This window comes from Medicago sativa, chromosome 4 (assembly GCF_051527215.1).
Source record: "Medicago sativa cultivar Bolivia chromosome 4, Bolivia_mono, whole genome shotgun sequence".
In the NCBI taxonomy this organism is placed as follows: domain Eukaryota; kingdom Viridiplantae; phylum Streptophyta; class Magnoliopsida; order Fabales; family Fabaceae; genus Medicago; species Medicago sativa.
In genome coordinates, this window is record NC_140752.1 from 100,116,227 (window position 1) to 100,188,152 (window position 71,926).

A 71,926-nucleotide genomic window follows, 5' to 3' on the forward strand; every position below is an offset into this window, starting at 1 on the left:
ATTGATCAAAACCTAATTGCTTTTGGGGGATGTTTTAGACTTTGAGATGAATGTAATTGATTTATATATATGCTATGTTGTTGATTTCCGTTGTTGATGTCGTTGTATCATCTGTTGTCAAAGTTGGGGAGTGTGTCATAATTGTTTTAGGCACATATGTTGTTGTTGTAGTCGCTGTTGAAGTTGTATGTTGATATACACAAGTTGAGTCCATTTACATACTCACATCTGTTGGGGGCTTATGCCCTGGAATGTTCATCATTCAACCCGTTGGGGGCTTATGCCCCGGAATGTTTATCATTCACCTGTTGGGGGCTTATGCCCCGGGATGCTTTAACCATCCAAATTGTTGGGGGCTTATGCCCTGGAATGCTTAGCATTCAACGCGCGTAGATTGGTACCACCTGCATGATGCATTAGTTGTTGTCGTTGTCGCATTGTCGAGTTGTTGTTGTTGTTGTCGCATTGTCGAGTTGTTGTTGTTGTTGTTGTCGCATTGTCGAGTTGTTGTTGCCGTTGTCGCATTGTCGAGTTGTCGGTGTCGTTGTTGATAATGAAGTTGTTGTTGTTGCTGCTCTTTGTTGCTGAAAATGATTATGTTGTTGTATATGTATTCTTTATATACATTATTAATGATGCACGTTGTGATATGTTGTTGTTTTCATTAATTTGATGAATTATATATTATTATTATTGGATAAGTTTCTCACCCCTTCTGCTTGAAAATGTTGCCCTTCGTATGGGTAACTTGCAGGTAATGATGGCTTGTAGGTTTGGTCGGCTCAAGTGTCTAGGGCTCTGATACATATTAGGATGGGGATTCGTCGCGACTGTTTTCGTTTTCTTCATTTCTTTTATGTATCATATTTTTGGTAAAAGACTTAATAATGGAGTTTATCGTTGTCGAAAATAGTGTTGAATATGTTGAGGCCTTTGTGCCAAGATTTTCATTGACGTTGGATTTGGTTGAAATTGTATTTTCTAAAGAATTATTCCGCTGCATGTTTTGGAGATATTTTAAATATTGGTTTAAATAAATAGCTATTTTCTATTTATGAAATTTTGATTAGCAGTGTGACACTCCGTTGTTGGTCTACTATGATTAAATTAATTATTATTACGTTGTTGGGAGAACGGGGTGTTACACGGTGGACAACTACATGAACTATCTAGATGCGCTGGATTTGACGAGGGTTGTCATGGTCCCATATGCTGCACACCGTCAGGCACGTCCGTTTGAGCGGGTCAGCCTTTACTCTGGATGGCTGAGATGCGAAGAGCGCATGGTGAGATATCTGCCGGAGAGGGTGCTTCGCCAGTTTGGGTTTGTTCAGACCATACCGAGACATCCCGTTCAGAGTGCACCTGTTGATGTTAACTTGGCGGAGATCACAAACCCCTTTCAGCGTGCACTTGATTATGCGCTGACACCTCAGGAGTTGGGAGAGACTGCAGCCCATGGTGTGGAGGTAGTAGATGGATACATCGAGTGGTTTTACCAGATGTCTCATCCACGAATGATTCTTCCAGACATGCCGGTACCGGTGCCGAGGCCACCAGAGCGTGAGGTCCTTGATGCCCAAGCTACTCAAGATGATGGAGACTTTGCGTACTTACAGCTTAGCGGAAGGATGAGCCGCATCAGAGACCACATCTATGCTGTGATGAGAAGCGGTCTGGTGCCGAAAGGGAGTAAGGAATGACAGCATTTGGAGGATGCCTTGAGAGAGGTGCATGATGCAAAAGTTTACCGTCGTCGGGCAGCTACTGATGGTGGCAGGGGTGGTGGCAGAGGTGGCGGTGGTACGGGTGCAGTTATTAGGGGCTGATAGTATTGTTTTGTATGTTTATGTTTGTTACATTTTGAATTATGTAACACTTGGATAATTTTTAATATTATGTAATCTTGGATAATTTTTAATGTTATTTGATTAATGTTTTGTTCGAAAATTATGTTGTGTTGATGATTTTTATGTTATGAGTTCGATTTACTGTTAGAACATGTCACCGGCATGATATGTCTGTTTGGAAGCAAGCAAAATGCGCCAAAACAGAGGCTCAACCAAAACAGATGGCTTCTGCCTCTGTACTGATGCATTCCGGATTATATATTCCGGACATGTTTAGCGCATTCCAGATTATATAATCCGGAACTGTCGTTCACGCCCCCTTTTGTTGACTTTCAACGGGTCGGATTATATATTCTGGAATATCTCTAACGTTTTCGGATTATATAATCCGAACCAATATTTTTATAACTGGTATCATCATCCATCAGGGTGAATGGAGTGCCAAAATACACGAAAGAATCCGGATTAAATTTTCTGGAATCAGTTCGAATTACATAATCCGAATTAGGGGTATTTTGGAAAGAAAAAAAAAATAGGGCGCGCGAGGAAAGGCATAGGGTGGGAAAAGTAATACTCTAAAGATTAATGAACGATGGGTTAATGATTGAAGTGTTGATTGAACGTTGTGTGATTCTGGAACTCAGGGTTTGTTGCATGTTTTCTTCATATACCCCAATAGTCGAACCATTTGGAGAAGGACTGGAATTGATGTGGATTGAATCAAAAATTGACATCAGAATTAGGAACAGATTAACATAGAATTTGATGTCGATTAGCATAAAATTAGAAGAAATTTTTTTTGAAAGTTAGAGTGGAGTTGAGTGGTTGCGGTGGGAGTTGAAGCCGGTTCCTTTGTTAATAAAACAATACGCGTGTGATGTTTTTACTATCAGGTTGTTAACCCACCAAAAATAAAGTATTAGAAAAACAAAGGGTGAATAGGATAGGATTAGAAATAGGTTTAATTTATCCTTTCCTGCTGGTGCACCAAACAACGGATTGGAACAGGATATGATTGTTTTATCATATCCTATCTCCTTATCATGTGCACCAAACTGGCCCTAAGAGCTCAGTTGTATTTACCTGTTGTTGTAAGAAAATATGATGACGTTACAACATTGAAGTAAAAATAAAGCATAACAGGACGTATACATATTTAACTGGAGTATTTGAATTGATGCAATGCTTTGGACAGAAATCAATTCTCACGCCAGTAGAAAACTTCGGAGAACTAGGCTCGAATGACGGCCGGCATAGATGACACGTCCATGGAGACTAATTTTGGAAAAAGGGGTAAAAAGGAAAGCAAAAGAAGATCACCTCCAATATGGAACATTAGAAACTTATTTCAAAATAATAATTATTTGACAAGAGCAATTGATAGTATACAACATAATATATTGCAACAAAGATCAAAATCGATCAAATGAATGAGGACTTATGAGAGATTCTTCAAGTTCTTTAAAGCCGCGGTAAACCCCTTCTGTTTGGCTCTGTGGAAGGGCTAACCTCCGTACTTCAGTCATATACCTGTAAGTAAATGTTATTCAGATCAATAATGACAATGATTTTGATTATAATGACAATGATTCACACACTTGAGGACGAAATAATCAGCAAATTTAATATAATGGTGTATTGGGATCGAGGAATATCCACAACTAAAATTTTTTGTTGGTATAAATGATGCGCATAAAAAATCTCAAACACTTGTGCCAAAAAAAACAATGTCAACCATTAATAATTAACAATATGAATATATAAAAGTATAAAGAAGTTAACCTGTTTGCTACACTTGTGATTTTGTCCCTAATAATTAACAATATGAATATATAAAAGTATAAAGAAGTTAACCTGTTTGCTACACTTGTGATTTTGTCCCTAATTCCTTGGCTAGCAACTGTACGTTCCAATGAGAATCCACCGCCTATTATTATGGAAGAACCAGTGGCTGTACCCATCCTGTGTGAATATATAGACATAGCCCACTCACGAAGTACCACTAGAACAGATCTCAGCATCCGTAATCTAAGATTTGGGGATGGCAAAATTGCCCCATTTGATAACAATTGATCATATGCGTTCAATACAGGTTCTGCTGCACCCTTACAAGCAGAAACAAGGGCTCTCGCAACATCTTCATCTCCAACGGATTCAATCCCTGTATTTAATCTCTCCTACAAAAAGACATGAATTCATATACAAGTTAAGAGTATTATAAATTCACCAAACCCCGCCTGCCCAAACTGAAAGATACTCTAGAGAGTACAAGGGAAATATAAAAACTATAAAGAAGCGTTTACAGATAATGTAAATTGTCAACAAAATTGAGAAAATATACCAGTGCAGCTTTCTCAAGGTGAAGACAAATAATGTCAAGCTGAAAAACAGTTCCATCACCAGGATAAAGGCGGGGCCCAAGTCTCTTTAGCACAGAGCAAGCTTCAGCAATGCCACCTCCTGAAATAGCTTGATCTATAAGTCGAGCCCATGTCTCTCTGACAATGCTACTGTCACTATCACCAGAATAGTTAGCAAAGTACAGCATCTCCAGGCATGTCTGAAAGAAAATTATGAAATGAAGAACCGTTATTAGTTCGATAAGTTTGAGAATTTTACATTGTAATGACAATGTTATCAACAAGAATAATACACAACCAAGACCGGCCAAGCAGAACAGTGGCAGATACAACACAAATCACGAGACCGTGATGCTTCATTTGGTTTGACAAGACAGAAAAGGTAAATCATGTCACAAAAAAGAAAGAAATGGCAAATAGTTGGACAGAAGAGTAAAGAGAGTTGCAAAGTTATTATAAGTATAGAGACCTCAAATTCCTATTTTTCTATCTTAAAAAACTAATCAAACCATGTACCCTATCCTTTCCCTCAACCAAACAATACATGTCTTAGAAATCGTGGAAGTAAATAGCTCGGAACAATTCTAGATGCTAAAGCTCAAAAGACTGAAGGACCTCTAAAAGTTGTTCATTATCAAACAATGTGAGTAGCCAGATGAGAAATATCTTGAGTTACACAAATCTACACGCGTGCGCACCCACACATACAGCCAGAAAGAGAAAGAAGTACCTCCCAGAGTTTAAAGGGAACAGCATATTCATTATATAACTGTGTTATGCTCTTCAAATCTGATGATAGCTCTTTGGCTTTCTCGCGTGTTGCATTTGCAAAATTGGCATCAACAGTTGGACTGGCATCAGAGACTAAACCATTTTGAACAGAATTGGATGTGCTGTGTAAAACCTCAGAACTGGAAGCCATATGCTCTAGTTCCTCTTTGATTTTTATCTGAAACCGAAGAACAGCAAGCTTCCCTTCAAGCATATCTAGTAATCCAGTGTCGCTGGAACTCCGAGTAGAACTAACCAACCCATCGCTATTTGTTGCATTCTTTGCCTGTAAAACTGCATTGCTTAGGTATTGACACCTAATTTTACAAAACAAAAAACTATAAGAAGATGTCCATGCAAGCAAGCCGAAACTATTCAGGTGATCTGACGTTCTACAGATTACAGAATCATGTAGAGGTCTGATGTGGAAAAGGGGAATCAATGATATATGTGTAAAATGCAGAATCTTGAACTAAAACAAGTACAGATGTATACACGTTGACAGACTTATGTCATCAAAAACACATAACAAACAATGCTTATTTGAAAACTAAACGTACATAAGGATTCGCGATTCGGGGATTAATTTTCATGTTTTATATGGTTAGATCAAGTGTCAGCTTTAGCATCTTTCATGAGTGTTGATGAATAACAGCACATAAACCCATCTAAAATATAAGTGGCGAAAAAGCTCCAACTTCAACTCTGATTGACATAAGAATTCTTGAAATAACAGACTTCAAGGTTCTCTTTTTCGTTATGAAATGTATAATTGTATATTAACACACTGGGTCTAACTATCCACTAAAGCTAATTCAACGGGGTAGGATTGTCCTAACCATTACAAGGAGTACTTTGGCCAAATACCCGCCAATGTGGGATCTTAACAGTTTTATGCATGATGTCGTTCGTTATTTGGCAAAAAGTTCAGCTTGACATCATAAACTGTGAATACATTAAAAAGATGAGATCCAACTATGATGACAATATTCACTAATGTGATCTATCCTGATGAGATTTGAAGCAATTAAGCGACAAACTATTTAGAAATCCAGAAGCTTCCAAAGAGATACAAAAGAAATGACAAGGAAATTGAAAAAATGATTGACCTCTGCTCAAGAGTAGGAACTCCGTCAGTAGAAGGCCTTCCGGCCAGTCTTAGCAATGCATGAGCAGCAAGCATGTGTTGCCGCTTCAACACGTAATACCTTGCCAAAAGTTCAAAGTACTTGACTTGATTGGACGACATAGGTGCTCCCGATTGGCCCATCGGAGAAGTTGTTGCAGTCACAGCACGAACCTAGCAGATAGGGAAAACAAAAGATTGCGAAGATAATTAGCAAGATACAAATTTTTCAAAGAAATGTAATGAAAAGCATGAATAGTCTGTAGTTTCTGCATGCAAAATGTATACAACTATTTCAAAAACACAATATTTGTGCTTTTGACCAAGTGAACATTAGGCCATTAACAAATTATTAGAGAGAAAGGAATAATAAGCGACCTCATGTATGGGTGTACGACCAGCACTTTTTAAGAAGGGCAATAGGTCAGGGCCTCCATACTCCAACAATTCATTCTCAAGACCTAAGTCTATCATAGCCTGATAAAGATACTCATGGAAAATTCTGTCGGGTGATTGGACACCCAGCTGAACAATTTGGCTTATATACTTTTTCCGAGAGGCTGGATCAAGTGCAGATTGTGAAGCAGATCCAATGGGAGAGCCAAATTCCTTCCGTGAGGGGTCACCTTTAAGAGACCGCAAAGCACTGATGATTATTTCATAACACTGCTCACGCTGAGCAAGTGCTTGTTCTCTGACTGTGGCATCAATTTCATCATTATAAGCATCACCTGCAGGGTCGATAGCCTGTGCCTTCTGAAGAGGTAAGCAAACTACAGCTTCATAAAACCTGCAATAGGAGAGTGTGTTTGACATTCAGATTGATGGCATGCTAATCATAGGCCATAAAAACTAATGATGATACATGACATGGAAATTGTTATAAATAGTGAAGTTTTACTATTATTATTAGTAATTTGTAATTGGCCCATTAGTCATTGGTCAGGACCATAAGGTTAGAATAGCCTATATAAACACATTAGTGGTTGTATATCATTTATCTCTGAAATATAATATTCAGTTTTCACAGAAATGGAGAAGGGCCAGGTAACAAAAATATATACCTTAAATCCTCAAAACGTTTGCAAACAGTACGTAAGTCTGCAGACTCTGGAACTTTGCTTAAGGCATTCAATGCCTCCCGCGCGAGAGTCTCCTTTTCCTCATCATCTATAGTCACAGCAGCTCTCTCCAGGGCTTCCACGGCTAAGAAGAATTTGTAATCAGACTCCTTATAGTAGCTCGGGCAACCCTCTCTTAATCTCTTACTAATGTCATCTACAGTTCCCCTACCATCTGTACCAGTGTAATACTGGAGCAATGTAATGTGTTAAGAAAACTTATTATCATATAAGTTCATAAAGCTAATTCAAGAGAAGAACTTCCATTGACGTGTAAACTTTTGAAGATAAAAATTATTTCATGGATTGCCTAAACAATGTTCTACCTCCATTAGAGCAGATATAAGCCTTGTAGCAAGACGGTCACCCTCTTCAGAACAAACTAGTTGATGAAATGTTAACTGAACTAGGGCTTGTTGAAGGTTAGCATCAAATCCTTGAATCAGACGAGTGACATGATGCTGTGAGAGAAGTTGAAGCAAAAAGAGAGCTTCACCAGATCTAAGGAGCAACTGCCTAATGCACTCCATTGCCCTCACCTGTGACACAACAAACAGAAGTGAGAAACTAAACCAATAATTTTAAAAATAACATCAGTGCAACCATTTAGCAATATAGGCCCACCTCCATGGCAGCTAATTCTGCAGGACTGTACGGCAACCTTTGCCTTTTATTTGCGGCTCCACCGCCATTAGACTCCATATTTTTGGAATATGCACCGAACAAGGTTCTTACCATACTTCGGTCACCAGCACCCAATGCAGAACCACCACCATATAGAATGGAACCACTTACATCTCCTAATCCTGCTACACAACCATAGAGTCCTCTCCTCTGGTTCCTTCTAGATCTTAAGAATTTTTCTAAAGATCGAAGTTTGTGTTCAAGGACTTGCATAGCCCCGATGGATAGTCTGCATACAACTACCCCATTTTCAAATGAAGTGCCTGAAGCACTTAAACTTCCTTTTATAACCATTACAGGTAGTTCCCATAGAGGAAAGAGTAATCTTGATGAACACAAACAGAGCCCTTCATGTGCACCTGAAAAAACAGGCTCAGCCTCCTGAACAACCTGGCCCATGCTAAATCCACCAGCAGCAGTTCTTGTGCTTGATAATGCATTACTGCCTTCAAGTTGTGGCATGCCAACAAGTCTTGGATCCTCAAAAGCTTCAGCTGCCTTCTCTGCAATAACATTGCTGATAAAGTTTTCAGAATGTACTATCCTCGAAGCTAGCATTAAACACATCGCAGCCGCCTCGCCGGCTCCAAAACGATTGTAGAAATCTTCTAAAACTGATCTCGGAGAATTGGACTCTAATAGCCGCCTTAAAATGTCTAATGGCCTGTTAAAAACAATTTCCATCATGCCCATGGTGCTGAAGATGACAATCCTCCTCCTTGGCAGTATATGTTGGGTTGAGAGGTCTCCTCTTGCCCACAGTTTGCCAGACGCCCTTTCACATGATTCCATTGAGCTCTCATAACCACCAAACTCAATTTCTGAGTATAGAGACTGAACAGTAGCTGAAGTATCTGGTAGAGGTAAAACATCGGCAACAGAAAGCATTCGTCCTTCAACTGGTAAAGAAGATACAGTTTCCCGTAATGCCCGGGAACTCCTCGTACCTGTTCCTAGATTACCTGATGGTGAGGACTGAGTGCTCGAATCCCTGTTTAAAACAAGGAGTGAAGGCATAGTTGGAGGTGATGCATCCGAAAGGATAAGAGTTCCAGCAGAATAATAGGCTGCCTCGACTTTCAATGAGAGATCCTCATTTTGAGGTCTACCAGCAAGAGCCATGGTTCCAAAGGTGAGACCGCCACTAACACCCCAAGGAGGAGAAGGCCGTGTTGTGACAACCTTTAAACAGCTAGGCTTGTGATGGCTGGTGTTGAATCCATTCAGGCTTCCGCTAGAAGGAGAGGTGGATAGGTACATCCTTCTGCCATCTGATAAAACAGCAACAAGATGTAGCGATTTCGATTCAAGGGTAGATAAGGGTGAGATGCAAACAATAGATGGCTTTGGTGATCGACTTGATACTCTTGATCCACTTGATTGTCTACCTCCATGATGTGCATCTTTGTGATTGACAAGATTCCTTTCTTCAGCAATTTTCTTTAATGGCCCATCACCAATTGGTCCAAGAACATAAACCTGAAGCTTCATCTCTTCAGTCCGTGCATACAGTATCTGTCTCTCATTGTCAAAAACCATTTCAACAACAGGGTCAACAGCTCCAAAATTGAATACATTTGGTATGACCCATCTGCAAATAACAGCTAAGACAAATTACTAAGGAATTGGCAAATAAACATTTACCTGCAAAAATGAGGTGACTGCATGTGTATGTGTGAGTGAGCGCGCTTATATATCATTTGCAAAATAAACATACTATTCTAAGATAAAAATGAAAATGAGCAGTGCAGTTAGTAATAATATAGCACAAGATTAAAAAAGCAGGAAGTACCTTGAAATTACACTTCCTAGACCAGCAGTGACGCATACTTTTCTGCAGCGCTTTTGCCATCCTGAGCCAGTTGAATAAATAAGCTCATATATGTGGCCATCACGACCAGCAAGGAAAATGCGGCCCTTATCGGTACATGCCACACTTGTCATCGTAACCCCATCGGATGGTATTGTATAATCTGGCAACGGCTGTAACGAAACTTCTGCAAATGGATCTGAGCCATCTGCTCCTCCAGAGCAGCACACTCCAACTAAAATTAACTGATAAAAAGAATGGGGTAAGTAACGGTACTTCCCTTGCATGGAGGTCTGAAAAGAACATACTGCACTGGTTTAAAGAAAACTTGCTACCTAAAACCCTTTAATTGGTGGATAAAAGGATCTTGTAAGATGTTCTCATGGAAAACTTAGCAGCATGTAGTGAATAACTAACAAAATCACCACACAAGTATTAAAAATCTTGGGAAAGAACTATTTTAAAACTACAGAAGAATACCAATATGCTGCTGGATTTTCTATTTCAGGTGATTCTCTCTTGAGGACATAAACAAGAGTCAAAGACCTTGTTAATTTGACAATATTAGTTTCTCTACTCTATTTATCTTCTGGAGGATTTATCAAAATCCTAATTATTTCCTTCTATTTACCCTGATTTTTTCATAAATTTATTCATTTATAAAGGAAATCATAGTTAACCATTTAAATGCTGCCGCCAAGCTTGAATAAGCCCAAAGAGAAAATAGTAGCCTTAACATTAGCTAAATCACCCTCCCTTTCTAAAGTGTACTTGGTACCTATACTATTAATTCTATTAACTTGTAAAAGGAACCAAATATCAGTCTCCTGTACTCGAAGTCTAACCCTTTAACGCAACACCGTGGACTGGTACAAAAATGAGGGCAAGAATAAGTCAGAAAGAAGAATAACCAATTACTTATGATCTTTATCAATGCTATTGGAGAACTTTAGGTAAAGTAACTATCTTTTGCTCAATTCCAACCAAGGTAATATTCAACCACAGAAAGAAAACCACATAAAACAGGTTGATATATTCTCTATCAAGAGTTCAGACAATAACAACCAGGTCCTTTATCACTAGAGGGAGTCAGCTACATGAATCAATTGACCTCATAAAATCCTACGATGCATTTTGTCCAAAAAAGACTAATTACCTTTATAACTCTCTTACTAGATTGGTCTATAAATTTCGTTGTGCTCTCTCTACCTCTAATTATTGGACTATTCTACATCTGTATACTTTTCTTACAAGTGTTTCTACATGTCTTCGTCATACATGACCAAGCCACCTAAGACGAACTTCTACATTTCTACTATCTTCGTGATAAGAGAGTACACCAAATTATTCACTGATGGTTGTATTTCTAATTCTATTTTGTCTTGTGTAACCACTGTCCACTTATCCATTGTAACATTTTCTGTGACAGTAAGTTTAATTTCTCGTTGATTTTTATACCACTCACAATTCAATTTCATACAACACTCCAGATAGCATTCAATTATAAGACTTGAGAATCAAGAAGATATAGCACTTCAACCAATGAAAGGAACAGCGATCAATTCAAAAGAACTATCATTGTTTAGTAGAAATGGCAACCTATTAGGTTTCTATATTGAGTTTAACTCGTCCTTACAAAATCAGCTTGTAATGTGAGGGATAAAGCTGTTTATAAATTATTTTCAGACTTTAACTATTTTCAATGTGAGACTTAGGTTTTTCCCAATGCATGTCTCATGCCCAACACTATTGAACTTGATATTAGGATAATATGGTGGACAGCCCTGATCATTATGATGATCTAATACCATGTTAGATTTCTATATTGAGAATAAATTGTCCTTACAAAACCGGCTTGTGAGGTAAGGGGTGCCACTTTTTATAAACTCTTCAGATCTTATCTTTTTTCAATGTGAGACTTTAGGGGGCGTTTGTTTTGGGGAAACACAAATTATTCCCAGGAAAAACATACCCGGAATTGAAAAGATGAAAATTTGATTCCTGGGTATTTGTTAAAAAAAGTGTTTGGCAAATAACTTGACATTCCTGGGAAAATTGGAAGTTACAATTTTTTTTTTTTTAAAAATCTATGCAGAATATCATGGGAATGCACATTCCCATCTCTTTCCATGGGAATAATGGAAGTTATGGGAAGTTACTTCATTCCCAGGAACCTTTATACCCAGGAATATTTTTTTCTCAACCTCATAACAAACATGGGTATAATCATTCCCTAACCATGTTAGTTCCTAATTCAAACTAACACAAATGATGTTGCTCGGGTAAAAAATAAGCAATTTATTTTGTCGAAACACAATGAACAACTTCAGAAGCACAACATTTTAGAACACAATTCGTTGGAAGTGAATTAAAAAATAGATGGCCAATACCTCAACAGGGGTTGCTAAGATTAAAAGATACTGGATAGCTTCAACAAAAACACCGTGCTTTGATTTTGCAAGACCAACAGCACAAATAGCTTGTTCCTCGCCACTATATTCAGGACACTGACCATCCCTAAGGAAACAGCAATGTTAGATTAGAAGTACATTAGCACGTTTAAAATATTGGTTCAACTAAATAAGAATAAAAGTAGTATACAACAGTCGAAACAAATTTTAGTCACCTAAAACATTATTCCTTCACCTAATTATTTAAATTAATGATCAAATAGCCAGAGCAATTATATAACAGAAATATAAGTTATACAATCAAAAAACAGAACTCAAAGAAATAGTATTTTTAATTTTATCTAGAAATTTTTATGGGGGGTTAAATCTTTTTTCTAAACCAAATGCTTAAATGCTTAGTCAGAAATTCCCTTGCAACAATGATACAACAATTACTCAGACTAATAGCTTAAACTGTTACAGAGGACCGGCTAGAAACACCCAAGTAAGAATTTATGAAACAGTCTATGGGGTTCTCTATTGTCACAAATGCAGAACATTGAAAACGTAAAAGGAAACATACAGAATCTTAACCAATGGGGTATTAATAAAGAGGGGGAAAGAGTTCATTAATAAACATAAGCTTCTTGAACTGCCTAACAAGAAAATATAGGAGGCAACTTAAACAAAACATAGGACGTGTCCAGTCTCAGCCTTTAAACTTAATGAAGTTAGACTCATCATCATCACGATACTTACCACTTATCAAAACGCCAGAGGAACAAAGAATTGTCAACTGACGCCCATGCCCTACGTATTTCAGGAAATATTCCACAAAAAGCAGTTCCTTCCCCACCAGCCGCATTGTATCTTTCAATAAGAACAGGAGGCAACTCCCATGTATTCGCTACCTCAACCAAAGGGGGCCACTGAAACAACAACAAAAGGCAATCAATCAGAAAAAACGTGGAAAACTGAAGCACAAGCTCACTAAGGAGCTGTTTGAATTGGTTTATTTGAATTTATCTATGCATTTTTAGACAATTTGAAAGAACTAATAAAAACAGCTTACGACGTGTTCATAAGTTCCTTTTAGCTTATTTTCATAAGCTGTCCACGATAGCTTATGAAAACAGCTTATACAAAAACGGATTAACTTTATTTTGTCTATTGTAATAGAAACAGCTTATTTTCATAAGCACTTATGCTATAAGCTGCAAATTAAGTTGTTTACACAAACATGACCTAATTATGCTCAACACACACCCTATAACCTAATAATATTATTGTATCACTCTCTTAAACCCTATAACCTGTAATGTACCCAGATTACATATAGCAATTTCATGAAATTTAAAATTGAATTAGATATTTGAACTTTGCGTTATGAACATTGAATAAATCAAAAGTAAAATCACATGGAAAATATAATTGAATCTAAAAAACGGAATTAGAGAGAGTGAAGAATGAAAGGTACCTCTCTAGGGTGAGTAGAATAAGGATGACTAGCATATCGAGAAGCTTCTAGAGATTCTTCGAGGTCGAGCTGAGAAGAAACTTCACGGCCAATTCGATCACTGACAACGAGACCAGCGTTGGTGACGTCACGAATCACAATCTCGTCTTCCCACGACATTCCACCACCGATGAGAGAGAGAGAGAGAGAGAGAGAGAGAGCGGTGGAATCAAATTCAAACACTCTTTCGTGAAACTAGAGAGAGAAACAGTTAGAGAGAGAGAGAGAACTTTAAGAGTGAGAGAATTAACGGCGATGTAGGGTTTTGGGGTGGGTTTCGTAAATTTCAGAGTGGCGGGCAAAATTTCCGGTCATGAAAATAAAAACTAATATTTATATTTATTGCAAATAATAGCGTGACATTTCAGTCAAACACGTTAATACTGTTAATATATTATATTTATTTTTTAAAATAAGTTTTTTTTATCCTTTTTTGACAAATTTTTTTGACAGGAGTATCGTCAATGGTGTTTGAACGATCAAGATTTACAATGGACCATTCTACCATCCGAGAGGATCTAGATCCACTTTATTAACACGATGAAAATATGTTGGTCGAAGAAAAAAATGGTATAAAACGAGCATTGATACTTTTTTATAAGAAATTGATTGAGCAAAATTGTTATGTTCTATTAAAAAAATGTTTAATTAATGTATGTTTGAAATGGCGACAATTTGGACAAAATCACATTGAGAATCACGGCAAGCAAAAGCCTGGTATACTGGCTTCAAAATTTTCACGGCGAAGATGCATTGGGAGTTTGGGACGCGGTATTGGGTTTCCAAACGCGTTTCCAAACACACACAATTAATAGAACAGTAAAGGTGTACAATTTAACAAACAACATATAGTTGTGACATCATTACACTTTAAACATAAAATATAAAATTGATCTTAGTAAACCGAGGAATGTCAGCGATATATATTTTAACACTCGTTTTCCGACATACTCTTTTTTATTGGTTAAAATTCATATTGGTTCCACCAAATTATGTGGGTTCCATATAAATTTGATGGTATGTGAGTTTTAACCAATCTATTGTTGGATCTAGTGTTGGGGATTGCTGCAATAACTTGACCAAGAAGATGGTGAAGATGAATATGATGAAGTGTGCACATAAATTCCAAAGATTGTTGTATATCTTGATTGTTGGGAAGAGGCTGCTGCACTTGAAACCTGAAATGTTTAATGGTTATGCATGTAAAACTCAAAGCGCATGGGGTTGCCACACTAACCTTTAGGATCGATTCGCCCCTTCCAATAACTATATATTGGATGCAATTAGGAATGACCGGCGAATCTCCTTCAGGATACTGTGAGTTCCTTGACGTGTATTGCACAACCACACTAAGCGTATCTCCTAACTGTATTTTACAGATTTATGGTTTCAACAATTCACTCATGCATTAGAGAATTGATGGATGATTTAGAGTAAGAGAATGAGAGAGAATAATGTTGTTAATGCAACAAAATTCTGTCCAAAATTGTATGTTGTTGTTCTTTATGTGTCAAACTAATGCCTAAATGCCAAGCATTTATAGTGCATTATATGACCTTTCACACGAGAGAAAACACTCATTTGACTTGAATCAATGCTATGGTTCATTAAACACCCCTTTGTCAAAGGTTATGATCATATACACTTGAATCAATGTCATGGTTCATTATATATCAATAAATAACAATGTTCTAATGTATATGAATGGTTCCCATGATGAGTTACAACTCTTGTTGAAGAGTTACAACTTTTGGTTATAAAGTGATTCCATTATTTTGAAAATCACCAACATCTATATGTTGATCGCAATATCATTCAATGAAGTTTTTTTAGGGGCGACACTCAAATACAAGTTTATTAATCCTTATATGGAGGTTTGACTGAAGTTATTTAATTGGAATAGTTCATAAACGTGTTTCTGCCCAGTACTCCGGGAATTGATTTCATGCCTCAGAATTTGTTCGCATGGGAAGAAAATAATGGAAACTGTAGCATTCCCACTTTATTCTTGTTTCGTATTACTACATTTTATGGGTTTTTTATTGATTTTCTGCCAGAAACAAATAGAAATGCTTGATACTAGTTGGTGGTCACCCACTTGCCTGGTAATAAGTGGATGATTCATTACCTTTTATTTATTCTCCATGTTTTTTTTTACTGTTTTTATATAAAATTTTAGAGAGTGAGTCATTCGATTTTCTCTAATTAAATCTTGTCCAGATACAAACTTGTTATATAATGAGTTACACCCTCCGGTCACAAATATAAGCAAAAATTCATGTTTTAGATTCATTCAATAAATGATGTATGTGGTCTTTATTATAGACAACATACATCATTTATTGAATGTATCTATAATATGAATTTTTGCTTATATTTGTGACCGAAAGGTGTACACAGCTGGGTCATCAAGTTTAACTTGATTTTGGTTTAGCCACGTAGTTCAACCAATGATCTAATGGTTAGATCATTGATCTAGTGACCTATTTATCTTTTTTTAAAAGGTAGGGGCCTATTAACCTTGTCGAGTCGGTTTTTAAAATATTGTGGTAGAGATGATTATTTCGACTATTTTTTTCTCAAATTTTTCTTCGAAGCTTTATTGATTTATCTTTGCTTTTCTATTTTTCTTTTCCAATTCACTCTTGAAGTTTCCCATCAATTCTAACTGAATCCAATTTATGTATTTCATCTTTCTTCACCATTGTTCTCATACCTTTCTTATATACCCTCTAATCTAACCTTCAGTTCTTAGCCATGGTATACTCAGGGGCGGATGCATGTTGGAGCTATGTGGGACTATAACTCCACATGCTTTTCCCTATTTTTTTTATTTTTAGTAGATAAAACACATATAGCATACACGCACGGTAATAACTGCAAGTGTTGAACATGTTTTTTCAGCTATGAAAGTTGTGAAGATTAATCTATGTAATAAAATGAGTAATCAGTGGTTAAGAGATGCTCTATTAACAATTAACAATGATGTCATTTTATCTCATTTTCAACAAATGGACATGAGATGATTTTCATTGTAATGTATTGTATCAAACAATGAGGTAATAATATTTGTCGATTAAAAAAAATTGTTTGTATTATTATTTATTTGAAATTTTAGCTCCACATGTACCTAAAGTCTGGATCCGCCCCTGGGTATACTTCCCATTGCCATTCCATGGAAAAACCTCTGGCACAAATAATGCATGAGTTTTGCTAGACTTGGCAATTCATGAGATTATGAGATATTAAAGAACAACATTAGCGATCTCATTTTCAACGAGTTTTGCCAAAGTGCTCACACTACAATTCTTGAAAATTTTCCCAAACCATGAAATCAATCCAAGAATGGTTCATTTCATGACATGCTTCTTTGCGTGGTTACCATCAAAGGAAGTGTTTTTTTTTTTTGACAAACCATCAAAGGAAGTTTTGTTTTTCATTAGAATTTAAATATCTTCATGTAAAAAAAAAGAATATCCGAGAGAAATATGGGAGAGCAAGAAGCAACAAAGATCCAAAAGCAAGGGGATGATGATTTATGCTTGTCTGAATGATTCATTGGAATAAAAAAAAAACAGAGAAAAATTCAATATCATATAGATCCATAAATTTAATATTTTAAACAATTTCTTAATTTTATTTATTTTTTTACAAAATTTAAAACCGTTTAATGTGTTATTCAAGCCACCAAAATTTATGTAACACAAACCAAAATTTACCACGTTTAATAGAAGTGCATAATACCTTAATATAAACAATGTCTTAAGTTATAATTTTGTTTTTAAAAGAAAAAGAATGAATGAGTAATTAATAAAATAATAATTAAATTAATTTTAAATTAATGAGATTTTTTTATCGAGAAAAAATTATAATTATTTTTTCATAAAAGTAGCATTAAAGAAAAAAAATGCAAGAAGTCATACAAGAATTGTAATAAAAGAAACGAAAAACTGATTCTGGGCCAAACACAAAAGCTATTGGGTTGAATGATATATGGGCTTTCTGAATAACCCAAACCCAAAATGAAAACCTTACTATAAATTCTATAAATTTCACAAACCCTAATTGCAGAGCAGAGCACACACACTCCTTGTAGCCAAACTCATTCGGTTGCCGTTTTTCCTTCACATTTAATCAACAACATGGCTGAACGTGGTGGAGATCGTGGTGGTTTTGGCAGTGGTTTTGGTGGTCGTGGTGGTGAAAGAGGTGGTCGTGGTGGACGTGGTGACAGAGGTCGTGGTGGTCGTCGTAGAGCTGGAGGAAGACGCGAAGAAGAAGAGAAATGGGTTCCAGTGACCAAGCTAGGTCGTCTCGTGAAGGAAGGTAAGATCCGAAGCCTTGAACAGATCTATCTTCATTCTCTCCCAATCAAGGAGCATCAAATCATCGATACCCTCGTGGGTCCCACTCTCAAGGATGAGGTGATGAAGATCATGCCGGTTCAGAAACAAACCCGGGCTGGTCAGAGAACCCGGTTCAAGGCTTTTGTTGTGGTTGGTGATAACAATGGTCACGTTGGTCTTGGTGTCAAGTGTAGCAAAGAAGTAGCTACTGCGATTCGTGGTGCTATTATCCTGGCTAAGCTGAGTGTGATTCCAGTGAGGAGAGGTTATTGGGGTAACAAGATCGGAAAGCCACACACTGTTCCTTGTAAGGTTACTGGAAAGTGTGGTTCTGTTACTGTTCGTATGGTTCCTGCTCCTCGGGGTTCTGGTATTGTTGCTGCTAGGGTTCCTAAGAAGGTTTTGCAGTTTGCTGGTATTGATGATGTTTTCACTTCCTCCCGGGGATCCACCAAAACCCTTGGAAATTTCGTCAAGGTTTTCATCTATCTCTCTAATCTATTTATACTTACTAGTTGTTTGAATTTTAATTTGGTTATGACTTCTGATTGTTTGCTAAATTGACAGAAGGAATGAACTTTTGTGTATTGTTATGGCAATACTATGATACATGGTTTCTTTATTTTAGACGGAATTATGCTGTTAGAAGTTTATTGTTGTTGGTTAATTGAAGTGTCTATTGAATTATATGCCAATTTATGTTCAACTGAAAGTGAATATGATTTTGTTACATTGTGATCATGTTCAAATTGATTGTGAGTTTGTTAAACTGTACTATTTATCTGGTTGAACAATAATTCCGTGGTCTATGAATCATCGACACAACATTGACATGAATTCATATATTGAATTGTGCCATTTTCTCATTTTAATATCATGTCTTGTTGTTTCATAGTGCGGTGGCCTATTGTTATTTTGAATTAACATAAGTCAATATCAATCCAAACTTGCATTTTGATTCATATTATCCCTGTTGGTATTGTGAATGTGAATTGATTTTAAAGAAGGACCAAACTTATGTATGTGCATTTTGTATGGTTCTTCACATAAAATTAAATTTTTGTGTAGAACCATGCAATGGACATATTCTTTGTCTCCTAAGAATTTGTCTGTTATGAATTGCAGTTTTTTTTAGTTGGCAACATTTGACTGGGTATATTACTATGACATTTCATTTACTTTTCTCACATGTAACCTTCTCTAATTTATGATTTATCTGTGCTGTGACATTTCATTTTACAGGCCACTTTTGACTGTTTGATGAAAACCTACGGTTTTCTAACACCTGAATTCTGGAAGGAGACAAGGTTCTCCAAATCTCCATTCCAAGAGTATACTGATCTGTTGGCCAAGCCAACTGCTAAGGCTTTGATCCTTGAAGAAGAAAGGGCGGAGGCTTGAAGTTGAAGTTTTGGTTTTGTTGGATGATCATGGTGTGTTTTAAACATCCTAGGAACTAGTAATTATAACTTTTGCTGCGTATGTTGTTTCCTTCTGTACTGAAGGCCAATTTATAGTTTCCTGCATTTTGTATTTTTCAACTTTGATGTTTGGATATTTATCTGAGTTTTGAATACTAAATTTTTCTTCCTTATCCTCACCTTGCCAAAGAAACTAGTTTCAGTTTCGTGATAGTCTGAAGAAAAGCAAGTGTGTTTCTGCTTTTAGTAAGATGCCAATCTGCATGTATGGATTCAGAGTTGTGCAAATATGCTGGCTTACATTGGTTTTGGTACCATGATTCCAAACATGCAATTATAATAATCCTTAAGAATTTATTTTGAAATAATCATTTATCTAGTTTTTTCCTCTTTTCATTTCATCCTTGCGACCATCTTTACTTGGCATTTGGCAATTTCAGACGGCACAATAATTCAGAGAAAAGAATGTGCTTCTTCCCTTTGATAAAATGTTGGTGTTTAGAATCATAATAGCCTTTGCAAAATATGGTTGATCACGTTTATTCTAGTACGCTATGGATCCAAACATGCCAATCAGATTGGTTTTGATAATTATCTGAGTTTTGAATAGCAGATTTGTCTTGTCCTGGGCTTGCCAAAGCAACTAGTTTCAGTTTCGTGATAATCCAGAGAAAAGCAAGGGTGTTATTGCTTTTTATGATATGTCAATCTGCATGTTTGGAATCTTAGTGGATTTTGCAAATATTGCTGGCACCATGAATCCAAACATTCCATTCAAATACAATACTCATTTGACAAGTTATGTTGAAAAATTCATCATTTTATTTAGTTATTCTCTTTCCATTTCACCCTTGTTACCATCTTTACTTGGCCTTGGTAGCCAATTTGACTAATTCAGATGGTGGCATAATAATTCATGATAGCCTTTGCAAAATTGGGTGGATTGCTTTATTCTAGTACACCATGAATCTGAAGCCTTTGCAAAATATGGTTTTCTTAATTCTAGTACACCATGAATCGGAAAATGCAAATTTTATTTTTTATCATGTAAATTCAAAAAAAATTGCCAGTATTTTGGGTCTTTTCATTTCACCCTTGCCAAGTATTGGAGAGGAGTTGTGTGTTGAATCTGCCCATCCCATGTTCCTTGTTTTATTTCTGATGTCTACGTGAACTTTATGAATCTTTGTTTGGGGTACTAAATTTCAAGTATATCTTTTTTACTCGTTACTGTGACGACTGATGAATGAGGTAAAGTGCCATAAATTCCCACAAGGGAAAAACTGGTTCATACCCACGGTATCAAAACTTGCTATTTTATGAAAGTTAGTGTGATTGATTGAGGTTAATGCTGTGGAAGTAAAGTATGTTTGCTTTGCAAATGAAAAGCAGTGACCTCTTGGTATTGCGGTGCTACTTTCAAACATGGCAGGAAGGTCCCTCCATGTGATAAATTAGTAGGGCAACCCAACATGTGAATGAATCAAGTCATGTTTACGATACACGTATCTCTTCCCAAATTTAGCTCATCAATCGATTCCCTAGTTTCACATCCACGAATCTATGTGAATACTAGATAATTCTAATACATTTTTATTATATTATTACTTCACAAATTATATGCTTATATACCAGTTAATTCTGCATTATTATTGTTAAATGAAGATAATCAGTGTACATCATATAAGTTGCAAAGATTGTTTTACAACTTTCAGTGTTAAAATGGAATGACAAGCTGAAGTCAAGACCAATTTTGGGTAAATAGGATGAAAGAAACCTTCTAAGACAAACGTCTACAGTGGATTCTTGAGTGTAACTAAAGGAAATCGAAAGCATCCTTAGCAGTTGGGCAAGGGAGGGAAGCCTTGGATAAAAGTAAGGCAATGGTGTAGGCATGTAGTGGCTTATGACATGGTACAATCGTTGAGTTCATAGCCATGCTTTGAGGCATTTTTATTTGTTAATCTATATATAAAGAGTTCCATCCACAATGAATGTAAACACCTGTCTTTTGCATCTTAGATCTTGCCAAACAGAAACTCCACTCACAACTGTCAGTATCACTATCCTTTTGCCATTAGTAACCACCAACACTTGACTTATAACATAACCAATGGTTATAAACTTGTCTTACTCTGACATACCACCACACAAAAGGGGAGTTCTACAGGATGTATTTCAATTTCAACCAAATTAAAATACAACTCCTATGTAATAAATAGTGACAGTGATATTCGCTTAATTCAAATAAATATAAAATAAATTACCAATCGAGTCTCTAAACTAATCATCCACCTTTTATTTATTCTCCATTGTCCTACTTTATGTTTGGTGTATAAGTGTAGGTTGTAAGTTTTACTTTGAAAGAAAAAAATGAATGTTCAACAACATTTTTTATTGAAGGAGAATGTTGAACATATAAAGTGAGAATATTTTATATAATTATTGTATTAAGATTTTAGATTAAAATGTGGTGTTCAATTCACTTATACGTATGATTGTTCAAAACTCAAGTGATAATTTCTCTGCTCTCCTTACGACTTAACAAATGATATCAAAATTGATGGTTTAGTTGTCGATATGTGTCAGTGATACAAGTGTACGGGGATAAAAAAACAGTATATCATTTTGGTTGTCTCTCAATTTAGTTTGAAATTCTTAATCGAGTTACTTTCCTTATCTCACCGCTTTGTTTATTTCTTTTGTTGCTCGGTCATTATTACTAACCCAACTCTTTTAGGGAGATTTCCTTCTTGTACTGCCATTTTATTAGCTTTACACTGTCCACTGTCCACCATAGTAATGAGAGTGACTCAGTTTTACAGTTCAGTTAAGAAATATTAAACAAAGGGTGGAAAGTACAAAAACAAACAGGATGAGACTTACTACAATTGGTTGTTTTAAAGCACTTGGTAGGGATGTTTTCAAATTGTTCTTTGTTAAAATCCACAAGTCCTGTTAATGCAAAACATCTTCATAAAGTAGTGTTTTTTAAAGTGTATTATAAAGTGTTTTATTACAACAATTGATAAAAAAAAAAAAATCAACTCTTGTCTTGTGTTTTAAACGACTTGATAGTTTGATATACATGTACATCGATATTTATATGAAATTATTGATTTTTAAATCAATTATTGTATGTACTTTATCTACTACTTTAATGAAATCATGAGTCATGATCAATAATCAGCTAATCAATTGCCAAGTGTCTAAAAGAAATATAAAATGTAAGTATTATTATGGAAAACCCGACGAAGATTCAAAACTTCTTGGATGATTATAAAGCGAACCTTCTTTCCAACATTTGCATATGGGGTCATAACTCACAGTTAGCAACGTATATGCCAATACAAAACTACTCAAAAAATGAAAGGACGACGTAAATGCATGATTACCATTATTCTTACGCAAATATGTTTTGCTATTTGTGAAAATTTGGTTGTTTTCTATTCTACCTCGTATATCAAAATTGCAAATGTTATATCAAAAGTGATTGGATGAGATGTTTCGAACCTCTTTAGTTGAATCAAATGTTTTGGGATCAAATAAATGATTGGTAATGCAGCGACCTTAAATTTTGAAGGAGAACTTCATCGTTTTTTGTAATACTATTGACTCAAGAAATTAGATTTCATGGTATTTATTTTTGGAAATCACACAATATGTTTGATTCAAAATCCATCTTTTTTGTATTACATAAATTATCTTCATAGAAGATAAATCACACTTAAACCAAATCAAACACTTAATGCTAATACCTCTTGTAATCAAAATCAAACCATTTTTAATTACAAAATCCATTAATTTCATGGATGTATTAAGTCATACAAATTCGTTTACGGTTATCACTATATTTGAATCCTCTAACTTTCATTGATTTACTATTCTTTCTCTCCGGATCTCTCAATTTATTTTCTCTCACATCTTTTCCCTCCATTTTAAACATCATCATTTTATCTATTTTATCGAAATTATACTTAAAATGAATCTACCTTTCTCTGTCCTGTTATAACTTCATTTTCATTTGATTAGTGTTAAAGGGTAGTAGGGGTCTCCTCTCCCATATCACAAACATGTTTACCAGCCAAGTACCTTCTTATAACACCTCTACAAGAAGGGCCCCATTTGCTATCCTACGCCGACGAACATTGCATGGAGTGCGCATTACGCTACCAAGTTTAAATGATAAAAACCCCATGTTATCAAACTCATTATCAATATCAACGTTCAATACTTTACTTACTCTGTCTTTCTCTGTCACACAGTTTTGGTCTGCTTAACAACTAACTATCCATTCATTCATACACAAACTCATTAATTAATTATTATTATTAATCACCTTTCTTTAATCATAATCACTCACTCTCCGTTAACAAACGAAAACGAAAACGAAAATTGTGTTTAAATTCAGAATCTAGAGAGAGAAACAAAACAGCCATTAAGCAGTAGTATGAAACAATCTCTCTCTCTCTAAAACTTCATTCTCATTCTCTCTCTTGCACTTCATCTTTGTGTATTCGTAGCATTTGGATGTTCGTCTGAGTGGTTTCGTTTTGGCATCAGTGAGATCGGCGATGGCTGAATTTTCCGGTGACGTGGGAATGGAACCGACGGTGGTGACGCCGGTGCCGTTGACGGTTTCCGGATCGTTTAAGGAAGGGAAAAACTCATCACGAAGACGTACGCATTCGATGAGACCTAGTTTGGATGCGGATGAGTTCATGAACTTGCTTCATGGTTCGGATCCAGTGAAACTGGAGCTTAATCGACTTGAGAATGATGTTAGAGGTGTGAAAATGTAGTTCGATCTGAAGATTTTCTCAATTGATATCGTTTCGTTTTTCTTGATTTTAGTGTGTTCTATGTGTTTGCAGATAAGGATAGAGAATTATCAGAAGCACAAGCAGAGATCAAAGCGTTGAAACACTCTGAAAGACTTAGAGAAAAAGCTGTTGAAGAGGTTGCTTCTGATTTTCAGTTTCGTTCTATTTGAATTGATTTTAAATTTCCAAAATTATCATGCCGTTACGGTTAGGATTTTGCGATTTTTTTTCTTACTAATTTTGGAGTTTTTTTTAGTTTTTAATTTTGTTATGATTGATTATAATTTATTTACTTATTTAAGAGAAAATATTTTTATTCTTTTTTACAAGCCATTGTTTGGTGATATTAATTTGAATTTTAATATCACATATGTACGCGGTAATTATGTTTGGGCTGAATTACAGGGCCGGGAGCCGATTTATTTGTTGGTTTTGTATTTTTAGCCTTAATTTTTTATTTATTTTCTAAAAGAAACCTTAATTGTTGTAATGATTTTTTACCCAGTAATTATTGGCGCTTAATCATTATTTGCATTGTTTTAGTGCATAATGAATTTTTGCATTGTTTATAGATCAGATGGTTACTGGTCCGGGATTCAAATCCCGGCCACCACCAAAAAAAAGATCAGATGGTTACTTGAAAACTTGATCCTTTGTCATAATTTATTAATCATGTTACTGTATCTTGTTAATGCATCCTTAATTTGTTAGCTTGAAAATTAACTTTTTATATTTTTTGTTTGTGTGTAGCTTACTGAAGAATTGTCGAAGGTAGATGGAAAGCTGAAGTTTACAGAAAATCTTCTAGAAAGCAAAGTATTTCCTGGAGCCTCTATCAAACGTTAGAGATGTGCATTTTTTTTTTCCTTCATGTTGTGATGTGTTTACTGAACGAGTATTTCTTGCAGAATCTCGAAATAAAGAAAATCAATGATGAAAAGAAAGCATCGATGGCAGCTCAGTTTGCAGCTGAAGCTACTCTTCGAAGGGTCCATGCTGCTCAGAAGGATGACGACATGCCTCCTATAGAAGCCATTCTAGCTCCTTTAGAGGCTGAACTCAAGCTTGCTCGGCAAGAGGTATGTATTGCCTTATTTTTTCCTATTTTGAATGGTAGTTTCTGTGTGAAAATACCGGTTAAAGGGCACTGAGGCTGGCTTGTCACATGTGATTCATTTCCGACTTGTTTCTTGCAGATTGCTAAACTTCAAGATGATAACAGAGCTTTGGACCGTCTTACGAAATCTAAGGAAGCAGCACTTCTTGAAGCTGAAAGGACTGTTCAGGTTGCCTTGGCCAAGGCCTCCATGGTGGATGATCTCCAAAATAAAAATCAGGAGCTAATGAAACAGATTGAGATTTGCCAGGTATTTGCAATCTTTTATGCTTTTCTCTTTCATAATACATAGTAAGTTGTTACCATAATGATGTAACTTTTTTGTACTTGGTATCACCATCACCTCTCCCAGGAGGAAAACAAAATTTTGGACAGAATGCATAGACTGAAGGTGGCAGAGGTTGAAAAGCTCACCCAAACTGTCAGGGAACTAGAGGAGGCTGTCCTTGCAGGCGGTGCTGCTGCAAATGCTGTGAGAGATTATCAGCGAAAATTTCAAGAAATGAATGTAATTTGTTAAATTCGCATAGTTTGCCTTTCCAGTTGCTTCACTCTTGATTTTTTTTTTTTGCTTCTAGTTAAGAGTTTTTGCATGGGCTGTTTGACATTTTAGGAAGAAAGAAAAACTCTCGATCGGGAGTTGGCTCGTGCCAAGGTAACAGCAAACAGAGTAGCTGTAGTAGTGGCTAATGAATGGAAAGATGCTAATGACAAAGTGATGCCTGTAAAACAATGGCTTGAAGAGCGACGATTCTTGCAGGTGGATATTTTTTAATTTCTTTGTCCTTTGTATTTAATCCTTTGTTGCTTTGTCTTTAAGTACACATTTAAATCAACCTTTAACAGTTTCCATATTTTATTGAACCATATTCTTACAGGGAGAGATGCAGCAACTTCGGGATAAGCTTGCTATATCTGATCGCACTGCAAAGTATGAAGCACAGTTAAAAGTAATAATCTGGTTTTACAACCTGCATGTATTAACTTAGGAGATAAGTTCTGCCATTACTCAAGGTAAACCTTTTACAATTTTCAGGAAAAATATCAATTACGGCTTAAAGTGCTACAAGAGAGTTTGAGAGAAACTTCTAACAGTATTAATCGCGGCACTTCAGAGGGAAAATGTGTTAGCAATGGGCCTTCCCGACGACAATCCCTGGGTGGAACAGATAGCATATCCAAACCCAACTCTAATGGGTTTCTGACTAAGAGAACATCATCCTTTCAAATAAGGTCCTCTGTGTCCTCCAGCTCAATTTTGAAGAATGCTAAAGGCGCATCTAAGTCTTTTGATGGTGGCTCTAGGTCACTGGAAAGGAGTAAAATTCTTCTAAATGGAAAGCCACCAAGTTCGTCGTTTAACCAGTCTTCTGAAAGAACTAAAGACAAAGAGGAAAACAATAATTGGAAAGGAAGTTTGGATGATAAGCCAAATGACTTGCCATTAGTAGATATAGAGGATAATGTTCCAGGAGTTTTGTATGATTTGCTGCAGAAAGAGGTCCTAGTGTTGAGGAAAGCTGGTCATGAAAAAGATCAAAGCCTAAAAGATAAAGACGATGCCATTGAGGTTAGTAATCTTTTTAAACCTGTTTGGATTTTAATCTTAGTTTTCTTATTTACCATTGCAATCTTAGTTAATTGTTGCAATGGTCATTATCTGCCAGATGCTAGCAAAAAAAGTGGATACATTGACCAAAGCTATGGAAGTTGAGGCAAAGAAGATGCGAAGGGAGGTAGCTGTCATGGAGAAGGAGGTGGCTGCAATGCGCGTGGACAAAGAACAAGAGACAAAAGCCAAGCGTTTCAGCAATGTGAAGAGCCCTATGAACAGTGCTCAGCAACAGCTTGTTACTGGGAGGTACTTCTTTTTCTCTTTTTGGTCACATTGCTGTGCTTTTTATTCAATGAAGTACTATAGCTTGCTTTTTTTCTGAAACTAGGAGCTTTGATTAACTTACAAATTCATTCTCTTTCTTGTTCCAATGTTTATTTCAAGTAATTATTCTATATGTGTTTCTGTACAAGGATATAAACTATATCAATTTCCTGAATTTAGTTTGCAGCAGTTGCATTTGTATGAATTTGTATCTGTAAGATAAAATTACATGAGTTGCATTTGTATGATTATAGACCTAGGTTTAACATTTGTATGAGTATGACTTCATATTTTATATTTTTTGCAACTATGTCGCATCTATTTATGCAGCTTAACTTGGCTGTAATTCAACTGCATGTATTGTTTACGAAAATTTTCAGTTAGATGTTATGATTTTATTAGACTTTCATTTTTATTTTTATGGTGTCCTCTTCAATGACAATATTTTCCTTCAAATGTAGTATGATTTTTGATTTGCCTACATATTTAGTTCATTCTTCTTTGAACTGATCGTTATCATTTATCGCAAACTAGATTTAGTTCAAGGTGCTTTGTTAACTTTTTCTCAACCTGTTGAATATGTTCCAAGTTTCAAATGGGTGTTCTAGTGTCTTATGAACAGATAAATCCTAACCTTAAGAATAGGATATTATAGGTAGTTGATAGTTATTTCAAAACAATATATGACCTTTCTCTTTTTATTATTTAAATAAAGTTAGAATCCATTTTTAGTGGATAGTTATTTTACACTTGAAGCTTCTCTTTTCTCTTTATATTATATACTAAATAATAACATTATACAATTAAGCAAATACTATTATCTTCTAAAAAGTGGGTTAACACGTACTCCCTCCGTTTTAAAATGAGTGTCGCTTTAGCCAAAAAAAATTTGTTTCAAAATGAATGTCACTTTCAGTTTTCAATTCAATAATAACTTTTTCTTTTCAATTGTACCCTCCAATCAATATACTTTGCACACTACTTCCAAAGTATTACTTTTAAAACTAACAAATAGTTAATAAGGATAATTTCGTAAAATAACCATTATCTTTCTTTTAATCATTGCATTTCTTAATATGTGTGTAAACACCTAAAACGACATTCATTTTGAAACGGAGGGAGTACATGAGTAGGTGTGCCCGTCAAGACACTAGTACATAAAATGTGGTAGAACATTATATCCTGAAGGGAAATTATTATTATTATCGACTACAGATTAAACAATATGATTTGTTCTCTTGGAATCTGATTGTTGCAATGATGGGTCCTCTGGGTCATGTCAAATTATCCTGATTTTCTCTTATCTTCTAAAGAGCCTACATATTGGCATTTCCCCATAATTTTTGTATATTAGCCTTTCAGCACAACCCTATAATGTTTATTGCATTATTGTGTAATCTTTATTTATCTGAGTTATCCATGTAGCCAGGCCCCACTTTGTGGGATAAGGCTTGGTTGTTGTATGCAGATTCGAAACTGGTAATCTAACGTAGTATTGTTAGCCTTTAAGGTTTGTTATTGCCATTAATTATGTTTTCTTTTTCTTAACTAAGTTAAATTAGGACCCTACTAAAATTGATGAAACAAAAGAATAAAGGACCCAGAATGTGAAATATATTTATTTTAAGCCTTTTCGCAGACTTAATATCGAAATTTCAATTATGTTACTGCCTTTTGTTTCTTGTCTAACTTTTCACGTTTCTGCTTTTCTAACTACTCGGCTGATGGGGAATCTTACATTTGCACAGAAACATGTCTAGGGGAGGATTAACACGCAGCACCCAGTGATAATAAGTCTATTGCAGAAGCACAGTGATAATAAGTCTATTGCAGAAGCACCAAGGAGTGAACTTTCATAGCATAATTATTCCGTGGTTAATGATATTGGCCGTGAATTGGAATGCATCTAACCTAGACTTCTTTGTTCTCTGCTTAGAGAGATTGGCTAAGAAGCAAAGCAAAGGAAGGTGGTTAACATGGAGCTAACTTTCAGCTTTTCATTGAGTGTCTGTGTGGTTGTATAGGTAGCTTTATCTCTTATTTTATCCATCTGGCAGTTGATATTTGTAATACGCAGATAGTGTGATTGTGTTGGTTCTGGTTTTGTTAATATTTTTGTAATCAAATCGAGAACTAAGCTTATTTGGTTGTGCAATACATTCATAGTATCAAGTTGATTGTAAGTTCATGTTTGAGCGAAGCACCACATGCTGCTTTTTCATTTATTTCCCTCTTGTTAAACTTGTAAGGGCGTACTACCAGTAAAAGGAAAACTTATTCGGGTAGTATACATACGTTATTGTACCTACAACCTCTTGTTGAGAACTTATAATGATCATCATGCAGATGAAGCACCGTGTTTTTCTAATTTGTTATTTTACTTACATTTTGTGTTATTTGAATTGTATTTTTTTTTTTTAATTTAGGCTCGCTGTAAGACGGCTCAAAGGTCAAAAGAATGCTCTATCCATTCTAAAATTTGGTTGTTTAAGGCATCTGAACATAAAACATGGAACCATTTCATTATAAATAATATTGTAAAAAGAAAATGATGTCTTGACAAAAAAAGAAAACAAAGTGATGTTAATTATGTATAGGACTAAATAATCTTCAGTTTCTTAGACACCTAAGGTTTTTGTAACTAAATTTAAATGCTTGAACAATCAAAGTTTTGAAATGGAGGAAGGATATATAGTACATGTGAAAAGATTAGCCGATAATGCTTTAATACAAAAAATAAATAAAAAATCATTGGGTAATGATTGGGGTGGGAAAGTGCACCACATGACAAGTTACGGACCACAAATTATCATGATACAGTAAGCAGTACTTACGTATATGTTTGCATAATCTATTTTTATATCAAAAGATAAAATAAAATGATAAGGGCTTAAATATAAGTTTGTATAAAAATATTTTTACATCAAAGGATAGAATAGAATAATGTTATATTGTTTTTGAAAAAAAAGTTGTTTTCATGAACTATTTCGGGGTTTCACTAAATCTTACTATAATTCTGCTCTTTATCCAACATATTTTGCTCATTCTCAACCAAACTTTTAAAAATGCCTCTGCGTGAGTTAACCTAGTGTTAATTCTGTGTGAGTTAACTCACGCAACGTTAATCTCTGCGTGATTTAACTCACGCTAGTGTTAATCTCGGCGTGAGTTAACTCACGCAGGGGCATTATGAGAATTTCAGTTGGGAACGAGCAAAATCAATTAGAGAAAGAGCAGAATTCATCTTACTACGCCTCCTCACACTAGATCTCATCACACCTTAGACACTCTCAACCCCCTTGCACAATTCTCCTTAGACCCCCTTGCAGTCTCCCCTCATGTCTCATCACTAGTATTGTCAAATACTCGAATGCCTGGAATTTAAGTAGAAGTTGAAGGCACGTTGATGGATCGAAAAGTAATGTGGTAGGAGATTTTCAGTGCTATTATTGTGATCACTAATCTCTATTATATATATTTGCACTATTTTATTTTGATAGTACACATGGCATCCTTATATTGAAAGGTGCATTTATTGTTTTGTGTAAGACTTATGTAATTAACATGATTATGCAAGTTGACTAAAAGGCTTATAGTGACAAAAAAATAAATGGAATATTTTATTCAAATTATTTTTGCTATTTAATGTGTTACTAATTTCATTACTAAATTAATGGCATAATTGATGTGACTTACTTGCTTCTTTTTTCCTATAAATATTGTTTGTTCGTCTCAAACATCTTTACATCATTTAGAATTCATACTAAAATTTTAAAATTATTCTCAAAGTCTCCCTTTTATTTTATTGAAACACTTTTCTTCTTAACATATTTTTTTCATCACTCTAATTTCAAAAATTGATTCAATTTATGATATTACTCCACTACATGTTGTATATATCCATGCATTTTGTTCAAATTCACATATTCATCCTATGATACCCTCGAGTTCTAACGGCTTATGACAAGATATGTACCAATTACATGTTGGTACATAATTCTTAATTATCATCGAATCAAATTGTAATCAACACATCATCATATTAAGTTAGCCAATTCTTGAGTTTTTTTTCCTATATATAGTCAATTTGTCTTTCATCATTTGTATATGCATCTTCCTTTCGTACAAATTGTTTATAATATCATTTATTTGAAATGCAAATATTTCTACCTCCTGACCAATTCAATTTTATTGATTTCATTAATATCAAATTGATTTAGGCACCTTTTTTTTTCCTTCCGAATTTTGATTCCCTTTTATAGGTTTAGCTGTCGGCTCTGTTAATTTTAGGGTTTTCATCCCCATATATATTTACACCTTTTGAAAAAAGTTTGCTTCATGTTTTAATGAATTTCATTATTTTTCTATTAATTTGAAGCGACGTAATTGAAAGACGTTTTGAATCAGATTTCTTCATTCCAAAACTATTTTTTTTGCCACTATTAATAATGAGAGATATGTGAAAGGCATGTCAATGTTTTGTTCTTCCAACGTTGAAGTTGTGCATATAAAAGAGAATTCTTCCTTAAGAAAAAAAACAGAGAATTCTCAAGTATTTTTGGGTAACATATTAGTTGATAGTTCTCAAGATATTATATTTTTATCTTACATTTTTGTGGTGCAAACTATTCATGTATGTTGTAGAACAAGACCGACCCCTGCGAAAATGTAGAAAATTTATTTTAGTTTTTTTTTTCAATGAATTTTATCTAAACCTCACTATTTTCTTTATTATTTTCATTTGCTCCTATTCAAAAGAACTGATTTAATTTATTAAGTTTTTTCGTTTCTATTGTCAATCACTCATTTTCACTAAACATGGCGTTGATATATATTATTTCACATAAATTATTTTAACATCAAATCTCATCCATTCATTTCATTTGATAAATTAGTTCACATGCATCAAATACTCTTTATCACCTAATCAAGCGTTGGCTCAGTTGGTAAGGAACGGGCCACTTCCTTGTAGAAGGTTGTGTGTTCGATTCCCTCTGCCGATGTGAGGACAGTGTTGGTGGGTGATCTGTAAGTACCTCTATAAGTGCCCTTTAGGCCCGGAGGCATGCCCTGACCCTGGTGGTGACCGGAGCCGAACCCACCTAAACTTTTTGTAACCAAAAAAAAAAAATCAAGCATTCCATTTTTATCTCCCGATATTTATTTATTTCTGCCATCAACACATACTCAAACTTCTTTGTTAATTTTTTTACAAATTGCATGATAAAACACATACTTATGGTTGTTTGAGTCACTCATCAACATCGATAATATTTATTTGCCTTTATTTCATACCCATGTTTTTTTATTTATTTTAAAATTATATTAAAAAAAAAGACAACAATCTTGGCTAAACTATCAATATCTCTATCTGTATCCTTATCTACATCTACAATCTACATCTACATCTACAATATAAACAAGTGAAACCATTTTCATTCAAAAGTACATGTGGCATGTTATAGTCTCATTCTAATTAATGTCAGGCTAATTAATGCTAGAAAAATTCAAATTTCCATTACATGGTATATGCTTAGCACCTGGTATTTCAGTCTCAACACATACTTCCATATACTGCCTCTATTTTAAAAAATCATTCTATTTATTATTATGATCAAAATGATATCTAGAAATTTAATTGCCTGATATCAAATCAAACAAGAAACAGCCCATAAAAAAATCAAACAAGAAACTATCAACTGCCAATTAATAAAATTAAATTCAAATTATTCAACACTTATAACAGTCCTAAAAATGAATGTTGACAATTGGTCTAATTCAAGACTATCGTTGAATTGTTTCTCACCTATTAAAATCAAATTAAAACCAAAATAAAATAGTGAAAGGTAATGATTCTTTTTGTCACAAAAAGGAAATAAAATAGCTCAGATCTTTATCTCTCATCCTATTCTCATCACTATTACTATTTTTCAAAAATGGTTTTGAGAACGGTAAGAAGATCAAGAACACCTTTAGTTCCTACAATTTCATCAAATTTTATTGTTGATTGCATCAGACCGTTCCCCTTCATCATGGTTTGTGACCATGGTTTAGGATTTTATTGCTAATAGTTGGATTTTTAGCTGTACAGGAGAAAATAAGAGGGCGAATGTTAGTTATCAAATAATTTGTTGAGAAATTGATTTTGAAGCTGAAGAAAGGCATAAACGAAAGGGATCTTGAATCTTCTCTCATGATTTATATTTTGTTCCAATTCTCTCTTGATTTATATTTTGTTCCAAATAATTGTCTACTATATATCATTTTTGAAAATGCTTCATTTGAGATATTATTTTCATCATATAACGATATGATCTTATTCATTAAATTTCTTTTGCTATTAATATAACATATTTATTTTCCCATATATTTGTTTGCGGATGACCATATTGCTACTCAATGTTCCTCAAATTTACAAAGAACTTATCGGATTTATAACTAAAGTATATCTCAGTTTAATCGACTTTAATTCCTTCCAGTTTGGTTGTGTTTCTTCTAATTGGGAGGAAACTCAACATTATTGAAATTTCTTTTATCGGTTTTGTTTACAATGTGTTCATTATTTTGCAGAGACCTTTATAATATTGAGAACAAAGTAGTTTCCTATCTATATATTCAGTTCAAGGTCGCGCATCCTATATTAACTATCAGGCCCAAACTTTAGTTTTTTTGGTAATTTGTCATTTACTCATTTTATACCACGAATCATATGTAATAAGTGTGTATTTTAGTCTTTTTAAGGCTTTTGTTTATTTTTCTTCTTTGTGTTGTTTGGATTAGTGTTACATTATAAGAATTTTGAATTAGGGTTTCATTTTTCTTTGTTGCAGCTTCTCTTCTGGATTCTTAAGTTTCTTTTTTGACATATTCTAGATTCTTACGTTGCAAAAGTTTTTCTGAATTTTATTACTATGATTATTTTTGAATTTTGCTAAAAAAAAAAATCTAAATTTTTATTGCAACTTTATTTTTGAATTATGTGTTCTCACGGAATTTCATATATTTTATTTTCAGTATTAAATAAATACAAACATTTGAAGAAAAAAAAATTCCTCTTTTATTTTTTTTGAGGGAAGTCTTCTTTTATTTAAATGCAGTTTTGGTCGAACCAAACCGTACACCATCGATTCAGTTTGGTTCGTTTTCACTTTTAAAAAATGATAAAACCCAAACCTCATTTGACTTTGAAGAGCATGTAAATGGTAATTTAAAAAATCATTATAACAATCAATATTTTCAATAAAACACGTTTACTCAATAATATAAGTATTGTACTACCTCTCATACAAACAAAGTTGTAAAGAGTGTATATACACATTAATCAAAATATATCTATTTTAAAAGGGGCACTTGCCAACAAATGTGTATTTTTTTTTATGTTAATTTTAAACCGAACCTCCACTAGATAGAACTAGAAAATTAGGTGTAAAACATATACAGTGACTAGACCTATGGGTTTTTAGATGCAATATTGCACATGTTAAAGCAACTGAAAGTAATAACTTATTGAAAACAACTATTATTTATTAAAAAACTACACATTTAATATAAAATGCACAACAATTATTTATTACTAAGACTCATTTAATATTTTTTGAAGTGTTGAGTTTGAGAGATTTTTTATTTTTTTAGTTAAATGGGGTTCAATTATGAACCAGCTGCATCACTTTATAAATGCATAAATAAAAGGAAACAAGAACAAAAGGAGTTGGGGGATGGACCAAAACCTTCTCAATAAAGCTAAGCTAAAAGCTGAGGGGCAAACACCAAACCAAGAAAAAAGTAAATAACAAGAAAATAAAAAGTAAAGAAAACCAAAAGAAAAATAAAAGGAACGAACTAAGAGAAAGTCCTTGAGTTATTCTGGTAACATATATACTCCTAGAGTTTGAAAGATTAAATCTTATTAAGTATTAATTATAAGAGCAAGTGACATGTACATAGAGACTCATTTAAGCAACCAAAAGGAGAGGTCCATTGTGGATGCTCTAACAATCGATTAACTTATTGATGAAAATTTTTGGTCGAAAATAATACAAAATAAATGCTTGCTGAAATTATCAATTTTTAAATATTATTGTTATTATTATTAATTATTATTAATAATAATAAATATTGATTTTTAATGTTTATTAGATATACTAATTAAATGTATCAATTAAGTTTGGTAACTAATTTTATATTTGATATTTTTTCGAGGTATCATGAAATTGGTATAAAGCTTACATCACCGCTAAGCAGTGACTAATCTTAGTTGGAAAACCTGTGGGATACATAAGACGAGTTCTCTCATCTCAGCCGAATATTTTCCATACACATGAGGCAGAAATTGAACTGCTATCCACATACTTACGAGGCTCTAATCTATTATCAATTTGACCATTTTTTCCTAGGGTCATAGCTTACGTGTTAATTCTAAGTGTTCGTACAACCGGTTCATCCTTCAATATTCCATTGAAAATCAATGAAGCATTGATACATGGATTTGAAAAGAAAGTACGAGACCTTAAAATTGATATGAAGGCAGCAGAGAGAATCAAACACGAGACCTTAAAAGTAGTCCCAGGCTAAAACAAGTGGGTTAGATCAAACTTATTCATTGTGTTCCCTTATTGACTTTGTTTATCCAAATAATTTGGAAAATATATAGATCTCCAAAAAAATCAAGAGCGAGGGATACTTGCTCAAACTTTGGACCCATTTGAGCACTTTAACAATATTATTCTATCGTTGTTTCCAGAAAATGAGAAGGAAAATATTAGCTTTGATTTGGTTTGTCAATCTGACCAAAATAAAAAGCTACAATGAAAATGGTATTCAATTGAGTTCTTGGATGATATTAACAGTTGCATATTTCTAACCACAAATTAAGATTTAAAGTTGGATGTCCAATAATATTGATGAGGAACATATACCAAGGTATTGTGTTTCAAAATGAGAAACCCCACATCTTCATCCAAAACCTTAAGACAATATGTATATTACTCATCTCATTTATATGTTCATAAATATCAAATCTTGCTGGCAATATAGAATTTTTACTCACACATGACAAATTAGCATTTCTCCCTTAAATGTGAGACTCTCTATGTCTATGATATGATGAAATAGTCAAATAAGGCCAGAGGCACAACATGGTAAAAAAGGTGGCTTGGTGATGGTTTCATAGAGATGTGTTCTTTTTTTCTCATTTATTTCATGAGAAGAGAGAAATTAAATTAGAAAAATTATTCGAACTAGAAAGAAATGACAAGGAAAACGTGTGAGTTGTGGGTAGTTTTATGAGTTTGTTGAAGGAGTTGGATATTACTGAGTAATTATTCTACCAAAAATATTAGACTCATTAAAAATGTTACATCAATTTAAAATGTACAATAAACATGTATTTTTCAACTCAGCATAACACATAAACGTTTTTCCTTTGTCATATCCCACTAAAGATTAAAAGTGAATGAACTTAAAATAACAGAAGTTAAATAAAAAATAGTTATCGCCTTGACAAATAAAAATTGCTTGAAAGCGAACAACTTCCAAAATATAATATTTAACATAAAAAAATTAAACAAATGACATTCAAAAGCTAACAAAACAAATCATCATAATTTCGGGACTGCAAGTGTAACCTACATTGGGTTGTATCTTTGCATTAGGCTAAAAGAAACTAGACAAATGATATCGACACCACAATTTCTTCCAAATTATTTAGGCACACGTTTGTGAGTCATCTCACTTATATCTTATTCAATATCTACTATTCCTTTCATTGTAGAACTTTAACTCTTATTTTACACGATAACATATCTCCCTCAAGTGTGACATTCTCTGTGTCCGTAATTACGTGACATAGTCAAATAAGGTCAAACCGATGTACAACATGATCAAAAAGGTAGATTAATGGTAATTTACTAAAAGTGTGTTTTTGTTCCTTTATTTCATGAGAAGAGATCAAAGAAATTAGAAGATGAAAAATAAATTTGAGATTGAGAGAACTGATACCGGTTAAAAAAAAATAAGAATTGTGTATTTTGTCCATGAGGTTATAAAGAATGAATTAAGTTGCAAGTGATATTATGAAATTGTTGAAGGAGTTGAAGATTTTTGTGTAATCAATTTACCAAAAAGTTAGATTGCGTTAAAAAAACTAATTTACCAAAAAGTTAGATTCGGGTAAAAAAACGCAACAACATATAAAGAATTTACTAAGCACATATTTTGTTAACTCAGCATAACACTTAAGTGTTTATCTATGGTTAAATTCCACCAAAGATCAAAGGATAAGGAATTTAATATCTTAGAGATTGATTAAAAAATATTGCATGAAAGTGAACAACACCCAAAAACATAAATTTGATATAAAAATTAAATAATTGGCATCCCAAAACTAACAAAACCGTTTATCGTAATGTTGAGAGTTCTAAGGGTGTCTATAGTAGGTTGGACTATCACATTAGGCTAAGTTAAACCACACAATTGTGATTGACATCACATCATTATCCAAAACCTTAAGGCATTAGGTGTATTGGTCATCTTACTTATATGTTTCTCAACGTCTACTTTGGCATCCAATAATGTGGAACTTTAAGTCAAAATTTACACATGAACATATATCTCTAAAGTGTGAGACTCAATGCGTCTGTAATTTGTTGATAGTCAAATAAGGTTAGGCGAAGGCACAACATGGTTAAAAAAAATGGATATAAAAAGTTAAACAAATGAAATTCAAAAACTAAAAAAAAAAAAAATTAATGTTTAGAGTTCTGAGGGAGTCTACAATGGGTTGGACCATCACATTTGACTATGAGAAACTCCACAAGTGATATTGACAGCACATCTTCGCGTAAAATCTTAAGACATTAGGTATATTGTTCTTCTCGCTTATACGTTACTCAATGTATATTATTGCACCCAAGTTTAACTCACTATAATGTTTAGAGTTCTGAGGGAGTCTAAAATGGGTTGGACCATCACATTTGACTATGAGAAACTCCACAAGTGAGATTGACATCACATCTTTGCGTAAAATCTTAAGACATTAGGTATATTGTTCTTCTTGCTTATATGTTACTCAATTTATATTATTGCACACAAGTTTAACTCACATATGAAACATAAACATCTCTCCCTTAAGTGTGAGACTATTATGTATGTGATCTGGTGAGATATCACATAAGGTCAGAGACACGACATGGTAAAAAAAAGTGGGTTGGCGGCAGTTTCATAGAGGGGTGTTTGTTTCTTTCTTTCATGAGAAGAGATAAAGTAAATTATAAAAGAAAAGAAAATTAAAATGAATTTGAACTTGATAGAAATGAAAAGAGAAAAAAAAATAAGGAGTGTGCGTTTTATTCGTGAGAGCATAGGAAACATAATGAATTGCTGGTGATTTTATGGATTTGTTGAAGAAGTTGAATATTACTGGGCAATTATGCTACCAAAATATTAGATTTATTGAAAATATGTACATCTATTTAAAATGTCTAACGAATATGTATTTTGTCAACTCATCATACATATACATTTTTCCATTGCAAGATCCCATGAAATACCATAAGTGAAGGAATTTGAAATGACAAAGGTTATTTTTTTTTGTGCATGAAAGCTAATCACATTCAAAAACTAAAATTTAAGATGAAAAATTAAACAAATGATACTCAAAAAATAACGAAACAAATCATCACATTAGGCTAGGATCCTACAATGGATTGTATTATCACATTAAGCTAAGATCAATCACAGAAGTGAGATTCACATCCTATCTTCTTTCAAAGTCTTAAGGCATTATGTATATGAGTCATTTCACTTATATGTTTCTCACATCTACTCTTGCATACAATACGGAATTTTAACTCACACTTGAGACATTAACATCTCTCCATTAAGTGTTAGGATCTTTGTGTCTGTAGTCCACCACCAAGAACAACTCTCGATCCCCCACAACGTCGAACCCGGATGTGATACCACCGTTGGGCTTTCTGTGGGAGCCTACGTTGATGTAGATAGACAATTTGGATAAAGAGAAACCGCACAAGTGATAATGATACAACCCAAACTCCATCTAAAATTTTAAGTAACACCTGATACATCACAATATTCCCTCCATCAAATATAACGGCATTCTAGCCCGTGCTTGGCACGGGTGCCCATGCTAGTATTGTTAAATATTGCAATATAATCAATGAGTAATAGTAGAAGCATTAAAAATAAAAAATGGAAAAATCGATCACTTGAAAATTCACTAGTTAAATTTAAATATCCATATATGTATATATGTGATCGAAAATAAACTACAATTAACATTATTAAAGTTTCTATACACTTCATGTTCCCTCCTATCTTACTATAAGAAAATTTTCAAAAAAAAAAATTGGTTCTAACTATAAGAAAAAGTCACAACTAATATGGAAGTAATGGGATGAAACAACCTCGGCACGAGAATATTGACTTTCAGTGGACCACTTAAATGGGTTTAAACCACAAAACATGATTACGACCACCATTATCAACAAATTTTTTTTTGAGAGAATTATCAACAACTTCATGGCCACATTTTGTTAATTAGGTTAATCAATAAGCCTTTGATATGAGAGCCATCATTATCTTGATCGGCCATAATCACAATATCAATATGGTCGTATCTCAAAAAAATCGGGTTGCATACCTTGTCAGATTTCAGACCTTGAATGGTCATCACATTCTTGACGATTTTGTTATCCATTGTTTTGTCTTCTTCTGACGACGTGTAGAAACAAATAAAAAATTTAAATGACAAAGATAATGTAGCATATCATTCTCAAATAAGCAGGTGACTCCTCTAATACTATTCAACGACATTATCAATTCGAGATAAAGTTTTCAAATCTGGTCAAAGGCTTCTCAATGACGAATTTGATGCATTGATACTCTTCAAACAACGACTCTCTAGTTTCTCCTCTGTATAAGGACCTGAGCAGTTTGAGACTTAAAATAATTTACAAGTGCCAAAAGCTCTGTCAAATTCAAAAACACAAACACTTAGAATTTTTTTTACAAACTTTACATATTAGATTTTCTCGGTGTCAGAAGTTACCAGAACTTTAAGTTTTGTTTACCACTCTCTAAGTACAAAGTGTAAACACAATCTTTTATTTGTTGAACTCTGATTGTGTAAGTCCTCTTGTGTGAGGCGAGAAAGTCTCAAACTTGTGTGTTTGAGCAGTTGTAATTTTGTGTGATTATAGATAAAAATTTCTTGAAAGTGCAACGGGACTGACCTAACTTCGAGTTGTAGGGTGAACCAGGATAATTGTTTGTTTTGTCTCTCTGATCATCTTAACTCCTTTGCTTCATTCAAACACTTAGAAAAGATTTTTCAAACAAAAAAGGGCCAACACAATTAAACCTCCTTCTAGTATTTTTCTCACCTTCGGAACTATAATTATTTCGTAGTAAATTTCAAGTACTCGTGTAGATTCTTTTTTGAAGCAAAGATTTGAAAAAATACAAACCAAAGAATCTATAGAAATGCATATTTGAAATTTATTACCAAAGAATTATATAATTTAAATTACATGGAGAACAAAGATAATAATTAAATAATAAAACAGTCACAATAGATTTTCTTTGATTATAAATTTCAAATATGTACTCTTATAGATTTTTTTTGTTTGCATTTTCCAAATATTTGTTTTAAAAAAAATCTCCAGAAGTACTTAACTTTTACTACAAAACAAGTACATATCTACTAGTTAACTACCTTAATTATATGTAATTTTTCTTCTTTGTTTAGGTTGTTATATGTTATGAAGAAATAATATAAGAAGATACCGAAGTTATGCACCAAAAGATTTTAATGGTTTCCTTTTCTTTTTCTAAGTTATGTATATATTAATTTTTTCAAATTCACGTTCAATCATTCGCAATGCAATGTAACATAGGGCTTTGTCATCACAAGAAAGAAATGAACTAGTTCATTCAATTAGAATGCAACATGGGATCATTCATTTAGTGTATATATAGGTACCCTTCCTTCACAAGAATGAAATGAACAAAAAAACACAACCGCAAACCATGCTCCTATCCTATAAACACAACTACAATTACATAACAATTTTGTTAGAAACACAAAAACACAGTTCCCTTCCTCCAATCTCACTCAAATAAATCTCATCCCATTTCTTTCATATGAGAACAAGAGATTAAAACTAACAATATGAATACAAGAGATTATTAATAATCTCGTGTATTCACATTGTTAGTTTTATATGATATTAAAATCCTATAAATTTTACAAGTTATAAACATTTTTTAAGAGGTATAAGTTATAAACATAGATATATACACCTTTGAACAATCAATTTTATTTTCGTACTTTTGTTTAATTGATAAAGTCATTATTTTGTGTCCCTTTAAAACAAGTTTTATCCACACCGAACCAATTTAAGTAAATAATATTGAGTTTTAAACCATCCAAATTTGTGATATAAAATTATGTAATTAGACCTTTGCATGCCTAACTGTCAACACACAAAAAGAAAACAATGTTTGTATTGGTACAAAAGAAAAAGAGTTTTTGCAAATAAGGTGTAAGGTTTGTTTTTGAGGGGACTCATGGTAGATAAAAGATAAATAATTTGTGTAAAAACAAAAAATTGAGAAAGTTTACATGAACCTCATGAGCATAAGGTGGTTGGTGATGAAGAAAATCAGGGGTTTATAATCTTAAACTCATCGTTCCTTATGAGCTTATAATCTTCAATATAATATTTGCCACTGAAATCAGGTATCGTAATTGTGTTCCAGTCATTTGCATTAGAAACCAAAGGTGCTCGGGTATAGTACAAAATACTTCCTCACAGTAACACCCATCCTCAAACACATCATCCTCGATGTGTATATTACGTTTCATGTTTAAGGGTGCAATCGATCACACTTTCAACACCAGGAAAGGTGCAATTGATCACACTTTCAACACCAGAGACAACACCAAAAATAGAACGACCCCGTATAAAGTGGTCACAACCAACACCAGCAATAATAACAAATATAAAATAGGTTTAAGATTGTAATTAGAACTTCAGATTTAAGGTTGTAGGGATTGTTTGCAAAATTTGCAACATACCTGAATTTCCCTCTCAAGTCTATATGTCGTGGAAGGAAAATTGAGTCTTTTTTGTATGTTGAGAAATATTGAGTTGGAACGTTATCTTCTCTAGAGTCTGCATGTTGTGGAAGTAAAATTGAGCATTTCTCGTATGTTTAGAAAGGTTAAGTGAGAAGTGAGAAGCTTGGTAAAAAAAAAAACTCAAAACCAACTCTATCTATGACTCTTTTTAGCTTTCTGGACATCATCATATAACTGTTCAATTTCTTTCTACGTCGTTCGAAACAACTCACTTACTTGTGTAAAAGTATATTCCACAAAACCAAACTACCGATTCAAAATGAAAAGCTTAGGAGTGACAATTTAAATTTTAAACACTAAAAATAATGATATTGGTTTCTCATTGCATATTTAGTCTTGTTATTAAAAATAATAACTTTAGTCTTGATACGAATCTATTTATTCTATTTATGCACAAAATAAATTTTTCATTGTATATTTAGTCTTGTTATTTTCATCTATACTATCTATATTATATATATAAAGAAAACTACCCCTTTCAACACTTTTGGGTTGAATTTTTCATTTCCAAAATACCCTTAATTTTCAATACAAATAACATATGTATCAAAAAGATAAGAATAAATTTAAATATTAAAATAATAGTGTAACAAACACAAATCTTCAATTTTTTATATTTATCATTTAAAAAGTGTAATAAACTAGACGAGTTTATCTATACTTACATTTACATCATTTCAATTATACCTTTAAACAACAACTTCTTATATAATAAAGATTGTTGTTGGTGTCATTAAAAAACAATTTAGATTATATTTTTTTGTCATATTGTTTGTATGATTGAAATAGATAATCATGATTAGTTTGGTTTGTTATAAGTTGAAAGCAACAAACATTTGTATTTTTAGTTTTAATCAAAATCAAAATGTCGTAAAAAAAACACCGTTCATAATTTTTAAATATTATCGCAATAAAAGAGCGGAAAGACGGGCACGTGAGTGCCCATCTTTTCACTAGTCAGAATAACAAAAGTAGTCTGCATTTTATAAACTTAATAATGTTGGTTTCTCAAGTATAAATTTTAGATTACTTAAAAAAAATATCAAATTTACCTAAGTTAATTTGGAAGAGATATATTACCATCTCATTTAAGTGCTCTAGTATAACAAAAGTAGTCTGCATTTTATAAACTTAATAATGTTGGTTTCTCAAGTATAAATTTTAGATTACTTAAAAAAAATATCAAATTTACCTAAGTTAATTTGGAAGAGATATATTACCATCTCATTTAAGTGCTCTAGTATTGAGTTAAAATTTATCCAAGTTAGTCAATTTAAAAAAATTAAGCTATAACTTGATTGATTGTATTATCCAGCTAAAATGTTGATTTACTACATACCAATTAATTATGTATGTTAATATAACTTAGATGTAAGAATATGTTTTATTTTATTTTTTTGGTACAATGAATGTCATGTCGGCAACTTGAATGAGTAAACATGTGATTATCCAATATCAAGTCCTAGATCAATTTTCATCATATTGGTGATGATGAATGTTTGTGTTGAGTCATTAAGTTGTATGTGTGGTTTCTCACAGTAACACCCATCCTCAAACACATCCTCGATGTGTATATTACATTTCATGTTTAAGGGTGCAATCGATCCCACTTTCAACACCAGAAACAACAACCAAAATAGCACGACCTCATATAAAGTGGTCAAAACCAACACTTGCAATAATAGCAAATACAAAATAGGTTTAAGATTGTAATTAGAACTTCAGATTTAAGGTTGTATGGATTGTTTGCAAAATTTGCAACATACCTGAATTTCTCTCTAAGCCTATACGTCGTGGAAGGAAAATTGAGTCTTTTTTGTATGTTGAGAAATATTGAGTTAGAACATTATGTTTTCTAGAGTGTGCATATTATGAAGTAAAATTGAGCATTTCTCATATGTTTAGAACGGTTGAGTGAGAAGCTTGGTAAAAAAACTCAAAACCAACTCCACTTATGAGTCTTTTTAGCTTTCTGGATATCATCATATAATTGTTCAATTTCTACGTCGTTCAAAACAACTCAATTACTTGTGTAAAAGTATAATTCCAAACAACCAAACTACCGATTCGAAATGAAAAGCTTAACACTACCAATCTAGATTTTAAACAATAAAAATAATGATATTGGTTTCTCATTGTTTGTTATTAAAAATAATAATTTTATTCTTGATACGAATCTATTTATTCTATTTATGCACAAAATAAAATTTTCATTGCATATTTAGTCTTGTTATTGTCATTTATATTGTATATAAAGAAAACCACCCTTTCAGCTAACTACCATTTCAGCTCTTTTGGGCTGGATTTTTCTTTTAAAAATGTCCCCAATTTTGAATACAAATAACACATGTAACAAATAGATAAGAATAAATTTAAATATTAAAAAAAAATAACAAACACGATATGAATATATATATATATATATGTCTTGTTTTTTTTTTCATTTATCATTTAAAAAGTGTAACAAATGAGATGAGTATATTTATACTTACTTTTTTATTATCTCAAATATACCCTTAAACAAATTTTTCTATAATAAAGATCGTTGTTGGTGTCATTAAAAACAAGAATTTAGATTATATATTTTTTTGTTATATTGTAGGTGTCGATGAAATAAATAATCATGATTAGTTTAATTTGTTATAACTTGAAAGCAACAAACATTTATATTTTTAGTTTTAATCAACATCAAAATTTCATAAAATAAAACACCGTTAATAATTTTCAAACGTTAGCGCAGTAAAAAAAGCGAAAAGACAGACACGTGGTACCCGTCTTTTCGCTAGTATATATAAAGAAAACCACCCCTTTCAACACTTTTGGGTTGGAATTTTCCTTTCCAAAAATACCCTCAATTTTCAATACAAATAACACATGTAACAAAAAGATAAGAATAAATTTAACTATTAAAATAAGTGTAACAAACACAAATCTTAAGTTTTTTTTCTTTATCATTTAAAAAATGTAACAAACTAGACGAGTTTATCTATACTAACATTTTCATTATTCCAATTATACCCTTAAAAATCAACTTCTGTAATAAAGATTGTTGTTGGTGTCGTTAAAAAACAATTTAGATTATATTTTTTTGTTATATTGTTGAAATCATTGAAATAGATAACCATGATTAGTTTGGTTGGTTATAACCTGAAAGCAACAAACATTTATATTTTTAGTTTTAATAAAAATCAAAAAGTCGTAAAAAAACACCGTTCATAATTTTCAAACATTATCGCAATAAAATAGCAGAAAGACGGTGTGCCTGTCTTTTCGCTAGTCATAATACCAAAAGTAGTCTCCTTTTTATAAACTTTTTTTTTGGTTACAAAAGAGTTAACAGCAGCAAAAAAAGAAAAGGAAAAGGAAAGAAAACAGAAACAGAAAGCAGAGAAACAAACAGCTAGCTCCTAACAAAATAAATGCCTAGCGCATCAGCTCTAAGCAAGGGGAGGAGATCAGCTGGAGGCGATTGATGGACGACAAGATCAACATCTGAATTAGCACCAAATTTAGCAAAGAAGTCCGCACATTGATTCCCCTCTCTTAAAGTGTGGTGGAGGGAAATGTTCCGATCATTTAGCAGGTCTTTGATATTCTGGATAAGAACGGCGTAGATGTGGTATCTCTGAGTGTCATTCGCAATAAGATTAACAGCTAGAAGGGAATCCGAGTAGCACATTATCTCAGTCACATTCAAATCCATAACCAATTTCAGCCCTTGGTGAATAGCTGTTAGCTCCGCTAGCAAAATATCCGTTGAATTAGGAATGAAACCGGAAAAGCCTGAAATGAAAAAACCTGAACTATTGCGAAGAATACCACCGTAACCGGTGCGGGGAGAGGTCCCAATGCAGCTGCCATCAACATTAAGAATGAAATCTTGGTGGTTTCTGTTGTTCCATTTCACTAATCGGTTTGAATGAGGAGGATTTTCTTCACCGTTGAAGGCAGAGTTGGCTGCATCAGCTGCTGAAATGATGTTGTTACACAGCCGAAATAAAGACAAGGTTTCATTATTAAGGCACATTAAGTTACGGTGTCTCCAAACCCACCAAAGGCCGGCTAAAAAGATACTAGTACGGGAGCCAGAAATACCAAGCTTTATCCAATCATAAGTTGGTTTCTCAAGTATCAATTTTAGATTATTAATAATGTTTTCTTTTATTTTTTTGGGTACAATGAATGTCATGTCAGCAACTTGAATGAGTAAACATGTGATTATCCAATATCAAGTCCTAGATCACTTTTCATTATAATGTTTGTGTTGGGTCATTAACTTGTATGTGTTGTTCCACTTTTAGAATAATTAAAATTGATTCTAACTTGTATGTTTACTTTCGAGTAGAATTGATTTGTCTCGGGAATCAATTTGTCTTGAAGCTAGATTTTGTAACTTTTTATTCTAAAATTGATGATTTTTACGCACATTTATAGTTCAACTCTTTTTACATGAATGTATTCAAACACAAATCAGTCCTCGTGAGCTTAGCTCAGTTGGTATGGACAATACATAAAATATGCAAGGTTCGGGGTTCGAACCCCGGCCACCACAAAAAAAAATTCAAAAAAATTCAAACACAAATCACTTATCACTTTATCTCAATTCATTTTTATTCATTTTTAACCAAAATCAATTTTACCAAATCAATTAGCTCAAAATCATTTTTTGTCGACGCAAAAACAACATAGACTCGGGAAGCTTAAACATTAAACATCAAGAACTATCATATTAGGCTTATGGTTTACACTTTATCTCAATTCATTTTTAACCAAAATCAATTTTACCAAATCAATTAGCTCAAAATCATTTTTTGTCGACGCAAAAACAACATAGACTCGGGAAGCTTAAACATCAAGAACACATATTCACCAGTTTTTTTAAAGCATCAAGTATATGAATCCACCACTCACACATACATTATTCAAACACTCATATTTTCATTTAATTAAAAGAGGTTTTAAGTCCCTCCATTTACCTGGCAAAAAAATTATTGAAAAGAAATAAAGCATGCACATAAGAAGGCAAGAGTGAAATATGGCAGTTAAAAATCTCTAAGTTCTGAATCACCAAATCCACTACATGTACACAGAATATTCATTGGAATAAAATGCAAGTTAAAGAAGATTTGCAAGTGCATAATGAATGAGGGCCTAAGGCTCGCTTATTTTTTACTATAATAAGGCCATGTGTGGCAAGACCATGTAACTAGCTTATTAATGAATTTTTGTTTCATGATGATACTAATCCAATTTCAATTGTGAAAGCGCAGACGACCAAGACACCAAATCCAAACAGACACAAAATGCATGGAAGTTAAGGACATAACTAACATGTACTGTACCACATGCTATCATTGGTTTCATACCTCCCTTCACCTAATATTGGTTACATGGATCTTTAATAAATAGACAACTTGAAATGTATATGCAGAAATAATAATAACATAAAATGGAAATAGAGATGAATCTTTGTCCTTCATTTGATGACATGACAGTTATGCTCTATAGTTGTTTCATCAAGCAAAATAAAAATAAAAAATACATTGTTGTGCTAAAGAGAAACCGTTCTTCTGTATAGCATTTCATCATCACTCTCCTCTTCCTCATCTGAAACTATGTCGTTTCCTGGTAGCTCTAATTTCCCACCAATACGGAATGAAGGACCTATACTTTCGGTTTCAATATAATTGCCCTGCAATCTCTCTTCAAATCTCTGGTCACTACAATTCAGCATCCAATTCAACGAACATTTTATCCCCTTGCTCTTAAGCCTCTGGTATCTAGGTTTAATTCTTGATTCCAAACTATAAGTGAAGTATTCTGGAAACTCCACAAGCTCTTTTACAGGCCTCCCCATCTCACTTTTGAAGAAGTAATAACTGTTCTTCATGAGCTCAACTCGCAGCGCAATCAATTGAGGACACTTGATCACCATACTAGCCACATCCTGCGATGGTATTGCCCTACCAAGTAAAAACTCAACCGGTTTCATAATCACATTTTGATGAAGACTAACCACCTGTGGCATCTTCTCCACCACCCTCGCAAACCCTTCCGGATCAATCTTAAGCTTCAAACTGAAAAAATATTGTTGGGAAGACAATTTAGCCTCAAGAGGCAACCCAATAATCTGCGGATACTGAGCAATAACCGAAGGCAAACATTCCTTCCTCAAACCAAAACTAATCAAACAATCAACATTAGGTTTCACAGTCTCTTCAAGATCATAGCCAAGTAAATAAGCTCTTTTCTCCAACATCCTAGCTAGAATCTTCTTAGGCAACCCTAAATTAACCAAGTAATCAACAAAAGGCTTTATCATAGTACCAACTCTCATCCCTAAAAAATAAGGATACTGTGTAACCATTGGACCAATATCCCTAGGATTAACACCAATACTAACAAGATAAGCTACTGAAGTACTCATAGTACCTTCAAGTTTAAACCCTAAAAGTTGAGGATATTTTTGCAACACAAATCCAATATCATCTTTCTCCACATCAAGTCCTCTAAGAAACTTAATAACAGGAGCAAGCTCAACAATAACACTAGCATGCAAAACTTGTGGATAATTCTTAATAAATTCACCAAGTTTAGACCTAGAAATCCCAATTTTTTCTAAATACCCTAAAACAGGAATCATGTTTTTCCGAACACTACAGCCCAAAATCAAAGGATACTGATTTATATCATCAATCGTTAACCCTAATTTCTGAATAAACTCAACACGTTCCCTCATAACTTCAACGGTTGAAGGAAGCTCCAAATCCTGCAATTCATCAGGAATAATTCCCAAACCCTTGAGATAATCGAAGATGATGACCCGCGAAACGAGTTTCTCTTTGCGACCTTGAATTACACCCCATGTAACAGTAGGCATCTCGTATTCAGGAAATTTAGAATCTTGGGTTCCATAGAGATTGAAGAGTAAAACCCTAAAATTATTTGAAATTTGGGGGAAAGGGTTTTGGATTGGATGTGGAAGTGCATTTGGATAAAATTGGTGTGAAATTAGCTTAGAAACATTGCGTGATGAGAATATAGTGAGGAATTTTCTTCTTGTGAGCATTGATTTGATAGAGGAAGTGAAGCACTGAAAATGAAGAAGGTGGTTTCAAGTTTGAAGAAAACAGAGTCGAATTGTTGAAGAGTAAATGGAGAAAGAAAATTGTTATTTACAAAGAATAGTTTCTATTGACACAAGTAAATGATATTTTTACCCCCAGTGGTTGTTAACTACCGTTGCATTCTGGATCTTAAGAACGCAGAAACCTCCAGTTTCTAGTTATATGCTTCGAAACCAAACAAGCCCAAATTCACCCCAACTTCAATTGCAAGGATTTGAGCCAAATTTCTTCAAGTAATTAACAAATAAGTTATTTTCTTTCTATTTACATGCAATGTAGTTTGTTTAGGGTGTTATTTTAATAATTTTAGAAAATTGTTAGTGTTTAGGTTAGATTTAAAAATTGCAAATTATGTTAGAATTTGATGTTATAATGTAGGGTTTTTGCAGGCATTGTTGTTTAGAGTATGTTTAGGTACAATGCAGTTGAATTTGATGCTGATCACAGAGACGTGCACCCATTTTAGATCGTGTGCACTTACTCGGGATGACTCATGTGTGGGAAGGAGAGGGTGTACCGTCATTTACTTGAGCGAGTAAAGAGGCAGTTATCCTTTGTGCAGGACGTTCCCAGACATCCGTCAGATGTCCCTCTGGTGCCTACACAGTTGCTGACCACTGTGTTGATTGACGCTCAGGCGTGGTTATACACAGTTATTGCACGCTCACTTGTCTTTGGTGGACAAAACACCAATGCCCATTAGGCACCTCAAATTGAAAATTCTTGTTCCTACATAGTATAAAAAACATCACCGGTCACGGTTAACTGTCGATCAAAACTGAGGTTAAATTTGTTATTTTATGGCGTTCTTTAACCTTGTTCAAGGTGCTCAAAATTGCTCCTAATCGGATTATAAACTATGTTTGTGTGTAAAATTCAATCGAGGATGTTTAACATCCAATTCAACTTTTTTCAACATCCAATTCAACAAAATGTTTTGCAGTTAAATTTTGAATTATTAGATCGTAATTTTTTTAACCACATCCTACAATTTTATGGGGGAAAAAGAGATTAACTCGATTTATTTATTTAGGCTATGTTTGGATGGTGCGAGGAAAGAAAGTAAAAGGAAAGAATGATTAAGGAATGAAAGTGAATAGAAAGTGAAAGGAAAGTGTGATGATTTTTAGGTTGTTTGGAATAAGTGAAAAAGTGAAAGGAAAGAAAGATGTATATTTGATAAATGACATAAATATCCTTATGATAAAATGAGTTATATATTTATTATTTATTTAATATAATATGTTCATATTTACATATTAATAAATAAAAATTGATAAGTTAAAGTATACATGAGAATGAATATTTCAGTTAAACAAAATTAACAATTTTCCAACAATAAAATTTTTAAAACTCAATTTTGTATCAATAACAATAAAATTTGATAACTGCGGTTAAAACATTTATTAATATTGTTGTATTTTTAATTTTAAAACATGAATATGTTTGAGTGAAAAAAGCATAGATATGTTATCATGTAATACGTTGATAGAAGAGGCTAATGACTTTGTAATTTACTTTTTTTTTTTGAAGAAGAAATGACTTTGTAATTTACTAACTAGTATAATCAAAAATCAATCACTTTTTGACAGAAAAAAAAAAGGAGAGCACGTCCAGCCAATTAAAAATGGAATAGAGTACGAGCTATTAGCAATGTGCAGTAGTTTAGTACAATTTTTTATTTTTGTTTCAAGTTTCAACCACCCAACACGAACAGTGCATATTATTCATATTAATTCTGAGGGTTACTTTTGTCATTCCAAAAAAACTGGTCGCTTCTCCACCTTTCCTTCCAATCCAGTGGGGAAAGGTTTTGCATGTGGGTCCCAGCAAAAACATTCTATCCTCTCCTTTTTTATGGTGGTGCCAAACGATGGAAACAAGATCCATCCACTCACTTTCTTTCCTTCTTCCAATCTTTCCATAGAACCAAACATAGCCTTAGTGAAATGTCAATGTCAAAAGAGTGAGCATAAGTGTTGAAAATCTACTATATATATATATAAAAACAAATTACTACCAAAATTTCCTAACTGTCCCTGTTTCTAAATTTTTAACTACACTGTTTTTCCACTTTATTAAAGGGTAAGATGGTAACAAATTTTTAAGTGGGAGACTCCTATGCTTTTTACCATTATTGGACTTATAATACCCTTCTCCTCAACTCAATTACAACTATAACACAAAGGTTACACTTGATATTTTACAACTAAACTCAATTTTCCCACTTTTATCAAAATTTCAAATTTCAAATTTCAAATTTCATTCATTCACTTTATATTCCCTCTCTTACATTCTTTCTACAAAAACATACTTCATTTCTCTCATCTCTCCTCCTCATTTTCTTTCTCAATGTTATATCTATCTATTTCTTCTTCTTCTTCACATTTTAGGATGAAGAGAAGACGATGCTGAAAATAGTGAGCAGCTTACAAATAGTCAGCAAATTCTGTAACATCATCAAAATAACAAATTGTCATCAAGGTATACAAAATAAATTTATGTTCTTTTATTCTACTATGTCTACTTACAAATAATATATACTTCAAAATTGAAAATACAACAGAATCAAATAATATACACTATGGCATCAAGGTACCACTAACAATTTCTTTGCAGGAAAAATCTATTTCCAATGATCAACAAAGATCATTCACAAATTATGGCATCACTGTACCACTAACATTTTTTCTTTACTAACATTTTTTTATGACATTCTTTCTTTACTAACATTCTTTTATTTCTTATATAATGAATTATTAGTTTATTTTGCAGGAAACTTATTATTCTTTTAATCAAAATAAAAGTCTTTACTAAAAAAAAATTGAAGATAAAATATAAAAATATATAGAAATGTCTGGATAGGAAAAGTAACAATTAATAGTTTTCTAAATTGAATATCACCATGAAAGAAATTTTTATTACACCAATGGGTAACAAATTATAGATTGACCTCTTTTTTGGAAATTTTAATATCATTATTATGCGTAATAAAAAGTTATGGAAAACCTCTAAAAAAATGTTATGGAAAAGAATATCACACTGCTAGGACTCATGGTATTGTACTTAATTTGATTTGATGAATTTTTTTATCAACATATTTTTTTTACAATTAATAATCGATATGTTTTTTTGTCAAAACTTAAAACAATTAATAGAAACAAAATTAATTTTTTTTACAAAGACTGCAGAAAAAAAAACGAGAAAATAAAATAAATACAAACATGTGTTAATGAATTTTTTCATCTGTGTATACTATTTTCAACAAGAAAATAAAATAAATACAAATCTTTGTGTCTTCTGTGTATACTATTTTTTCATCTTCAATGAATTTGCATGAAAAGAAAACAAAGGAATATATTTTTATCATTGATCTAAAATAATCTTGCATTTTTTATAAAGAATAACAAAAATATCATTTATCTATTAAAAAAAACTTCTTCACTCCTAACAATAAAAGTTCTAAATTTTAATTAACAAAATAGTTTCTTTTTATATGATTATGGAAAAAAAGGAACTTTTACTTATCAAAGATCTAACAGAAGGATTACTAAAAGGCTACCATTGGTATCTATAAAAGCAAAAACAGATTCACTAATCAACAAAAAATATGCTTACATCTCTTGAAAATACAACAAAATCACATCTAACTTCATCTTTTGATTGTTGTTGTTGGTTTTGCTGCATGTATGATAGCAAGAGATGTAAACTTTGATTTACAATTGTTGTTGTTGCATGTTTGAAAGAAGTCTGCGATTTGGTGGGATGAAAAAGATCAAAAAGAGGGCTTACATGATGAAGTATCAGATCTGCTGCTAAAGAAAATGAATGAGACCAAAGTATCAGATCTACGGTGTCAACCATGAGGATTTCGAAAAAATAATCAGAAGAAGAAAGTAAATGATGATAACATTAGATTGGTAGTGTTGTAATGGACATCGAAAGTCATATGTTGGTGGAGGCGCGGCCACCGCAAATAGAAGGAGAAGGAGCGGCGGCTAGGGTTTGTTTAAGGGAAGAGAGAGCTTTCTCTGGTAAGTGAAGAAGAAGAGAGAGAAAAATAAAATGAAATGAAATGTTTGTAGATGTGGTGTGAGTTGAAGGAATAAAAAATAATAATAAATAAATAAATATGTGGGTGTGGAGTCTGCACGGCTGAGAGTAGTGTTAGCTAATTGTTTTTAAATTTTTTTGTCAACTTATTAATTGTCCTTAATAGAGAAAAGTTGGTGGTTGTAAATGATGGTTGGAAAATTGTCTGATGGTTTTCTTCATTATTCCAGTAATTTAATTAGCATTATTTAAGATATGTATGTGATTCAAATTTTAAACCACAGAGATCAATTTTTTAACTTCTCCCAAGTATAAGTTTCATTCTAAAGTTAATTAATTAAATAAAACAATATTAGATGAAATGAGTGTTTTGGAAGAAGCAAGAAGACAAGGAAAGAGAAATCCTTATAAGTGAATCACGTGATAAATAAGTCATTGACAAAGTAAATTTTTTCTACTTTGTGTTGTCTCTTTGTCCCCTTGCTGAAATAAATTACTTTATATTTAAATAAATTATTTTTTGCTTGAAAATATAAAAATATTATATCTTCATTGTTCTTAGAATACAAAACATTAACTTGGAAGGCAACTGTGATTGTTTAGTGGCCAGAAATGTTAATTTTGGGGGTTAAGTCTGACAGGAGAATAGGAGAACGATGAAGACAAAGAGAGAAGGCCGATAGTGTGATGAGAGAGAATAAATATGTTTTAATTTGTAATTATATACATAATTAATTAATTAATGATGTATGTGGTCTATATTATGAACCACATACATCATTAATTGAATGAACTTAAAAAGTAAAATTTCCTTATTAAAAAACGGATGGAGTACTTCAACTGTATCGGGGCAATATAAGTATGCAGGTAGGGTGTTTCAAGATAAGGACAAGTAAAGCTTTTGAATATAAAAACATAATATACTCCATTTTCCTCGATAATTATAAGATCCTTTGACAATTTTTTTTCCCTTTGTATAAGACTCATTCGCTATTTCCAACTACATTAATTATTTCTTTACATACATGCCCCTATTTATTATACATATTTTTCTTCAATCCACAATAAATAACATGTTGAAAACATAAACTAACCCTCTTTCTTAAATGAAAAAATTGTAAAAACAGTAGTAATTACAAACATATTTATTACAAATATCCACTATCTTAATTTCCGTTATTTTTTCAAAAGACCCTATAATTAAGGACTGATGTAGTACTTAGTATTTTATTGCCACTTTCCAAGACATATGCAGTATTATAAAATTATGGGGGTACTCCCTCCGTTTCAAAATATAAGCAAAATTCACTTTTTAGGTTCATTCATTTAAAGATGTATATGGTCCATATTATGAACCACATACATCATTAAATGAATGAACCTAAAAAGTGAATTTTGCTTATATTTTGAAACGGAGGGAGTAGCACTTAGTGTTTTATCCACTGAAACGGGATGTGGGGGCATGAAGAGGGTAAATAAAATTATATAGTAATATACTCCCTCCGTCCCTTAATGTAACCACCAATTTGATTTTATTTTTGTTCCTAAATATAACCCCCTTTTCAAATTACTAGATGCATTTATAACTTTTTTCCTAAACATACCCCTAATTAATACTACTAACTTGTCTTGAAATATGAATAGTCAAATTTAATACACATACAAACAAAGGACAATTTGGTAATATTAATATACAAAACAGACACATTAATTACACTGACAACTTTTCTTAAGAAATGTGAAAAATGCAAGGGGGTTACATTAAAGGACGGAGGGAGTATAAAATATGATATGATAGACTTTTAGGGTCTGTTTGGAACAGCTGATCATCTAAGGAAAGAAAGCATCAAGGATAGAAACACAGATTTCAAGAAACTTTCTATGGTTTGGTTGCACAAGATAGAGGAAGGAAATACCACTTTTTTCTGGGTCCCACACAAGATTCTCATCCCTCCTAATTTGAGAAGAAAGTTTTCGATGGTAGGGGGCATTGCAAAAAGACAAAAACAACCTAATGTCAAAATATAATCTTTATTTTATATTATTATTATTATATAATATTTTTTATTGAAAAACGTGAGAATAGTATCTTATAAAGAGTATATATTATCATTATATATTTGAGCTATATATTTAGTGATATACTTCAGCTATATATGTGTATTTATTTTATTAAAGATGTGTATTTTATTAAGATTATATTTTAAAAAAATTATCTTTATATTTTATTTTACTTAAGGGCATGTATGTCATTTTATAAGTATACTTTTTTTCTTTCCTCTCATTTTCTATTCACTTTCACTACAATCAAATAACCTAACAAATCATCTCACTTTCCATTCACTTTCCTCATACTTTCTTTCCTTTAACAATCTTTCCTCTTACAATCTTTCCTCTCACTTTCTTTGGTGATCCAAACACACCCTAGACTTCGAGAATATGGGAAGAATGGAAAAGAAAGAAAGTAAAGAAAAAAGAGCATTGCTTTTTCTTGGTTTGGCAACTAATAAATCAATTCATCCCAAACATATTTTTTTTGGTTACAATTCATCCCAAACATATAACGTGCTTCCCATTGCTATTGTGAAAATAATTAAATTTAATATAATTAATCGTATTTTTTCATGGTGTAAATTACCGTGTGTGTATATATATATATAGTTAGAAGACACTTTATGAAGATGTCTTTTAACGAGTTATTCTATGAGCATTTGTTAAAATACATCAAATAATATTTTATGAAGGTATCTTTTGGCAAAGTTATAACAAAAAAGTGGACATCACACTTTGAAGTGTGGATTGCTAAAATACACATTCATAGGTGACTTATATCAAAACTATAACTATAACTATGAAATGTATTTTACGATATTTAATATATTCATAAAATAATCTATGAAATGTATTTTACGATAACAATATTAAATAATACATTAATTATGATTTTTTACATGATGTTTATTAATATTTTTCACACTGAAACATATTAGTAAATAAAAACTATGATTATTTTTATTTATTAGGTTTTTAATATCGTCAATACTAAAATTCAATTATTTTATAATTATTTATTACTACCGATCAATATATACATTATTAATTGACATAATTTACATATTTTCACTATTGAAAAAAAAACACTATACCAAACACAGCCGAGACACGACACGCGGCGGAGCCGCGGCCACATATTGATAAATATATGCGAGTGTATGAAATATATATTAATAAAAATATATCTCATTATATGTTTTTATACGGGAATATGTTAGTACATGTTTATTTGTGAAATGTGTTTTCATTTTTTTTAATATCGTCAATACTAAAACAAACACAAAAATTATAATATAATATGATTAATCATACTTCAATTTTTTCCATTTTTTTAAATGTATCAGTAAAAAACCCGTTGGAGTGTTCAATTGTAACACGGGACCCATTTTAGTAACTATAATGAGTTATCAGTTTTAATTTGTATTTTTAATCTTTCAAAAAAAAATTATATTTTTTTAATATCTCTATTAAAACATCGCGACTGCCTAAGTTTTAATTTTTTTTTGAAAGAACCGCCTAAGTTTTACTAATATATTAATAAAGTATATGTTGGTGTATGGACTATATATTAATAAAAATATATATGAGTATATGTTTGTTTTACAGTAATATATTAGTATATTCTTATTTATGAAATCTAATGTGAAATATATATAATGATAAAATATATATGAGTGTATTGACTATATATTAACAAAAATATATCTCACTGTATTTTTTTTACGGGAATATGTTACCATATGCTTATTTATGAAATATATTTTACGATAACAATATTATATAATACATTAGTTATGATTTTTCACGGGATGATTATTAGTATTTTTCACACTAAAACATATTAGTAAATAAAAACTATGATTATTTTTATTTATTAGTTTTTTTAATATCGTCAATACTAAAATTTAATATATATTTGTTTATATTAAAATTTAATTATTTTTTAATTTTTCATTACTACCGATCAATATATACATTATTATGCTTTAAATATTTTACATATTTTCACTATGGACAAAAATAAATACTATACCAAACACAGCCGAGACGCGACACGCGGCGGAGCCGCGGCCATACAGCGCGGCGAAGCCGCGCTACCCGTGCTATAGCACGGGTATCTCGACTAGTGTGACCATAGAACTAACTTCATACAGTACAACAAGTGAACGCGTAAAATGACGATACGCCCCCCATTACGACATAGTATATAAAATAAAGAAGCAACCGTTTGATATACGAGTGTTGGTCTGCTGTTGGATTTATATTCCACTTTTGTATTTGCTGTTAATGTTGGCTTTCCTTTCAAAGACAGACAAACACATTTCATTTGATTTTGTTTTGGTGGGTGCACATTTTATTTTATTTTATTTTATTTTGCATCTCAAACACAAAAACTCTTCCGATCTAAATAAAACCTTTGTTCATTCCCTCCTAAACCCAAATCAAATCAAATCAAATTATAGATCTGATCTGTGATATTTATTTGAATTCGAATTCAAATTCAAAATGGCGACGATGACGAGCTTGATCGGTCTTATTAACAAGATCCAACGAGCTTGTACCGTTTTAGGTGATCACGGTGGCGAAGGTTTATCTCTTTGGGAAGCTCTTCCTTCCGTCGCCGTCGTCGGTGGACAGAGTTCAGGAAAATCCTCTGTCTTGGAAAGTGTTGTTGGAAGAGACTTTCTTCCTCGTGGATCTGGTATTCATTTGTTATTACATTTTATACTATTTAGATCTAATCTCTTCAACTGTCATAATCACATTGTAATGAGTATTAGTCGTAGACGATGTGATTGGTTTCTTTGATTAGTTGGTCCTTGGACTAGATACCGAGTTTTTTTTTAAAAAATAAATAGCTGTAGACTTAGGTCTTGTGTGGATTGACTTATTTTTGACTTATTTGACATCTTCATAACTTTCCAACGTAGGTTATGAAATTAGTTTATAGCTTATATGAAAATAATTTGACTTTCTTTTATCTTTTGTTATAGGATTAGGTTATACTTATTACATAAACACTTATATGATAAACTGTTTATGCTATAACCGCTTGATTAAGATGTTAAGTTTTTATGCTACAAGTACTTATTTAAAATGTTTATTTAAACGCGATAGTTCTAGATCTATGTATCATATTCGATAAATGATTTCATGATATGCTGAGTAGCAGTTGGTGTTTATCGAATATAAGAGTTTAATAAGCTTTTAAGTTTACTGTAAGTAGCTGCTTTTAGATGAGCATGTTTTTTGTTCTCCATTTCGTTTTTCTATTTCCACTCCATGAAGGGGTGTTGTGCATTGTATTGATCGGAGTGGAAGATTCTATTGTTTTTGCATTTCTGAATGAATGGCTTTTTGATGTTGTCTTTCATTATTTACAAGGTATTGTTACGCGGAGGCCGCTGGTACTGCAACTTCATAAGACCGAAAATGGCCAGGAATATGCTGAGTTTCTTCACTTGCCAAGAAAGAGATTCACCGACTTCGGTAACTGAAGTTTCTAACCCAAAATTATGTATAACCAAGTTTCTTATTTTGTTTCAATAAGATATGCCATAATGAGTAGCTAAGCTAGCATCGTGTACAGCCTCATGTAATTGTTTCATTTTTATGGTAATGCGCCATTATTAATTGATATTATTAAGACTTAATGGATAATTTATCTTCTCACAGGTAGTGGCAGATTTAACCACTTGTGGCTAAAATTTACTAGTTACCATTAAGTCATAGGAAAGTTTATTTAGTTTATAGCGAACTTAAGTTTCAAACTGGCAATCATTTATAATGCTTACTTTATGTCTTTAAAGTTAATGCTAATATTGTGTCCATTGATCAGCGTGGCTTACAACTAAGAGATTTCAGTAATTCTCTATTTCCTAACTAATTGGTTCTATTCTGCTCCTTTAATGCCCATGCAGCTGCTGTGAGGAAGGAAATAGCAGATGAAACAGATCGAATAACTGGGAAGTCAAAGCAAATTTCAAACATTCCTATTCAACTCAGCATTTATTCTCCAAATGGTATGTAGCTGCATTGTTCATGTATATCATTTTGGATTAAGCTTGAAAGCAAATTGATTGGGGCCTTTTAGAATTGTGTAAAATTGCCTTTTATGTCCTTGTTATCGTTGAGAAGCAACACATACTCTTTTCCAGACAATTGGGGTAAATTTCATGTAGATCGAACTATTTCACGTGGGTTCCACTCACTATTCTGAAGTTAAAAGTGAGCTTAACTTAACACTAATGTTTGTTGAATTCTAAACTTTTACGTTCTCTCATCCTTCTACTGGTGAATGTTTTGCAAATTAAATTATGATTTGTTTTATTAGGTAGTTATTTCAACCAGGCTCTGTGGCCAAAATTGACGATTTTGTCCTGTTTAGGTTGCTGATATAGATTCTGTATTAATGCTTCGCAGTCTCAATGATTGGTCTCTGGTGCTAAAGAAAATTCACAGGGATAGTAATTATGATTATCATTGCCAACAGAAATTGCTTTAAAGTGATAGCTTTCGTTGTTGTGTCCTTCAGATAGGGGCTTAGCATTTTTTTGTCTGACTGTTTTCATACCATGTTGCACTTTCTGCTTATTTGAAAATCATAAAGAATTTGCTGTGGTTGAAGAACATTAGGTTTCTCTTTGAATCTGCGCTCTCCTTGTTGGGAAATGGGAATATGAAAACACATGGTTTCTTTTTCATTAATAATGCCCTCTTTCCGCGACTCTTTGTTTTGAGATATCAGATATATGATTATTTTTTGGGGTTTTATCTGCAGTTGTAAACTTAACCCTCATAGATCTTCCTGGGCTGACAAAGGTTGCAGTAGGTAAGACTGAACATATTTCCCAAAACACTGAAATTTCTTTAAAATTGAGTGGTATTCTAACAAGGCTTGTCAAAATATCTGACTTACACTGAAATTTCGGCTACTTTCACAGAGGGGCAACAAGAGAGTATTGTTCAAGATATTGAACAAATGGTCCGTTCGTATGTTGAGAAGGTAATTATATTCTTGATATGAAGAAAAGAATGCTGTTGTCATATACTCTTATATGATTTAAAATTTATCAAGCAAGCTTGGTATAAAGAACTTAACTATACCAAAGTTATTTAAAAATTTTATCAAGCAATCTTGGTAATACCAAAGTTATTTTATTTTGTTATCAAGCAAGCTTGGTATAAAGAACTTTACTATACCAAAGTTATTTAAAAAAGGGTAATGTTAACTGGTGCCCCCAAGATTGAATCTATACACTGTAAACTGCTTTCACATTAGGCACTACTTTCAGGAAATCTATCATTTTTATCTTTAATGCTGGTAATCTTATAGCAGAAGTTTATGTTATTTGTTTCTTCTCATTTAACGGATAAAGTGAGGATGATCTGTTCTCCATGAAAACATTTTCCTTTAATATTTTTCCTGTATCTTTGTGAGAACATTCTTCTTTTTGGATTAGTTGTGTCACCACAATTTGCTCAGTCACCCATAAGTTCACTGTCAACCTGATATGCATTTGTCTGCCTACCATACCAGGAATCAACTTCAAAATAATGGATTATGTAGTTGAAGAATTAATAAATTACTCAAATCTCCAGTTCTTGGAAAATTGGAATTGATTTTGAGTTTGCATCGTTTTTATACAACAAAGGGGTCAAGAATATTAGAAATATGACAAAGATGAGAATATTAGCAATATGACAAAATTGATTTTAAGGTTGTACGGAACTGAATGTTGGACAGTAAAGCCAATAAGAAAGTAAACTTAGTTAACAAAGATGAAAATGTTATGATGGACGAGTAGTTGCGCACAAGGCAATGCAGGATGGGAAATACAATTATTAGAGACAAAATTAGGGTAACCTCCTATGTAAAAAAGATGGTTAAATCTAGTCTTGGATGGTGTGGTGGACATGATTAGAGAAGGCTTGTAAAAGCACTAAGGAGGGTTAACCAGATGGAGTATATGGTCCAAGGATTAGGAGTAGAGAGAGATTTAGATGCAAATGGTGTCTAACTCTGAATCTAATCTAATATATGACAAGACTTATAAGACATTGATTGATCCATGTAACCGACCTTGCAAGTGGGAAAGTACCTCATTGTTGTTGTAAAGAAGGATCAAGAGACCCAGAGATAAACAAAAAATATTAGACTATACAATAACAGTCAAAATGAGCGTGGGCTATATCACCCTTAACCAGTAACGATAGAAACACAATAATGTGTTATTGTAATTCATGTATCATTTTAAGCATACTGAACTGTCTTTCTAATACATTTTTACCAAATTCAGTGTCTAATTGAGTTTTTTCGTTGTGAAGCCGAACTGCATTATCTTAGCCATCTCTCCCGCCAATCAAGATATTGCCACTTCAGATGCCATAAAAATTGCAAAAGAAGTCGATCCTTCAGGTATGACTGTCTACACTGCAAGCCTGTAAGGAATTTCAGGGATATACTTAGCTCTCATTTCAATAGTTTTCTTCCACGTTTCTTTTTGAGCCGTCATTCATGTAGAGAAAGCACCTCTTATTATTATTTCAGGTGAAAGAACATTTGGAGTGGTTACAAAACTTGATCTTATGGATAAAGGAACTAATGCAGTTGATGTATGATATCTCTAACAACTGCATGCTTATCTTTTGTTTTGGTGTTCAATAACTTAGTTGATTTCTATGTAATTGAGTGTGAAATTGAGTGCTAAATGTTGGATGTTCTTTATGCGAAAATGAAGGTTCTTGAAGGGCGGCAATACAGGCTGCAGCATCCATGGGTTGGAATTGTGAACCGTTCACAAGCTGATATTAATAAAAATGTCGACATGATTGTTGCTCGAAGGAAGGAACGTGAATATTTTGAGACAAGTCCAGAATATGGACATTTGGCGCATAAAATGGGATCAGAATATCTTGCTAGGCTTCTATCTCAGGTATTCTCATTTGGTGTTTTTGTTTTATTGAAGTCATTTTCTGTAACATTTTTACTGTCATTAAACTCATTATGGATTTCTAATTCAGCCAACGAGAAGTGATTTTCTTTCCTTTCTTTCTTTGGTTTCAGCATTTGGAGCAAGTTATCAGGCAGAAGATACCTAGTATCATTGCCTTAATAAACAAGACAATTGATGAGCTTAATGCAGAGTTAGACCGCATTGGCAGGCCGATTGCAGTGGATTCCGGGGTCAGAAATGAGATCTATGATGAAACTATTTGTCTTAGATTTGAAATTATCTAATTTCTGCTTGTGCTGTTTAATAAATTGTGCTACTTATTTTTGCAGGCCCAACTATACACCATTTTAGAAATGTGTCGTGCATTTGATAAAGTATTTAAAGAGCACCTGGATGGAGGGTAAGTGCGGTTATTAAGTTATAGTAGCTTGTAGTATGCTATTGTTTTCCTTTTTATAGATTGATATGCAATCAATAGTGTTAACTTTCTTGGAGAGTTTAATTTATTTGATTAAGTGACCAACTTCTATTTCAGACGTCCTGGTGGGGACCGGATATACGGAGTTTTTGATCACCAATTACCGGCTGCTTTAAAAAAACTTCCCTTTGATCGCCATCTTTCCTTAAAAAATGTCCAAAAAGTTGTCACTGAAGCTGATGGGTATCAACCTCATCTGATTGCTCCAGAGCAGGGTTATAGAAGACTCATTGAAGGGTCTATCAGCTATTTCAAAGGCCCAGCAGAAGCCTCCGTGGATGCTGTAATCTTCTTGACTTTACTTTCTTTTTGATAGAACTTCATGACTTTACTATATGTTATATTATTCCTTGGTCTCATGTAGTGGAATTGCCAGATTTGAATTTGAAATAGTTTATTATTTAATCATCCTTCACACCCACTTGCTTTCTTTATTTTCAAAAGAATGCTTTTTTCTCTTTTCAACTGGTTCATCTTTTCAGTCTTTGTCATGATCAGATGGAGTTAGTTTAAAATAAGATGCAAATATAATTATTTATGATCATACAATTCCATCTGTTAAACATGCCTTTATATTTTCCTCGTCTTTTCCGTCACATAATCCCAGATATGGGCCATTGTTAAAACCTAATTTCCTTGCTCCAGAAGTCCTGCTGCTCGATTTTTTGTTTATGATATGTCATTTCCTGAAGTTGGAATCCTGTAGGCTTGTAACTTTGAAATTAGATTTCTTCGTATCCTACCTTATGGCACTTTGTAGGAGAAGTTACTTCCCATGGTGGTTGCTATCTATTATATCCTGATGACTTTTTACCTTGTGTTTTTCCTTCTCTGGTTTTTCTTCCCTTTTTCTTTATGCAACAAGCGATTGTTCTTGCTGTTCTTTATATAAGTGAGATTATGCTTTCCACATATAAGTTACATGCTATCTTTTATTCTTCAGGTCCATTTTGTTTTGAAGGAACTTGTACGTAAGTCAATTGCAGAAACAGAGGTAAGGAACATAAGTTGATTTGTAACTCTTTTTCAACAAGTTTTGACTTTCAAATATAGACGTGCATGTTGGATGAGGCTGTTTTTATTCAACATTTAATTCATCCGCGCCAGCATTGGTTATCAATGTTCCTTTTATGCTGGAAAAAAATAATGAATGTTCAAGAGCTAACAATGCTAGATATTCATATCTCAGCACTAAATAACTGATGTTAGATGCCTTTCAGGTCTATAAATAATATCTCCGAACATTTACTTTAGGATTTAATGAGAATTACTGATTCTTTTGGGGAGGGATGGAGGAGGGTAATGCACCAGAACCAGAAATTGAATCTTACATGTGTGATACTTCTTGGTGTGCAGGAGTTAAGAAGATTTCCAACGCTTTCAAATGACATTGCAACCGCTGCAAATGAAGCACTGGATAAATTCCGAGACGAAAGCAAGAAGACAGTTACGCGGCTGGTTGATATGGAGTCTAGCTATCTAACAGCAGAATTCTTTAGGAAGATTCATCTTGAACCAGAAAAGAACCCAAATGGACCACCAAATTCAAACCGGAATGCTCCCCCCAACAATGATAATTTTACTGACAATCACCTCCGCAAGATTGGTACGTAATTTTCTACTGGTCTTCTCTATAAATTGCATTCTTTAAGTGTATTACTATTACAGGACTTGTTTGGTTGGAATGGATCTATAGTTTATGAATCTTAATTTTACATGGCTCGTCACATGACATTTTTATATCTCTCTCTTGATGACATGAATATCAATAAATATTATTATATTATGGCCATTTTAATGCTCATGTAAAGAACACATCTTTTATATGAATGTACAATCTATGAAGCTCCTGCTGAGGTGGAGTTCAAGAAAGAGTGAGACCCATAACAAAACTATTGTCGGCGGCACTCATGACTTAAACCCGTCATATAGTTCTTGGGATCAACAGAAAAAGACATTTTTTAAACAAATACAATATTTTTCACAAGCTAAATAAAGAAATAGAAACTTCTTCATAAAGCCACTATGATAAAAGAAAAATGTATTTGAAGTTGTAAACAAACACGTTTTTTTTCCTTTTCTTCCATGTCTTGTGTAAGTTCTTTTTCTTAAAAAATGAAGAGCAAGATGCATTAAAAAATGTCGCTTCCACTTGTTTTTCTAAGGGTGGGTTTAAGTTTAAATGTCAAGCGTCTACTAATTTTGATTTTGAATTTTCATTCAATACTGTTTAAGCAGATCTTTGAAGTTAGACATTTAACCGTGTTAAAAATACATTACGTTCCTTGTTTCAGGATCAAATGTAAGTGCTTATATCAATATGGTCTGTGATACACTCAAGAATACTATACCAAAAGCCGTAGTCCATTGTCAAGTTAGAGAAGCCAAGAGATCATTGCTAAACTACTTTTATGTTCAAGTTGGAAAGAAGGAGGTATGATTTTGTAACTTTTGGTCAAATTTTTGCCTATCTAAGAATAATTTCTCTCATTCCTTTAAGATGTTATCTTTATGGTATAGATAAGTTACAATCGTGTTGGGCATGTGTGTTACTTGTAAGTTTAGCCATATCACCATTGCAATGCTTCATGTTTCATGGAAAATGAAAACCTAACGCACTTGTGTGCGATATTATATTTGTTGCGCATATCATGGAGCAATTGCAACAAATGCGTAATGTGGTGAATCTATTGTCAGATTAAGCTTTTGAATATATTGACAAAGATATGGAAATGACCTTAAGTAGAAGATTATTGTACCCACATGGAGATGTGTAATTATACTGTTAAACCGTGTATAGTAACCATATTAGTTTATTGTAGCTTATAGGCCTACCTAGTTGAGCATATGTTATGTAAGCAAATTCACAAAGATTTTCTGGAAAAGATACTAGAAAGCTGTCTACTTTCCTGAAGATTGTACAATCAAGATAGTCAGGCACAACATTAGGGATTTCCTTGCTTGTTGGAGCAGAATGTATTTATTTTTACCATAGTTGCTGTAGAATAGATAAATACGCATATTGTAATTATGACTGAAAACTGGTTGTATGATACACAGAAGGAGAAATTGGGTGCCATGTTGGATGAAGACCCATCCCTAATGGAAAAGAGAAATCAAATAGCCAAGAGGCTTGAATTGTACAAGCAAGCTAGAGACGATATCGACTCTGTGGCTTGGAAATAGGGAAGATCCCACATTTTACAACAGATACTGTGAGGAAGATTTGCTATAGATTTTGTTGTTTTATTATTTTTCTAATCAAACTCGAACAGAAAAGTCTAAGGTTACAAGCAATTGATTTGCACTTGCATATATTCTTTTGGCCCAGTGTATAAAGCCACTGAGTTCTACGTTGTGATTTTATATACTAACGAGTCGTCGTCTGCGTATTTTTCAACAATTATTATTATTATTGTTGTTGTTGTTGTTGTTGTTGTTGTTATTATTATTAAGTTGATTCTTTTAGAAGAGCTTACCATTTTAAGTCAATATTTTATCATCTGCTATATGAGAATAAGCTTGAAGTAAAAAAAGCTTCAAAATTTGTCGTGAAAACCTAATAGTTGTCCAATATTTCTTCATAAAAAAGGTAGGATTTTGACATACTAATATAAAAAAAATGATTTTGATAACAATATCTGTAATAGACGCTACCAATATTACACTAGTCTATGTTATCATAAAAAATTACATTACTCTTAAAATTGAACTTGGATTCCCTTAAATAAAGTCACAGTTTTGATTCTTGAGGATATCTATAATAAACACTTAGTAAACAGTTCATTTTCCTAAAAAATGGATACACTTGACTACTTCCATACTACAATGTTTTGGGCTTGTTAACGAATGCCACTCTTTAAACATTCTAAAATAAGCAATTAATTTTTAAAAAAGTCAAATATTTCAATTTCCAAGACAATGATTACATGCACTTTTAAAAATACTTGCTACTTATGGGTCTTAAAGAGTGCCCCGGGGGAACTCGTTAACATTTTCCCTATGTTTTTGAAGCATGTAAATTCTGGAAATGATGATCAGTTTATTTTCTGTTATAGATAATGATATTGTAGCAGAATCTAATTTTTAATATCATAACCGTCGTGTCACTTATGGTACTAGCATTTAGCATTTAGGCATCAAGGTTGAAGCTAATTTCTTTTTCACAAAGGAATATGGCAATTTTTTTGGACAATATTCACAACTTCCAACACTTTCATTAACGCAGGTATTTTAATCTTTTAATATATTAATTTTACTGCATTAAATAGCAAACATTTCTAATCTTAAAAAGTGTGTGACATAACAATTCAATTTTAGATAAAATTTATTAACAATTCGAGTAAAATCATGTTAAACAACCCTTATAATGAGAGAGTATTTTCTTGATGTTTTTATTTGTTCTTCAAGCTTTAACCTTTGTTTTTCGTTGTCAATGCATTTAAGAGTGTGTTTAAGCTAGATTACTTTTTTCTTCAAAAAGTGCATTGTTAATGTAAACAGTTTTACATTGTCACTGATTCAACGATTATTCGTGTAAAAAATCTAGACAGAGTATATGAATTATTATTTAAAAAAAAATCAATAAAAGAATTTTCATAAGAAATAATTGTAAAAGGAGGGATGATACAATATAACTGATATAGAGGTTTCCTAGAGCCACATACAAACATAAACCGTGGTAAATATACTCATAATACAAATGGCATATAACAGACATACAATAGTTTATAAACAAAACCAAACTACTAAAGTAAACCTTTCTTTTGTAACCAAAAACTTGTCTTGAGAGAAGAGATATGGTTTGATTTCAGACTACATCCTCTTCTCTGCAGCCAATTCTCGATCGTTTGATCCGAGTTGCAGCCAATTCAGCAACTGAGATTCAGATAGACTGTCTGTAGAGGATCCGGTTCAGTTGATTTTCATAAGTGATCACTCATCACATGTCAGAGTCTTGTCGACTTGCCAAGCACAACTCATGCAACTCATTCAGCACCCATTCCTCCCCGGTATGTCCACCCAACACCAAAACTCTAGTCCCTCCAACCACACAAGTGCTATGACCCCAAGCAAATTTAGGTGGTTCCCCCGGAACATTGAGGATCCTCCACGTCGGTTTCTCTTCGGCAGGGTCCAATAGAAATAGCTGAGACGGTGAATGAAGACCTGCAATGGAACCTCCAAATATAATAACCCTCCCACAAGGCATGCTTACTGCAACATGATCTAGTCGAGGAGGAGGTACAACAGCATTTTGATTTGATAAACCTGTGAATGCACTACATTCTAGTTGCCTCCATTGTGGTTGTTCAGCTTCTAAATCAATTGTATAAGCCTCACCTGATCTTAACCTTAAGTGTCCACTCTTTGCAAGTCCACCAAACATGAGAATCTTTGTCCTACCATAAACTGAGAGTGAGTGCCCTAACCTAGAAGGAGGAGTCCATGAAGTTGGAATTTCTCTCCATGTAGGATTATCTATTGTGAGGTCAAGTAAATATGTGTCACTAAGAAGTACTCCGGCATCTGTGCAGCCGCCCGAGACAACCAATTTAGAGCCTTCAATTGTGCATGAGCTGTGCCAAGATCTCGGAAGAGGCGGCGCTTCACCGAAGACTTCCTTCCATGTCGGCTGTTGAGCATCCAAATCAAGCACAAACACATCATTAAGCAATCCTTGCCTACCACATCCACCAAAAACAACTAGCCAAGAACTGTTTAAGCAAGAGAGTGTGTGGCCCCATCGGCCGGGCGGGGAGGATATCACACTAACCCTTTGCCATTCTGGATTCTTAGCATCAAGATTTAGAACAAAAGTATCATCCATAGGCTGCATATCCACTCCTTCACCTCCAAATAATACAAGCCTATTTCCTGCAGCACAAGCACTGAAATTGCAGCGTGAAGGCTCAACCCCGCCTCCAACTGTAACTTTTTTCCAGCAAACAGCCTCAAGAGTAGTAAGCTCCCGAGTCAGACGGCCCCAACCTAACTTCTTGGTCATCAGTTCCAATGTACCTGTCACTTCTTTGCCCCATGCGTTTTGACAAACCATCTTCCTAACGTGCTCGTTCTTTGTCAATTGACGGATCCTCCTGCAAACAGAACCAATCGATGCAACATCCCTCGGTGTCAAGCGTGACAATATGTTGTGCGCCAAGACTTCATCAGAAAGCTGAAGAATGCCACACATCTCTTCGCGCTGCCGTGGAGTGTACAATAATTTTCCACTTTTGGGAGAATATTTAGCATTTTTATCAAAATCTTGAATGCAAGTCTCTCTGAAAACTGGATAGGAAACACGGTTCAAGTCTATGTTTGCTTCGGAAAAGATTTGGATACCTATTATGTGTGTCACGACTCCATCATCATCATGAATTGGCGTAAGCCTAAGTCTGTTGACTAAGGGAGTGCCATCCTTTCTGAAATTCAGAAGTTCCCCTTGGAACTCAATACCTTCTTCAAGACATCTTCTAATCTCAGACACAACGACTGGATCCACCAAAGGATGCCGCCTCTGAGCTCTAGGATCCCTATATTGCAAGAACCGGCTGCAAACAAAAGAAATTCTAAAGCAATTAGAGGTATATTTTGTCAAAAGTGAACCAAATCAAAATATCTAAAAGAAATATCTTGTAAAAAAGGAATGAAAATACCAAATATAACCAAAAAGGACAGTTCCCTATCATTGATTCTATGAGAGTCACATCTTTGATCAAAATCTTCAGAACAAAATATTTTCACTAGTAGTCAATTCACAAGCACAATCAATTGATGAACCTTAATTATTATGGAAAGTACTAAGCACATCACAATGTTTACCAAGTAACCATGTTGTCAAAATGTTAAACCAATAGAATGGAAAATAAACTTCAAATTGTGAAATCATAAAAATAAAATTTGAGAAATAGGAAACTTTATAAAAAGAACATTTATTTATTATCCAATAAGATGGAAGCTAGGGGAATCAAAATTAGAAAGAATGGATTCTATAAAAATGTGGTTTGCAAAATGAAACAAAATTGGCACTATAAAATCTCAACATAGTATAGATCTGAAAGGAATGGAATCATTTTCACCGTTTGATAAAAGGGTTTATTTTTTTTTAGTTTAAGGAAAGTAGGTCATAATTAAATTAAGTAAATTTATAAACTTTATATAAATTCCAACCTTAAATCAATAAAAAAGATAAACCCCAACAAAATTATGATGCAAGAAATGAAAAAAAATCTTACCAGTTACGACCAAGGGCTTCATGAGCACGATACCCAGTTGAGATTTCAAAGACTTTGTTGACATAAATGATAGGAAAATCTGATTCAAGTGCATCTGATACAACAAAAGATGTTGGTGTTGTTGGGTAGAAGAAAAGTTCTGGTTTTAATGGAAGCTCACTTTCTTCTTCATCTACTACTTGCTTTTCTTCTTGTTCATTCTTCTTCATGTTCATGCATTTCAATCTCTTCCCACCCTTTTGATTTTGATTATGAACCTCTTCTTCATCTTCGTTTTTATCTCTTGCCATAGCCATGTCTCTCTCTCTCTCTCTCTCTCTCTCTCTCTCTCTCTCTCTTACTATTGTCTGAACAAAACAAACTTTGTTCTGTTTTTCTGACAACACAAAGCTAGGAGTATGTAATAAGAAAGAATGTTTGAGTTTTATGGACGAAAATAACCTTCTAAAAAGAATAAATTACTAAAGGATTTGTGTTTGTGGAAGTAGTGGCATTTTTGTGGTTTTAGGGAAAGTGAGGAGTGAATTGGAATAAGAAAAGAGTCAACATGGTGTGGTGTAACACATGGTAAGTGGCAGAGATATTTATTTGATATGATAGGAAAATATCTGTGATTGAATTCTTTCTCACCACGTCATAGCATAGGAATGGAAAGGAAAGGTAAGATATTTTTATTTTTATTTTTTTGAGACCAAAACAAGATATTTTTGTGTGACTTAGCGGGAAATTCACATGTCTTTTTTAGTTTTTAGTTAGAAAGGGTGTCGTGGTTTCATCACTTCCATTTGATTTCTTCCTTCGATGGTTGACACGTTTTTTTTGGTAAAATATCATATCATATCATATCGTCATCGTCATTGTAGTAATGTGTGTATAGTCATATCAAAATATGATAAGTATCAAACCATGAGAAAACAAAAAAGTATCAAACCATTCTCATTTTGCTAAAAATTATCTTCCATTTCACCTTTCAGACAAATGACAAAATCAATCTCTTAAGAGAGATTAAGGGTGCGTTTGTTTCGGCTTCAAAAAAAATAGATTTTGGGTTAAAAGAATCTAGAGATTTTTTTTAGAGATTTTTCAAAAAATCTAAAACTATTTTCGTTTGCCTACTACCCATAAAAAACTATTTTTAAAAAAAAATGAGTTTTAACATGTACATGTGTTATCTCCTTGTTGTTGAAAAAAATAGATGTTGAGAAAAGCTAATCCTAATAGCTTTTCATTTTAGGATCAAAATAGATTTTTTTGATAAAATGATTTTTCTAAAAATCATAAACAAACACTTAAAAATGAAAAAAGTAATTTTTTTAGGGAAAAAAATAGATTTTTTTGGAAAAAAAGCTTAAACAAACGGAGCCTAAATTGTCCTCGGGTTAAAAAAATGTTAAGTATTAGTTTGAATATGCTTTTTATTGAAATATTAGATTAGATTAGAATCAAAATGTATCTTCATTCATTATTCAATATTTGTCTATATATCGAGTTTGATTCAAGTAAGTATGAGAAAAAAAATTATATTAAATTACATATCGAGTTTGATTCAAGTAAGTATCAGAAAAAAATTATACTAGATTTTAACAATATATTACTTGTATGATTACAAATTTACGATTTTAGTCTAATGTGATGATTTTTCACA

At 33.1% G+C, this 71,926-nt stretch overlaps 6 protein-coding genes, 2 long non-coding RNA genes and 1 pseudogene across 9 annotated transcripts; 5 read left to right on the top strand and 4 right to left on the bottom strand.

Moving 5' to 3' along the window:
- Window positions 1-1,160: 1,160 nt before the first annotated feature.
- On the top strand, window positions 1,161-1,703 carry LOC146934673 (uncharacterized). Its single transcript, XM_085707933.1, has one exon. It carries the CDS (start codon window positions 1,161-1,163, stop codon window positions 1,701-1,703), a length of 543 nt encoding a protein of 180 aa, XP_085564059.1.
- Window positions 1,704-3,176: 1,473 nt separating this feature from the next.
- NUP155 (nucleoporin 155) lies at window positions 3,177-13,940 on the bottom strand. The gene is made up of 13 exons (XM_085706626.1): window positions 13,590-13,940; window positions 12,872-13,041; window positions 12,113-12,239; window positions 9,705-9,967; window positions 7,853-9,503; window positions 7,555-7,767; window positions 7,172-7,419; window positions 6,486-6,897; window positions 6,091-6,281; window positions 4,941-5,298; window positions 4,192-4,410; window positions 3,705-4,027; window positions 3,177-3,380 (listed from the first exon to the last, which is right to left on the bottom strand). Exons 1-13 carry the CDS (start codon window positions 13,746-13,748, stop codon window positions 3,263-3,265), a joined length of 4,452 nt encoding a protein of 1,483 aa, XP_085562752.1. The 5' UTR covers window positions 13,749-13,940; the 3' UTR covers window positions 3,177-3,262.
- A 3,755-nt stretch (window positions 13,941-17,695) lies between these two features.
- On the top strand, window positions 17,696-19,568 carry LOC146934675 (uncharacterized). Its single transcript, XM_085706627.1, has 2 exons — window positions 17,696-18,451; window positions 19,217-19,568. The coding sequence occupies exons 1-2, from the start codon at window positions 17,771-17,773 to the stop codon at window positions 19,373-19,375; spliced, it is 840 nt and encodes a 279-aa protein (XP_085562753.1). The 5' UTR covers window positions 17,696-17,770; the 3' UTR covers window positions 19,376-19,568.
- A 4,040-nt stretch (window positions 19,569-23,608) lies between these two features.
- LOC146934676 (microtubule-associated protein 70-2-like) lies at window positions 23,609-29,582 on the top strand. The gene is made up of 11 exons (XM_085706628.1): window positions 23,609-24,183; window positions 24,270-24,355; window positions 24,969-25,034; window positions 25,127-25,297; window positions 25,415-25,585; window positions 25,688-25,843; window positions 25,949-26,095; window positions 26,214-26,285; window positions 26,372-26,905; window positions 27,003-27,196; window positions 28,963-29,582. The coding sequence occupies exons 1-11, from the start codon at window positions 23,970-23,972 to the stop codon at window positions 29,000-29,002; spliced, it is 1,851 nt and encodes a 616-aa protein (XP_085562754.1). The 5' UTR covers window positions 23,609-23,969; the 3' UTR covers window positions 29,003-29,582.
- An 18,248-nt stretch (window positions 29,583-47,830) lies between these two features.
- On the bottom strand, window positions 47,831-49,697 carry LOC146934677 (transcription termination factor MTERF4, chloroplastic pseudogene; annotated as a pseudogene). The gene has a single exon (XR_015007852.1). The product of XR_015007852.1 is annotated as a transcription termination factor MTERF4, chloroplastic pseudogene (transcript).
- A 2,050-nt stretch (window positions 49,698-51,747) lies between these two features.
- On the bottom strand, window positions 51,748-53,595 carry LOC146934678 (uncharacterized). The gene is made up of 2 exons (XR_015007845.1): window positions 53,294-53,595; window positions 51,748-51,950 (listed from the first exon to the last, which is right to left on the bottom strand). It is a non-coding gene; the product is annotated as an uncharacterized LOC146934678 (long non-coding RNA).
- LOC146934679 (uncharacterized) lies at window positions 51,846-53,775 on the top strand. The gene is made up of 2 exons (XR_015007846.1): window positions 51,846-51,985; window positions 53,248-53,775. It is a non-coding gene; the product is annotated as an uncharacterized LOC146934679 (long non-coding RNA).
- Window positions 53,776-57,843: 4,068 nt separating this feature from the next.
- On the top strand, window positions 57,844-66,514 carry LOC146934680 (phragmoplastin DRP1C). The gene is made up of 15 exons (XM_085706631.1): window positions 57,844-58,310; window positions 58,994-59,098; window positions 59,530-59,631; window positions 60,390-60,440; window positions 60,553-60,614; window positions 61,937-62,027; window positions 62,160-62,224; window positions 62,350-62,544; window positions 62,676-62,795; window positions 62,895-62,965; window positions 63,101-63,326; window positions 63,987-64,037; window positions 64,400-64,649; window positions 65,338-65,477; window positions 66,104-66,514. The coding sequence occupies exons 1-15, from the start codon at window positions 58,115-58,117 to the stop codon at window positions 66,227-66,229; spliced, it is 1,851 nt and encodes a 616-aa protein (XP_085562757.1). The 5' UTR covers window positions 57,844-58,114; the 3' UTR covers window positions 66,230-66,514.
- Window positions 66,515-67,612: 1,098 nt separating this feature from the next.
- On the bottom strand, window positions 67,613-70,659 carry FKF1 (flavin-binding, kelch repeat, f box 1). The gene is made up of 2 exons (XM_085706630.1): window positions 70,282-70,659; window positions 67,613-69,597 (listed from the first exon to the last, which is right to left on the bottom strand). The coding sequence occupies exons 1-2, from the start codon at window positions 70,575-70,577 to the stop codon at window positions 67,986-67,988; spliced, it is 1,908 nt and encodes a 635-aa protein (XP_085562756.1). The 5' UTR covers window positions 70,578-70,659; the 3' UTR covers window positions 67,613-67,985.
- Between the last annotated feature and the right edge of the window lie 1,267 nt (window positions 70,660-71,926).

Bases quoted from the DNA above. Each gene is read 5' to 3' on its own strand.
- LOC146934673 (XM_085707933.1), top strand. From the start codon at position 1,161: ATGAACTATCTAGATGCGCTGGATTTGACGAGGGTTGTCATGGTCCCA.
- NUP155 (XM_085706626.1), bottom strand. From the start codon at position 13,748: ATGTCGTGGGAAGACGAGATTGTGATTCGTGACGTCACCAACGCTGGT. The intron at 9,968-12,112 runs GTATTGGCCATC...TCTTTTTATCAG, and splicing joins TCTTAGCAACCCCTGTTGAG to TTAATTTTAGTTGGAGTGTG. The intron at 7,420-7,554 runs GTAGAACATTGT...ACATTGCTCCAG, and splicing joins TTATATCTGCTCTAATGGAG to TATTACACTGGTACAGATGG.
- LOC146934675 (XM_085706627.1), top strand. From the start codon at position 17,771: ATGGCTGAACGTGGTGGAGATCGTGGTGGTTTTGGCAGTGGTTTTGGT. The intron at 18,452-19,216 runs GTTTTCATCTAT...TTCATTTTACAG, and splicing joins CCCTTGGAAATTTCGTCAAG to GCCACTTTTGACTGTTTGAT.
- LOC146934676 (XM_085706628.1), top strand. From the start codon at position 23,970: ATGGCTGAATTTTCCGGTGACGTGGGAATGGAACCGACGGTGGTGACG. The intron at 25,298-25,414 runs GTATGTATTGCC...TGTTTCTTGCAG, and splicing joins TCAAGCTTGCTCGGCAAGAG to ATTGCTAAACTTCAAGATGA. The intron at 25,844-25,948 runs GTAATTTGTTAA...TTGACATTTTAG, and splicing joins GAAAATTTCAAGAAATGAAT to GAAGAAAGAAAAACTCTCGA.
- LOC146934680 (XM_085706631.1), top strand. From the start codon at position 58,115: ATGGCGACGATGACGAGCTTGATCGGTCTTATTAACAAGATCCAACGA. The intron at 60,615-61,936 runs GTAATTATATTC...TTCGTTGTGAAG, and splicing joins TCCGTTCGTATGTTGAGAAG to CCGAACTGCATTATCTTAGC. The intron at 65,478-66,103 runs GTATGATTTTGT...TATGATACACAG, and splicing joins TTCAAGTTGGAAAGAAGGAG to AAGGAGAAATTGGGTGCCAT.
- FKF1 (XM_085706630.1), bottom strand. From the start codon at position 70,577: ATGGCTATGGCAAGAGATAAAAACGAAGATGAAGAAGAGGTTCATAAT. The intron at 69,598-70,281 runs GTAAGATTTTTT...TTTTGTTTGCAG, and splicing joins GAAGCCCTTGGTCGTAACTG to CCGGTTCTTGCAATATAGGG.